Genomic DNA, 55,564 nt, shown 5'->3' on the forward strand with positions numbered 1-55,564 from the left:
TGCGGGTGCTTTGCCGCGCTCGGTGGGCTCCGCTGAGAGCGGGCTCACGGGCGGTGGGGACAGGGTGTCCCCTAACTTTGAGGGGAAGGGCGAGCCTGGCCGCTCGGGTTGCAGCCGGTGCTGATGCCTGTTTCCTTGCCTGCAGCGGAGGTGCTGGGACGGGACGTAGCTAGACTTTCTAATAAAACGAACAAAACCCAAGCAACGTGGATGAAACTACTTTTTTTTTTTTCCCCACAAGCATAACTAATGCGTCATGAGCAAAGCACTAAGGCACGTGCGAGAATATTCCCTGCGATTCCTTTCCCTTGGCATGCATGGGAGCCAGCAGTCCCGATGTTGTGTTGGCTGGCAACCGTGGGTATCTCTTTTTTTGACATCCGCGTTCAGCTGCCGTATGTCTGCCTTTGCAGACGTGCCAAGGGCCTGCAGCTCTGGCTGATGGTGAAGCATGTTGATGCGTGATGATGGGGGTTGGAACTAGATGATCTTTAAGGCCCTTGCCAACCTAAACCATTCTGTGTTAAAGTGCAGGTCTTGAGGAGTCACCAAAACCATTGGGACAGGCAAAAACTTAAGCTAGAAACTTGTTTCTCTTCTTGCGTATCTTCAAGTAAATTATAATTAAAACATTTAACTAGTAATCAGGTTCATTACTTAAATAGCTTCTTCAAATAATGGAACAGGTGTGCTTTTTTTGTACTCTGCAATCTCACGTGACACAAACCAATTGCCATAATTGCCTGTCTTTAGAAATGTTGAGTTACTTGTTGGTTTCTGTGATTGAATGGTGTCTGTTTTCACTACATGAGAAGACTAGCTGGAAATGAACTCGTGATACTTAACTGTAACTTTAAGAAATAGCTTTTAGTTCTTCAGAGATTAATGAAGGCTGAAATAGTAGTTTTTCTTACAGGATTAATTTCTGATATTACCAATTAAATAAATCTCTCTTGTCTTTCCATGAGAGACTTTCAATGCATGGAGGTCTTAATAGTGTTTTCACTGGTTTTGTGAACAAAAATGCGAGCAGGGTGGGGGGAGGTTTTTTTATTGTTCATAGAGATGTCTCAGAGCTGTCAAGGATGTCAGGGAGATCTGACTGCCACTAAAATTCTCCTAGTAATAGTAGCATTGTGTTAAATGTCATGACAAAGGATTTTGTCATTGATTTTCCTGGCAGTAATGTTAGGCCAACCAGTACTGCTTTGAAAGTGTGAAGCTGACAAACCACTCTATGCCTCACTGTCGCCATAGTGTCCTCCATGCCCAGCGTTGCAGCCAGTGCAAGGCAAAACCAGAGCCAGAGGCTACATTTCCAAACTGCAAGGAATGCAGCCTGCTTCTTGTGCTAACCTGGGCGCAGCAGTGTGGAATGCTACAGCTGAGCTGCCTTCAAGCTGAAGTCTGCTGGGCCTTGCGCACTGGCATTGCTGCCAGGTGAGCTTGTTAAGTTCCACTGCTCCTCTTACCTCACCTGCTACCCAGAGATAGAGAGTTCCAGCTCCCGAAAATCTTGGAATGAAATGGAAATCCGGTCGAAGGCTGGAAGGAAAAAAAGCACTAACAGCTTCTTAGAGGCAGTGAACTGAAATTAGGTGTTAAGTGTTTTTTCCCAACTTTCAGTGTTTCTGTGAGAGAATCAGAAAATAATGTCAGCGCTGTTCATTTGATGTTCAGCGCTTTAACTACAGGACTATCTTTTATCTCATAATCGTAGAATCATAGGATGTTTTGAGTTGGAAGGGGCCTTTAAACATCCTGTGGTCTTGTGTGTAAAGCGTTTGTAGACACAACACAAGGATGTTCCCCACTCTAGGTTTTAGGTGAGTGTAAGAGGCTTACAGACTCTGCTAGTATTTGATTTACCCACAAAACCTCACTGTCCGTACTATACCGAGAAAGCGTGAATCAACCCTGAGAGTTCACTTTTGAATAATGGTTACATTAGTCTCAAAGGGTGTTCCCAGTGTTCCCGGCAGCTCCCTTTTCCACTTCCGTTTTTCCCGTGCCCCTTAGGTGCTGTTGAAGTCATCTGGTACCAGCTTAGGTAAGAGGACAAAAATGGAGGTAGTATTTTTTCATTATGAAGTGTCCTATTTTGGTTCTTAGTTTTCTTTCAGTCATTCTACCGTATTATTTCTGCTCTTTGTCCTTGTAGGAAAGCTTCGTTAACCAAACTCCTGTTTTGTGAAGCATCAGCACTGTGTTTTGGAGGGTGTGAGACATGTAAGCAAACTATACTACCTAAGGTATTCCTGTACTTGTAGTGCTTTTCAGTCTCGCCAGCTGAACTTGATTACATCTGTGGTGCAGCAAGTACTGAGTTAAAGAAGAAACATTTAAAATACGGTTCCATCTGGCTATAAGAGAAAATGAAGAAGCTGTAAGTGCTTTTTAATTTTTGAGGGTATTTTTTCTGAAGTTTTTTTCCCCCAGGTGATTCTTAGTAATTGCTGCTGAGGAGACTGAAAGGAGGTTCACTTTTTCCTCTTCCTGCAGAAGTGAGAGGCATTGAGATTCATTGCAAAAGTCAGAACTGTCATCAGCATTGGATTACACCTCTGTAAAAACTGTCATCATTTCGTCATGCTTATGAAGTTCTAGTTAGTACTTTAAAGCTGATTAAATCTAGTTTTAATGGGCAGTTGCCCAAACACTAAGGTTTTCTGACATCAGGTCAGATTTCAGTCAGAAACTTGAGAAGAATCTGTTACCAATCTGATTGTTCACTGCTATTCAGAAACAAAAAAGCAAGTATTAATTTACCTTATGAAAGTAAGTGCTATCAAATTTTATTCTTCTAACTTCTAGTGTACTTGAGCTTTGAATCATCAGAACTGATCATCTTTATTTCCAGAATATGCAGCTCCTAACATCTTGAAACCTGTGGAAATTTCTTTTACTATTTGCATTATATTTTAATAACTAGTGATTCTTGTCACTGATGTGCTATAAAGTCTGTGCAGACCTTTCCAAAGTTCCAACAAAATGTTAGCTATGTAAAGTATTTTGCCTGAAAGAATAATGTTTCAGTTAGGACAGCTTCATCTAACGATTTCTTCTTTTTAACCTGTCTTCATAGCATCTTTTTCTTACCACGTGGAGACATTTATTTTGGAAACTTTAGTATAAATTAATCACTTTGAAAGTAATTCTGTGCAAGTGCTAGAACCCAATATCTATTTCTCCAAAATATTCTTGTATATTCTGGAATTAGGATTCTCCTATAATCATAATGGTTTTAAATATATTATTGGCAGATTCCGGGTGAAAGAATGAAATACAGCTAGATAGGGAAATGAACGCACAAATCACAAAATTTCAGAACATATACTTTCAGCATGTGAAAGAATCACTTCGGCTCAGTTGCTCTGATAAATGGTTTCAGCTAAGTTCCTCAGCACAAAGCTAAAACATTCTAAAGGATGTATTAAAGCATACTAACTTTTGTAGGACTGGAGTCAGTATCTTTGGAGTGCACTAGGGAATTCGCTTTGGAGAGGACTGACAGGGCTTCTGGTGGTGCAGTAGCTGAAGCCTTGGTCCTGGGTGCAAAGTTCTGTTACCTGTAAGGAGCTAGAGAAATGGTTTGGTTCTGTGGGCCAACTGTGAGCGTGCTTATAGTGCAGAATGTGAGCCCATGCAATAATTGCAAGTTTATTCTTTAATCCCTCATTCTTTTTTTTTTTTTTTTCCTGGCAGAGGGTTGTTAAAAGCCTGTTACACTGGGTACCTGGAATTCGGTACTGTCTCACTAATGTTCTCTCCCTCTTTAATCTGTTTCCTCTTGTGTTGTACAGAGTAAACAAGGCTGTTAGAAGTTATTAATATCACAACAACTTATTTATACTTTGTATTAATATGGTCTGAACACTTGTTTCCATCACTCAGATCCTATCCCAAGGGTAAGTCTTCCTATTATATTTACATTGGCAGTTGCATGCTGTTTTTCCTGTGGTTTAGGTAAAAAAAATTGGGACCTGCATATTTTATCTTGGTTACATCAGAAGCTATTTGGGACTCAGGGCATCTCTCATTGTTTGCCTAAGCATTTAGTGCACCAGGACCCTTCATGGGGGCTTCAAGCAGTACTTGAAAGCCTGAAAGTATTTTTACCCTGTGGAAACTTGTCTTCATCTCTAGATTACACAACCCTCCAGCTTTCACTGTCACGCCCTAAAAGACTTGGTAGTACAAAAGAAATGTCGGTATGAAAAACAGCTGCTGTGTGTGGAGAATGGAAGGACAAAGGCAGAGAGAAGGGATGAAGTTATACCACGTTGTTTTCTTTGCAGCCCTGCAGGGAGCTCTCGCAGTATGTGCTTAGTAGGCTAACGTTAGCGTGAAACGGTCTCCTCTCCAAAACCAGAGATCACACCTTTTTTACCAGCCAGAGAGAGAAACAGCAGCAGTCTTATCCAGAGCTTTTTCTTTAATATCCAAAATAGTAGAGAGTCAGAAACATACCAGAGTTTGTCAACAGACAGGTAGAAAACCACTGTCATCTGGAAGATTGATATTAATCTGAGCTACCTGTGCCAGTTGACATCTGTTCCTGTTAACACTTCGGTGAATGAGCTGCAGGTGACAAATTTTCCAGGTGTGATCTCAGCTGGACAGTGGGAACCTTGTTCATTCAAGTAACTAAAATGTGTTGTCTCTAGATGTACTGGAGGTGATGAGGCCAGTACTTCAACAGCCACAACTGATGTTGTATGCACTCGTTGCACTTTGTCCAAATGTGCTGTTAGGATGGATGATTTAACCTTTATTTTGACTTCACATTTTTCACATATGAAGAGAAGTACCTTTATTTTCTTGAAGGGATACTGCACAGTTGGAGTATCTTGGGAGGGATGTGCATCAAGCATCTACCAGATGAGGATCTTCCCTCTGTCTGGGGCTCCTAGATAGCAGTGCACCACAGCACAACTGTAGATGGTGAGATAGCAGGTTCAAAACCAGTGAATGTGATTTTCCCCTCCCCCCTCCTCCCTGCCTCTTTCTTTTTAAATAATTTTTATCCAGCCAGCCTGTAGAGCTCACTGATAGAGATTATTAGTGAGGCCACTGTAGGGACCATGGTCTCAGCTGAGGAGCTATTCTGGCACAGAAGTGACTCTTTGCAGTGGACAACAAACAAGCCAACAAAACCTCCTGGTATGGCAGTACTGGAGTTTTGAGAGGATCCAGTCTGAAAATACATAACTATGTTAGAGTTAATCCTTTACTTTTATGATTTTATGTTTAATGACTAAATACTGTAATAGCTCGCATGCCTCCTTCTACAGCCCACCCCCCTCCAGTAAAATGAGTCATACATAGTTGTTTTCACAACAAATTGTCAGGCTACATGGGAGCACTTTGTCTGAGCTGCAGTAATTCTGTGGCCTAATTATTATGTTTATTGTAGCATGGAAAACAGAAGATCAATATATTGGGTATTAAAAGTAAACATGTTTTTATCAGTGTCAGAAGGAATCAAGATGTCTGGATACATTCTTCGTTATCCAAATACTAGCTCACATGGGAATTATGTCATTTGTCTTTTCTCCTTGGAGATCAAATTATGTATTCATTTTTTTTCACACAATAGGTTGGATATTAGGGACAGGAAGGGAATCTGGTAGAATGCCCTGCTTTTTTTCATCTGTCATGAATGTAAAAACCTTTATGGATCACATGACTATAAAAGTCTCTCTGGATTACAAGTTCAGGCACAGTAAGGAAAGTCTTTCCATATGATTTCCTTTGAGAAGAAGATGTAAAAGGGATCCAAAGAAGGAAAGGATTGAGATACGTGAGCTTTGGCTGTTTCCTGTCCACAGTGCAGACCTTTTGAGCTGAGCAGACGTGAAGTCTGCATTAAATTCCTTCAATGAAGACGTGAGGGTGGAATTGTGATTCCAGTATCACTGTTCTTCCTTATGATCGCTATGAGAAGGGATATGTGATCGAGTCTGAAATGAAGCGATACTGACAGTATGGGAGGAAAAGAAAAAAAATATGTTCTTTCAGTTAGCTCTTTAGTCTTGATTCTGTTGTTGGATGGATGTGCATAGCTTGTGATAACTGTGTAGTGAGTTGGAGTTTGGTTGCTTGTAGGTTGATTGTTCCGCTGGTTCGTTCTAGCAATGGAGAAGAAAGAAGGCACTTATTGCTTTGTGCTTTGAGCACAGAAACCAAGAGAACAATTACTCAAGGTGTAGCTGTTTGTTGAATTCAATCATGTTCTTAATACTAGAGAACAAAAGCTGAACAATATGCTGATAGGCTGAATTCACCTGTTCTGGTAGCAAAGGAGCTTCGAGGCTGGTGTTGTTGGCTGAACTCCACTTACTTTCTGTAATGGTACGATTAACATCAGATGGTCCACGACAGAATGTTCCCTTCTCAAAAGCTGTGGCACCAGATTAATTTTGAGGTTGCTCATAGCAGGGTTTCAGACAGAAATAATTTATAAAGTCTCTGCTATAGGGGAACTTGATTCCTATACTGTAATAACACGCTTCTTAGTTTGGTGGGTACTGAAGCAGAAATCATGCCAAAGCAGTGTAGGTGGTCTTGGCCCAAGATCTCACCACTGGATCAGTGCCTAGGCTGATGTTGAGTTTCTTTCCCCACCTTCAGCAATGGATTCTGACTCTGGAGTGTTTTATGGAAGACAAAAGCTTTAACTTATATTTCTTTTTTTCTTTTCCAGGAAATTTATATAGTATAAACACCAGACTGTTTCCCAGTGGCACACTGCAAAATACTGACTCTGCAACTTCATTTCTAGTTATTCTGAATTGCGCTTAATAACCCATGCATAAGTTTATCTTTTTGCTCAGTTGCTTCCACCAAAATCCAATGTTTTTGTCCCCAAATACTTGAGTCTAATGAAGATTTGATGACCTTAAGGGTTAGTTTCAAGTTCTATCAGCAGTCATGAGTTTTGATTCAGAAGTTCATCAACAAAATTTAGGAGCTGTGTTACAGTGATTATAATGAAACTTTCAGGACATTAACATCTGTGAAATCTTTGGATTTCATTTTTTAATTTCTGAGGACCTTCACTGATACAGTTATAAGGAAATCTCTTACTTGCCAGTTCTGTGTGGGTGCTAGGATGTAATGTAGGAAAATGGACATAACTGCTTCTCAGGAGTCTCAGCAGGGTGAGGAGAAGTGTCTGTCTTCTGGAGGTGGAACCTTATTACACCCATAACATTATATTGATGTTCTGATGTTACTGCAGTGGCTGAGAGAAATGGAGTAATATTTTAAATAAGACAGGTTATTTCAGACAGCTAGGTTATGCTTCCTATGATCTTCAGGAAGACAGTATCTCAGTGTCTCCTTGGCTGAGGTGGAGGTCGGGGAACTCCTCTCCCTTACCTGTGTTATTGGGGCCAAAGCACTACAGGGTAGGGACAATCTCCTATAGTCCATCTATATGGTAGATAGAACAGTGACAGTCCTAGCCACTGCCATAATATGAATTTGCCATAATATAAAGATTATAAACATTTAACATGTTTCCTGGCTTATTAGTAAAATTTAGTCCTCGCTTGTGTTGGATGTTAGTTTCTAGTTCTGTTATTTCGATACTTGCTTCAAAAGGGAGGTCTTTATTAACCTCACATAACATTTGTAACAACATTTCTCTATACCACAAATTGCATTTGTTCTTCTAAGGTATAGATTTTATAGAAGATCTGTAAGGTATATTAGAGCTGTTTGATGAATGCTGCTTATATTGTAGAAATAAACCAGTGGGAAAGAATTCCCTTTTGTTCAGTTTAGAACCAATTATTCTATGCACAGGGGTGGCTCTTCCCTTGCAAGAAATAGGGGTACTTTGGTAATCTAAAAATCTGTCCTGTTTCTCTAGGTACTTAATATGACATGGCTTTTGGCTGTGGGGTTGCTGAAATCATCTTGGCAAAGCCATCTAGTATTTTTATGTGTACTACACCAGATTTTTAGATACTGTTAATGATTGTTCATGGTAAATGAGACCTTTGATTTGATACTCTGTAATGTGCAGAAACCAGTTCGTAGTCTTGAGTTAAAGATACACTTTGTAAGAGTCATCAGAGTGTGTTAGATTCAGCAGAGGGACAGCTAATGTAGAGACAGGAACAGTTAAAACTCAAAAGTGCTCTGCAGTTATGCTTAAATAAATTTAAAAAAAAGGTGTTAAAATGAGAAAGTTGTCTCAGAATGAAGCTAAAAGCTACAAAATAAATATTTAACTGGTGGCATCCTTAAAGAATTGTGTCCAACAGCTGAAAGCATCATAAACCCTGGCAGATGTAACGTGAAAATAGACAGGCCTGGGAAAATTAAAAAAAAAAAGTTCAAGGATCAGCTAGCTGAAGGAATCAAAGCTTTTACTGAATCCTCCTAAATATAACAAGAACAAAAACCCTGCAGAGGGACTGTGCAGCCAGTTGATTAAGGTATCATTAGAAAAGAAGCACTCAGGAAGGGCATGGCTGCTGCAGAGAAGCTAAATGAGACGGTGTTTGCTGCTAGTTAGGATGATTCCCAATCTGAAATACCCTTTTTATTCTTTTGGGGGTGAGGGGTGTGTTGAGTGAGAGGCATTGACCTAAAAAACCTCAGGGATGAAACTACTTACTTGTTACAGGTAAGATCTGATCTCATGTTTTAAACTTCCCGGGTTCCTGAAGGCTGAAGGGTGGCTGGTTTTATGGCAGTGTTTAAAACCAGGATGACCAGAGGACTGTAAGCCTGGCATCTGTACCATTCAAACTTACAGACGCTGTAACAAAGGACAGAAGACGTAGAAGTAAGTAGGATCAACTTTGGTAGAGTCAGTAGGATTTCTTTAAAGATAAATTCCGCTTTACAAACCTCTTGAGGTTTCCTTGATGGGAGCGGGAAAGGTGGCTAAGATTTAGATTCTCGAAAGGGTTTGGGTGAAGTTTGACATCAAAGGCTTTTGAGCAGCCTTTGGATAGGAATGCAGTGCTTTGTATGAAGTAATGGATTAAAAGGCAGGAGGAAAAGTAAATGATTGTTTTGGTGGTTTTTTTTTTTTTGGCGTATTAGGAAAATTGCCAGCAGAGTTTTTGAGGTTTCAGTCTTCGGATCTGTGCTGTAGTAATAACAGGGATGGCAAAGGCACTGAGGAAGCGAACGGGAGTTTGCCAGTCTTACTGCACAAGGCAGTAAAGAGGCAAGAAGGAGTGATTGCAGGAGGCTTGTACAGAACGGAGTGATCGATCAACAGGGTAGCAGGGTTGGTTGGAGGCTGCATGCATGAGACAAGAGGACACTTCAGCCTGGAAAAGAGATGGATGAGAAGATACGAAAGAATGATGTGGATGGCAGGAGACCTGTAGGTCTTCTCATTGGAGATGTCAGAGGATGTCTCTGGTGGAGATCTAAGAGCATGATTAGATGAAGATTCTGAAGAGAAACTAGAAGAGTACATCAGAGGGAAATCCTTTGGCATTTACAAAATGGTCAGACTGTGACAAGCTCAGGAAAAAACCTGAAACAAAAAATATTAGAAGAGTATTTGAAGGAAAATATTAAATATTATTGCATCATTCTTATGATTCTTTATCATCACTCTTGGAGGTAGAATACTGGAGTATATGGCCATTTGGCTCTTACTTAGTTGCTTGGGCTGGTGAATTTGATATCTGAGATCTATTTTCATTCACACAGAAATAAGAATATAGAGCAGTAATATAAATTTTCAATATATATTTAGCTGTAGGTAAGAAAAAAGAGACTTTTTTTGTTTGACTAAATCTCTTGTTTGTTTTCTTTCTTTCAGTATCATTTTATGGCAATAGCTTTGTGGAGCTGAACATGGCAGAAGCATCCTCCCAGACATCCTTTCAGTTGCGTTTTCGAACGAGCCAGCCTCATGGACTGATTTTTCTTGCAGCTGGGAAGAACGATTATTGTTTAATAGAGCTACGCTCAGGACATTTACAAGTATGGTTTATAACTATAGCTGAAAATATATGTCTGACCTGCATTGTTTAATGTTTTTCATTAATCTGTTGCCTATAACAAATCCCAAAGTTTATGTATAAAAAATGGAAAAATTAATTACAGTGATAATTGTTAAAATTTGCCTCTAAAAACCTTTGAGATCTCTAGGTCTTAAAATCAATCATTAAATCATTGCATTCAAAGCATAAGGATCCGTAAAGGCAAAATTTCAGATTTGATGATGTTAGCATCATAGAAAATGTTTGGATCCAAATAATAGTTTTTCTGCAAAATATATTCTTGGAAGAGCATTGTCACATGGGTTCTCAGGAGTTGTTGGTCCTAGCAGATCTGCAGAGGAGTCCATTCTGTCTTTTGAAACTATACACATCATACTAGTGATGACAAGTAAACCTACATAAAATCTTAGTGGGATTATATTCTGTGAATTATGTGCTTAATATGAAGATTTATGAAAATTAATCTATTAATTATATATTAATATATGACTGTGAAAAATACCAGTTTGGATTTTGATAGTTAAAATTTTGTCTCTTGCAGCTGAGAATTAACTTTGGCGTGGGGGAACGAGTACTGCGTTCTCAGCAAAGATCTCCGCTGAATGATTTAGCTTGGCACCTGGTTGAACTACATCATGAACATGATAATGTCACATTGGTAATTGATAAACATGATAGAACTAGTGCTAAAATGCCTGGAATTCTCTATGAATTAAATATTGATTATGGATTCTATGTAGGTGGTATTAGTAAACGTGATATTCCATACCTTGTTGGAGCACTGCCCAATTTCCGAGGATGTCTTGATGATGTATCGTTCAATCAGCTAGACATTCTTATGCCTCTGAGACCTTCTCCTGGCTTTAAAAATGTCCATGAAGTTTCAGTGGGATGCAGTGATCAATTCTTTGCAGGTGAAGATGAACCCATTAGTTTCTTCAGTTCCAGTGCCTATGTTTCTTTCCCATCATGGAATGTTGATGATGAGGGCATCTTGGAGTATACACTGCAAACCTCATCTGCACGTGGCTTGTTGCTTTACCACCCGGGACAGTCAGGAGATTTCATTGCAATGGAAATGGAAGATGGATTAATTAAAGCCTATGTTGGAAAACATAAAAGTAGAACCCAGCTTTCCTCTCTCAGGTCTGTCAATGATAGTCATTGGCACTACATTGAACTGAAATTTACTGCGGAATATTTGCAGCTGACACTGGATGAAGAAACTGTAAAAAAATCATTGCCTCCCCACAGCAAGCTGCCGCTTCTGAAGGGGTCTCTCTTTGTAGGTGGTGTAGATGACAACACACGATCAGAACTGATTAAGTTGAAGCTAACTTCAGTGTCTGGGAAGTATGCCAGAGGAGGGTCCTTCAGAGGTTGCTTAAGAGACCTGAAAGCCAATTCAGAAAAGAAATCATTGAAGAATGTTCTGGTAACAAAGGACATTTCAGCTGGATGTGAAATGGACGGTGATTTTAATACAAATTTTGCTTTAGAGATGGCTGTAAAGAACCCTGCTGTGAAAGCAGACCCAACATTTGCCATTTCCCCCGAAAGCTCTGTCTCCCTGGGCAAGGAAGGCAAAAGCCATCTTTTAGTTCCAAGTAACGTAATTGTCCTAGAGGGCGGACAAGCTTCTCTCAATTCTAAACATATTAAAGTCAACTCAGACTTTCAGGAATTAGGGATTCTCCAATCACAGATTCTTTTTGAAGTAAAGGAACCACCCTCTCATGGAAACTTGAAACTAGATGGTGAACCAGCACAGGAGGTAAATACATTTACTATGCAGGACCTGTCGCAAGGGAAGATTCTTTATGTCCATGATGGCTCTGAGGACACTTACGATCATTTTAATTTCTCTGTTTCTACCAGCTGTGATAAGATTGTGCCTCTGTATTTGCAAGGAAATGAGCAGCATGTGTTCAGCATTACTGTCACTCCAGTAAATGATGCACCTGAGATCATACTCCCCCAGGGAAACTTGCTTCTTCTCTTAGAGAACTCCAAGAAACGTTTGACTAGTGATCTGATAAAAGTTCTAGATAACGATACTGATCCTGTGGGTCTCAGCCTTTCAATGCTTGGAAATCTGAATGCAGATGCAGGATTTTTAGAAAACTCAAAGCATCCTGGAAAAGCTATTACTACCTTTTCTAACAAGGACTTAAGAGAAGGCACCGTTTTTTTTGTCCACACAGGTGTCAAGAACTCAAGGATTGTTCTGAGGGCGAGTGATGGTGAGAAAACGAGCAACACGGTTGTGCTACGTGTCATGGCAGTTCCTTTGGATTACAGAATTGTCAACAACTCGGGAATAAAACTACTCCAAGGTGTTACAGCTCTGATCACACGTAGGCAACTGGCGGTTGAAACAAATGCCAGCCTCCAGGAGCTGAAGGTACGGTACGAGATCACAGAGCCACCCCATTTTGGGGAAGTCCAAAGGCAGCATTCAAGGGGGGAATGGAAGCGAGTCAGCTCTTTTACTCAACGCTCTGTTCAGCACAGCCGTGTGAGATACTGCAACACTTTTAAAGAAATTCAGCTGGAAAATGTTACTGACCAGTTTAAATTCAAAGTCAGTATAGGGAACAGAATCAGTGAAGAGCATGTGTTTCCAATCAAAGTGAAGTGGTTAAGGTACAGTTTATTGAAACATGCTCCTCTGGAAATTGAGAAATCAAAGAAGAAGTACTTGAATTCAGATAATCTTTTTGCTGTGATTGTGGATCTAGAAATACCTCAAGATGAGCTTCATTTTAAATTGCTGTCCCTACCAAAGAATGGACAACTGCTGCTTAATGACCAGTCTTTGAAAAAAGATTCCGTTTTTAGCCAGAAAGATATTACTGATCAGAAAGTGGCATATGAATTAATCAGCAGAAACCAAGAAGACAACTGTGATTCATTTGGATTCCTCATTTCTACAAGGTATCTGGAATCAAATTCATATGACTTTGAAGTCTACATCAAATCAGAACTGAGAAACATTACTTTGACTAACAATGGCCTTACTGTTACTGAAGGTGAAGGAGAGTTAATAACAAGCACGGAATTGTTCGTGCAAACATTGGATAATAAAACTGTCGAATATAAAGTTACACAGTTTCCTAAGCACGGGAAATTAAAACTCATTATTTTTTCAGGCTCATTTGAGAGTAATGACAATCTCACCACTTTCACTAGCAAGGATATAATAGATAAGCGCCTTATGTATGTGCATGACGACTCTGAGACAGTGTTTGATGAATTTCTTGTCAGAGCTTCCAGTGGAGAGTCAGGAAAGTGGGAAAAGTTTGATCCAGAAGTAGAACCTTTGTCAGTAGAGATTAGATTCAACATTTCTGTCAAGCTGAAGAATGATGAGAAACCAGTACGTGTAATTGATAAGATATTTAATGTAGTGAGAAATGAACAACGATTATTAACTTTGACAGATCTTTGCTATCATGACCCTGATTCTGATTTTGATGATGGAGAGCTGCTATATACTAGGCGTGGCATTTCCAATGGGGACTTGGTGCTAACAAATGACACTTTGCACAGACTCTACCAATTCAAACAAGTGGACTTGGAGCAAAAGCAAGTCCTGTTTATACACCATGGTGCAGACTTTGGGCGTTTTGTGCTCTTTGTGACAGATGGCAAGCACTATACCTCTTTGCTTCTAGAAGTTAGTGCCACTGATCCTTATGTTAGGCTGGAAAATAATACAGGCTTGTTGGTTCAAAAAGGAAAAGAGGAAGCTGTTACAACAGCTAACCTAAGTGCTGTTACAAACCAAGACATCAGAAATGATCATGAGATTACATATGAACTACTCTCTTTCCCAAAATATGGAAGGATATACGTAAACAATCTACTGATGGATTCCTTTACTCAGCTTGATCTGATAAAGGGGTATGTGACCTACAGGCATGATGACAGCAACAACCTTATTGACACATTTAACTTTACAGTCCATGCTAGAGATGTCCGTGTGGATGCTGGAGTGTATGTTCGCATGTATTTGGAAAGTCATCAGTGGCCACCAAGGATTGTGAACAAAAATAATCTCTTAGTTGAAGAAGGAAAACCAGTTAAAATCAGTAAAGGAAAACTGCAAGTAAGTTAATTGAGTTGTTGATTTCTCCAGTCATGTAGCAAGTTTTCTTCATTGCAATGTCTTTAGTCTCTCTGTCTTCTTTAACTCCTGGTTTTCATGAACATGTCTGATTCTGGGTGCTTAATTCTGGAGTGACTGGCACAAGCAAGCTTTCATTTCTAGAAGGGAAAATGGTTTATGTTAGAGAAAGACTGCCCATAGTCTTTTACTCCATTACATATTGGTACTTGAGAAAGTTAAGATTTGGAGATGCTGCCCTTGTGTATTTGTTTTAGTTGTGACAATTTTTTTTACTTAATATTCATGTACCATTTTTAGTGGAGATGGTGGGAAGTGCCAAGGAAGAAAGGGGTTTTCTTCATCCAGTGTGGAGCTAGCCTAGTTAAAACTGTCTGAGGGTTGCATCCAAAATTTTAAAATCACCGAGTCACAAACATGAGGTGCTTGCTCTCTGGTGAGTATTTTCCTCCTGGTTGTGAGGAGCTTTACAGTCTCTGCTGCGAAGGCACTCTGGCAGCATGTGGCTGTGCTGCTGAAATCCCTGTTTCAGGCAGGGGTCTGCCATGCTGAGGCTGTTGGTGAATTCTGCAGTGTGTTCCTTTTCAAAATTTACAAAATGTATTTGGGGTTACGCAACACTGCTGTGCCACATTAACACCTGGCTGCTTAAACCATTGTATTGTATTAGGAATTTTCAGGTAAACTGTGTGACTCAAAGCATGCCAGTTAATTAGGTAGACAGTCCCAGGGCTAATGGTGAAAAATTCAGACGAGAATGGAAGGATATCTCCCATTTCTGTTTAAATAATTTTCGGGTATGTTTTTAAATTTAAGGTTGTTCATGAAAACAGTTCTCCATCTGAGATTGTATTCACACTAAGACAGCTGCCAGTACATGGATACATTCGGAAGTTTTCCTCAGAAGATTATTATCTTGGTGCTGACCAAAGGCCAGTTTTGAGCTTCACACAGCAAGATGTTGACGAGGGCAAGGTTCAGTACGTGCAGACAGTTTCAGACCAACTAGATGACTGTTTTTCTCTGGATGTGACCAACGGTGTCCGAACAGTGAGTGGAATAGAGATCTCTGTAGACATCATCCCCAGAATGATTCCCCTGGAAGTACAGAACTTCACAGTAATTGAAGGGGGCTCAAAAGCCCTGGTGGAAGACTATCTAAAAATTTCTAGTAGGCACTTTTCAGGACTCAGCTGTGAATTTATTTTAATTGAACAGCCAAAACATGGGTATGTTGAAAACTCCCGTGTTCCTGGAATAAAGTTAACCACATTCACCAGAAAACAGGTAATGCATTTAGATCTGCTTTGGTGCAGTCACGTTTAATTCTTTGTATTGCTAAAAGCTAATTTTTGCCTGCAGTGGGATGATTTGGTGGGAGGTGGTGAGATACATGAGCCTGAGCTTTATGCTGGCCTTGTTCCAAAGATCTTTCTGCAGTTGCTAGCTGGTCATTTGGGGTGGGGAGGGAGGGCACCTTGTTGTGGTGAATCACATTACTTCTTATGTGCCACTAGCCACATACACTAGTGTACTGTAAGCAGACAGGCTTTGGGTACATTTTGAAAAGACCAGAGGGAATAATGTGTAGATCGAACAAGGAGGAAAGTGGAAAAAAAAGTATTTTTTTAGGACTTGTCTTCCTTACAGAGAGCCAGTATATGCATAATAAGCTAATTTTCAGTCTTTCAACTCTAAGAAGCAAAACTCTACTATAAGTCACCATCTACTAATACTGTATTCAGTATATAGATTCCAGGAACACTGTGGTAAATACGGTGGGATTGGATTTTCCATTTTCCCTTCATGGGGAAGGGCAAATGGCAAGTTAAGATATTCTGGCTGGAGGAATGGATAGATGAACTGTAAAATTTGCTGTTGTGGACAGAACAAAAATAGAGGTACAGATCAGATATAAGCATAAATAAGATCTTAGAAGTCATGAAAAGTTGAGGCAATAAATACAGAGGGGCATGACTAGACCTGAATATATATTTATTTATTTATCTATCTATCTATTTATTTATTTATTTAGCTATTTATTAGCGTGCCATTCACTTTCTTTTAGCCTTCTTAGTTTTTCAGGTTGTTTTGTTTTTCAGGTGGAACAAGAATTAATCTACTATGTTCATGATGACAGTGAGCAACTGATGGACAATTTTACTGTGGTAGTAAATAACACAGAACTGTGGAAACACAGCTTGCCTCAAACTGTATTTGTAACAGTTACTCCAGTAAATGATGAAGTCCCTGTTGTAAAAGTTAACAGAATTCTTCGGGTATGTTTGTCAGCATTTTTAGATGTTAAAATTATTTCTAACCTGATACCATTAAGTGCACATTCATTAACAGGGTATTATGTTTGTATCTGGTGGGGTAGTCAATACAATAAATGGTGGTCCTGAAATTTAAGTAAATTAATGTTATGGGAGGGAGGCAGTACGTGAGTAATGTGTATTTAGGGAGAGTCTGTTCATCATGGAGAACATTTTCTGCTGTTTATCTAGAAGGCTGACTGATCTTTCTTTTAATCACAAACATAGAAGTCTCTTGGACTGACATAAGGCTTGGGGTGGATCATTGTTGTGTTTTAGGGCTATTTCCTAGGGCATCTTGAGGCCTGTTAATGAACAGCATAGCTTAGGAAAATACCAACAGTAGCGATGATGAGGGTGCAAACATCTTAATGTTGTCTTTGCACAGCCATCAGACCCTGTGCCTCTTGCCCATCAAGTGTATCAAAAGGTCAGGCCTGCTGAGGTGCATTCTGCTGCCTGCTCCTCTCTGGATCCCCAGGGGGACAGGACAAGAGAAGAGAGCAGCATTCTCACTGGCCCTGCGTGAGAGGATTGTCTACCAGTTGGGTGTTTCTGATACAAAACAGGAATGTTCCCTTCTTTAAAAGTTCCTGATAAGAATAATATGATACAGTCTGTGAAAATCTAGGCCATTAGAGGTCATTAAAACATTAGTGCAGACACTGGAGCTATTAGGTTGTGATAGCTAAAAAGAGGTTATGCTGACTTGTTTATAACTCCACCTCCCTCAAATTCCTGAAGAGAATTTTGTTTATGTTATGGTAGTGCTCAGTAACTAGAACCAGTTTATTGTGGGCACTCTTCCCATGTAAACCAGAAAAAGCCCCCGTATGTGAAGGCTTCCAATCTGAGATCTGATGAGTAAAAACAGATAAGGTGACTGAAAAGCAGAATGGGTATGAGTCAGCTAATGAACTTGCAGTGACAGTAAAGGCCAAGCTGGTTGAGGCTGGAAGCAACCTGGTCTAGTGGAAGGTGTCCCTGCCCATGGCAGGGCAGCTTACAACTAGATGGTCTTTAAGGTCCCTTCCAACCTAAACCATTCTATGATTCTATGATCCTCTAAACCAGCTGAGAGGCATCAAGACAAAGAAGAGAGTTAGAAATAGATTTGAAAGAAGCTGAGTAGGGTATTTTGGGGCTATATCATCCCCAGTGCTGTATGATGGGGTTTGCAAATTGGTGGCACCTGAAACATGCAATTAATTTAACATATTCAGTTGTGTTTTGCAGGAGACTGGATTACTGGTAAAAGTGATCATAACCTTGTGTTGTTCATTTAGCCTTTTCATGTGAGAAAAGGCATCATTTTAAAGCTGAGAGGGGATCTCATTAATGCTTATAAATATCTGAAGGGAGGGTGCCAAGAGGAGGGGGCCAGACCCTTTTTAGTGGTGCCCTGTGACAGGTCAAGGGGCAGTGGGCACAAACTGAAGCACAGGAAGTTCCCCCTTTACTTGAGGAAAATCTTTACTCTGAGGGTGCCAGAGCATGGGAACAGGCTGCCCACAGAGGTTGTGGAGCCTCCTTCTGTGGACATATTAAAAATCCGCCTGGATGTGTTCCTGTGCAATCTGCTCTAGGTGAACCTGCCTTGTCAGGGGGGTTGGACTAGATGATCTCCAGAGGTCTCTTCCAACCCTGACCATTCTGTGATTCTGTGATTCATGTGGACTAAAACAAAACTGGCAGTCAGGTTGTATGCTGGGACGGGTACACTAGGATGATTATTCTTCAAAGGTAGCTTGCTAATCCCAAGTAGATGAAAGAAAATTGATTTTTCTTAGTCCTTTTAAGTATTGAGATGAGCTGGGCATTTCTGTGTAGGATGATATTTCCTGGCCCCATATTTCAGTCTGTGCTCCAGAAGGGCATTGCTAGTAGTGAATGTTGAGTAGTAAACCATGTGTTGCTTTTCAAAAGGCTGGAAATGTAGAGAATGTACAAAAGTGTAAATTAAGGGACCAGTACTGTGAAAACTGAGGTCCAGTACGATCATTTGAGTTGACTGAAGTTTAGCACCTCAGAAATTTTGCACATCTCAATATAAAGAGTTAGAAAGAACAACTGAAAAATACGCTAGCATATGCTGAGGAATAGCTTCTGTGAAAAGCTGCATTATGTGGCCAGTGATGTTGGTGTGGGTATATGAAAGTTAATTTTGGCCTTTGCCATGGGGTTTCTGGCCAAATGCAAGAAATAGCTGAGCATGTGCACACATGGTTGAATGACTTCTTAAGCTTCCTTGCTTATGAAGCATCTATAACATCCCTTCTTCACACAACCTGGTCTGTTGTTGTCAAGGTTGTGAATATCATCAAAGTTTGGACCCCATGGAGCAGTTTCAGGAGGACAAACAACCAAACATTTTTGGATTTTTTTTCTGATCTTGCTCTAGGAAGTGAAAAGAAGTGAGGTCCTTAGGGGTTTTTTGTTTGATTGGGTTTTTTTTCTTCGGAGAATTTGACGTGCTGAAGTATTTGCATGAACTTAATGTAGGAGATACTGAATGTTCTTACTGTCCTGAGAGCTTCTGTAATGTATGCTAGTAATCCTTGAATTTAATTTAAAGCCTTTCCATTAGACCATGTGCATGAGGGATGTGTTTATTTAGAATCATAGAGTGGTTTGGGTTGGAAGGGACCTTAAAGACCATCTAGTTCCAACCCCCCTGCCATGAGCAGGGACACCTTCCACTAGACCAGGTTGCTCAAAGCCTCATCCAGCCTGGCCTTGAACACTTCCAGGGATGGGGCATCCACAGCTTCTCTGGGCAACCTGTTCCAGTGCCTCACCACCCTCTCCGGGAAGAATTTCTTCCTGGTATCTAATCTAAACCTCCCCACTTTAAATTTAACCCCATTACCCCTTGTCCTGTCACTACAGGCCCTTGTATAAATATAAAGCCCCCCCCACCAGCTTCCTTGTAGGCCCCCTCTGGTGCTGGAAGGTGCTATAATGTCTACCTGGAGCCTTCTCTTCTCCAGGCTGAACAAGCCCATCTCTCTCAGCCTTTCTTCGTAGGAGAGGTGCTCCAGCCGCCTGACTATTTTTGTGGCCTCCCTCTGGACCTGCACCAACATATGGTTTAGAAACTGTACAGTATTTTAGTTATAATTTCCTAAAATTTCCATATGTTCTGTGTGGGTTTGGTTGTTCTTTTTTTTAATACCCCTGGTGTGGGAATGGGGAAGGGAAATAGGATATTTTTAAAAAAATCACTATCCTGGCATTATTTACTGCATTTATGTATGTGTTTAAATATATTTTGGGGTAGTGCTGCTGTGAAATGACTATATTCTTCTATTGCCACAAGAGGGCCATATTTTCCTAGGATTAGATTTTTTTTTAAAAAACAAATTCAAACACACTCCCCAACTCCCCTTTCCCCTCCCCTGCCCTTTAAATCAATCACTCACCAGAGTATTGTAATGGCCATGAGTATAGAGTGTCTGGCAGGATATGTAGCATGCAAGGAGATACTGATAAGCTGAATGCTGTAAGTAGAACAGTATGGATTATTTCCCAGTGGGCAGGGTCATGAACTCATTTTTGGACCATGTCTGTGGAATGTGTTAAGCACATGCAAAATTAGTGTAAAACTACATCCTGGAAGTTCAGATACAGTTTTCATGGTGCTTTTCAAGGAGGACTTGATCCCAGATGTGGAAAATCAGGTACTTGTGCAGTATTTGCAGTATTCTGAGTGTCCACTTCCCTACAGACCTTTTCAGCTATTGGATCTCCTTTCATTCCTCAAGGATCGTGTTGCAGGTCATGGAGCACCTCAGCTTGTAGAGTACATTGTGCGTTAGTGTGCTGGAACAATAGAAATAAACACTGGCTTTCTAGAAATAAAAGCTCATTTTTTCCTTTAGTAAGAGAAAAAAATTTTGAAACTTTCAGATGTCTAACGAGTCATATGTAACAATGTGTTTGCATAGTCCTTTCTTGCGTTTTTGCGCGTTCTGCTTGTGACCTTTTATTTTCTGTATGGAATAATCTGAGTCAAGTGCTACTGAGATGAGTTGAAGGGTCTCAGTACAGAACAGGTGACGTGCTTATTTGATACTGCTAATGATGATATTTGCTGTCATTTTATATCAGCTTAGTTATCATCCTGCATTTTCATACATGGCATCGTTTATCGAACTTTGATAGTAATTACATTACAGAGAAATACATATTTCAAAAGAGAAAATAATTATTTCCTGCTTGCAAGGTATTTTCTATTATAAAATGCAATACAGCTTCTTTTTCAAATTTTTTTTTCTAATTAGAAAACACATAATGTCATTTTACTGTCACTTTTTCTGTGGCATATACTTTGTGACAGTGTAGTCTGAAATCTTCACTGAAGTGTGGTGGCAAAAATCACAGTGGCTGTAAAAGGGTTTTTTCATGTTTTTTATTAAAAAGTAAAATTAATACTTAAGGAAAAATCTGTGATCACTGATTTTTGGTTTTCATAGGGGTAAAATGCCACTTGTCAAGGATCACATTTTCTCTTCAACCATTTGGTGTGACGTTCTTACCAGACACTTGTTAAGTGTAATAAGAGCCTAGGAATACAGGAAGGGACAATGCAGAATCTGTGTTGAAGCTCAAGGTGAAGTTTTGAAAGGCTAGGCTCTTAAAATTGTATGCTATATAAAGTGTGCCTGGAAAAATTGGTATTGATGTATTGAATATTTAGGAATTTATTTTCATGTTGTTCTTTGTTAGTACATTTGTCTGTAATTCCAAAGAAATACAGCAAAGGTGAAGAGTAAAATGTTGTGTTGCTTATTGTTTCCAAACAAGAAATTATCCAGTGAGGTATGAATGAAGCTCAGATAGCACTGCTTGAAAAGAAGAATCTTGCAGGTTGTGCTATCTTAATCATTAAAAAAAAAAAAGGTCAGTCTGATATACTAGAATCAAATAATGGGTCTTCTGTCATCTTCCCAAATACTAGTTAGCTATTTTGTCTGGAAGTGTGACCTTGCAACGTGCTAAGCAGCTGCTGGAGGTGTTGATTCCTTCATCTCCCACTGGAGTGAGCACCTCTGTGTGTTGTTTGATGCATTAAAAAAGGGCTTTTCGTGTGTGTTGTTAGAAGGTAATAATGCAGCTACAACAAATGTTCCATTTGTATTAGAGATTATACTGTCCCCAGGCTGTTTTTAACTTTTTGCTGGTAAAAGTAGAGCATTTTGAATGCCTTGCCTGCTGTGAAGTACATGACACTAATATTCATGTGTGTGTGTTGGAAAGGAGCTCTTTGACTCGGTTATCAAAATACAGTTTTGTTGTGTTTGCAAGAACTTGGATAGTGCCTGACAAATAGACCACTTGTGCTGCAGCTACCTAAAACTCAAACTGGTGTAGGGTGTGTTTGCTTGTATTATCTCATGGTCTTGTTTTTTGAAAACCATTTGCCAACATTAACTATTCCAGTCCATGATCAGAGATTTGGCTGGACAGTAAGGAAACCTGCCATAGCTGGTGGTGTTGCACAGCACAAATCTTTATTCTTTCTTCTTCTCTGAAGGCTTTTCCTGCCCCGATTTTCTTTTGTATGCATTTTCATTATTATTACAATTTTTTAATTTTTGCTTTACTAGGTCTGGGTGGATTCGGTCACAGAAATAACTACTGATGACCTCTGTGCAGAAGACAAGGACTCCTCCCCATCAGAACTGATGTATTCGATTACTCCACCTAGCAATGGGCACTTGGCTCTGAAGTCTTCTCCAAACAAGAGCATCCTTAGCTTTACCCAGGCTCATATAATAGAAGAGCAACTGATATTTGTACACGATGGTATGTGGTTTCAAAAATACCACCTCTGTTACCAAAATACTGCTCCTAGTCATCATATTTGTGTTTCTAATCCTTCAAAGTTCTTGTAATGTCACAAAAGTTTTAGAGCACTGGTTATGTGATACATGATCTCACAAACTAAACAGGGAAGGTTCTAATGTCAATTTAAACGTGTGTTCACCAAGAAACCTTGGTGTATTAGTGGTTCAGTTGGTAGCAGCCTTCTTTCTGAATGCAGGTTTGCAGTAGGGGAATGTTGCCATACAGCTTGGAGAGATATGAAATCGATTATCTTGACCATGGTCGTTGAGAATCTCCTGTAGACTTCCTGTCTTGCTACAGTGGAGAGCTGCTTGTGGACCAACAGTCTGTTTGGATACCTGCCACAGCGTAGTTGTGTTCCTGAGCAGTTGTGGGCAATGAAGTTATGGTTCATCTAGGTAATGTCAACAGTCTTTCACACTGTGATAGAGTTCAGCTTTAACCATGGACCCTTTTCTGTCCATGGCCAGAGCTAGAGATTGGGTTATTTGTGCTGCTGCTACAGAGAGAATGTGTGGGCAATAAAAAAAAGAAGTCAGGGGAGATTCATGCATCCTTGAGTGGCAGTGCTGAGAAGCCGCAGGAATGAAGATCCCAGCAGGGTACCAGCCAGTGGAAGAGGTGGGGGCTTTACAGGGTAATAGCTGCTTTTCTCCTGACCAGATCCACTATCGTGTTACCTCAGCTGCAAGAAGAAAGGAGATGCCGAGGAAGGAATAAGACAGTTTTGCATAAGGAGGTGGAAGAGGTACAGAAGGAGATGGAAGAGGAGGTACAGAACTGTCTTGCTGGCCTTGAGGCAAGGCTGGAATTATTTCCAGTGGTCTTTTGGGTGTAACAGTCACTCCAGATCAGTGCTGTGACTTCATGAAGCTTGGTGCAGGTTAAAGTGCTCTGACTTCCAGTGCACTGTCTTGCAGAGTGCTTATGTGCTACTGAAATTGCTTCACAAGCAGCTGCTGGTGAGCTGTAAGTATCCTGCTCAAATAATTAGGTCAGGAGCTGAAAGGTCAGGAGCATGGCAAAAGAGAGCCGAGCCGTTCAGATGGTTCCAAGGGAGACTGACACATAAAAACCCCTGTCGTGGTAGGAAAATGGTAGTCTCACTGTGGGGAAGTGAATCCACTCTGTGTTCCAGAAAGGCCGAATGCACCTCTGTAGCCTTAGGAAGTGAATCTTGATTAGTAAGAGTAAAAAGAACAGCAAATTTTGTTTTCCAGTCCGTGCGAGTGTGGGCTGTACAGTAAATTGGAAATGTAAAATTGCTCAGGTCACATGTCAGCTCTTGCGGCTGCTCTAGCTCTGCCACCCACTTAGGCCCATGGCCTCCAGTGTTTCAGAAGGTACTTGGGACATACTGATTCTTTTCCTTTCTCAGTCTGTTGTTTTCTTTCTTCCTCCCTCTTGAACTGTTGCTAGACATGTACTTGTTACTCTTTTATTCTCAATCCCAGCCTTGTCCTGGGGTCTTTCGTTACGTCATTGCTGTCACTCGGCTTTTTAACCCTTTCCTCTTGAGATGCTTTGTCCCTTCAGTCTTCTGGTGTCTGCTAGATGCTTTGGCTCCTCCTGGGAAGTAGGAGTTTTGTGTTTGTTTCCTCTGTACACAAAAATTTTGTGTTTGTTTCCTCTGTAATCCCCAGTTGTTCTGTCCATAAAAACAGAACCAGAACATGACTTTCTTTTTCAGTGTGAGAATTCCTTCCCTTTTCCACCCTTGCTTCACTCCAGGGTGCTCCCATCCCGCTTTCACAGTATGGTGTCTGCCCTTAAACCCTGATGGTGTTGTCCTTGAGTCAGCACTGAACTGAACTCTTGTTGGTTCTGAAGTCTCAGTGTCCTCTCAGTGCAGATTTTACAGTCCTCTTTCTGGTGTCCTTTTTATCACCTCTGATCAGATATGCCCTTAAAAATTAATTGCAATAAAGTAATACATGGTCCACCTGAGCAGCACTTCAGGATTTAGTTCAGAAGGTACAGCCTGAACACGAGGAAACCCTTCTTCCCTGTGAGGGTGACAGAGCACTGGAACAGGCTGCCCAGGGAGGTGGTGGAGTCTCCTTCCCTGGAGACTTTCAAAATCCGCCTGGACTTGTTCCTGTGGGATCTACTCCAGGTGATCCTGCTCTGGCAGGGGGGGTGTGCTGGGTAATCTCTAGAGGTCCCTTCCAACCCCTTCCACTCTCTGAATCTGTGAAATATATATTCATGTAGCAATGTGTTATGGCTAAATTGAACAAAACAAGTAGAAGAGCAGTGGTATCTGTTTGCAACAGTTAATGTTTCAATTTTTCATTCGCTTGTTCTACCTAATTGAACAATCTGGTGACGCTCTACTTAAAAGAGTAAGCCACTTCTAAGAGATGTATTTTTACAGGAATCCACTCAGACTCCTGGAGGTATTTTGCTATCACTTGTGCCAAAGTACATACAGGTCCTAAGATTAAAGAAAAAAATGTGCATTTATTATGAGTACACATAACCTCTGAAGTAGTTTAAGCTGTGATAACATACGCTCTTCAGCAAAGCTGAAGCAGAGCAGAGCATCAAGGGAAACAACCCGAGAGTTGATTCAGTCCTTCAAATGTAAATCAAAATGAAAGAATATCCTAGTTGTTTTTCTCCCCAAATTCCTTCTTTGCCAAAATGTGACTCCCAAGTGCTTTGGTCCTTCCTAGCAGGAGTAAGAAATCTGGGAGCCATTGTCTCCCCAAGTTTAACTTGGTTTCAGCTCCACTGGAGTCAGTGAAGAAAGAAAGGAAGGGGCAGTCTGTGATTTTCCTCTAAGGGGTGCTTGGCCTTCAGTGTAAGCAACAGCCAGTAGTTATTCCTTAGGAAGGGGTTCCCTGCATTATTGATTTCTCTAATTCTAACTAAGATAGGTACCGATTAAAAAATGCTTCAGGATGACTGTGGGTATATTTCACTGTAGCCGAGAGCAAAAGGCGTCCGGTGTATGTTTGTATGTTTTGGCTGACAAACAGAATAATACAAGAATAAATTTACGGTTTTGTTTTCTACAGGAGCAATGTCTGGAGGTTTCAGCTTTCAGGTAACAGATGGTTTGAACTTTGCGCCTCGACAGATTTTTAGCATCACAGCTCAGACGCTAGTCGTTAGCCTTGAAGTGAACAAAGGACTCGGAGTCTTTCCAGGTCTGTTTTTAAAGATTACCGTGATTTTGTCCTCTTGAAAAATAGTATACAGCGATTTGTCAGATAGCTGGCTGGCTAAACTGGAGAAAACTGTACCTGAGAACATCTATTTGATTTTTAAAAGCACATTTATGTTTTCTCAAACAATATTTTGCTTGTTTTATAGTTTTTAACTTTTTGATATGTGCATGTGCTTGGCGTCATGGAAATTGGCAGTGACAGTAACAGTGTCTGCCTAAGGTCCGAACATTCCCTATGCAGATTGGTTTAAAAGCTCTGTATTATATTGATATGTTTAGAGGTGTCTAAGCTGGTTATGATTTTGTCTGGTAAAAGCAGAGTGAAGCTTGTACCTGTGGGATTCTGAACAGCACACCTAAGCTTGCTAGATTGCTGATTCTTGTTGTTTGAGCTGAATCATGGACAGCAGCACAGGCTCACTGATGAATCAGAAGGACTGAAAACGTTGATTCATATTTGTGTATTTGGAACTCCTTGGATCAGCAGCTGAATATTTTTTTAATGAAATCCTACTCCTGCAGGAGTTAACGTGTTAAGAGAGTCTCACCAGAGCCGTTTACTGCTCTGCATTGGCAAGGGTAATCCCTCATTGATTTAGTAATCTAACATTAATTGCAGGATTAGAGGAGAAATGAAGATTAGTCTTCTCTCAGCAATGTCTTGCATCACACTTCTGTTTGTGCTACCTTCTCTGAACACAAACTGTACAGCCAGAGAGAGATTAAGAATTAGTGAAGCTCTGTACATGTTAATCTGTACCTTGATTTATTAATTTGATACAGAAGAGGAGCACTTTAGTTTCTTAAACTTCCTGAATATAAGCTGCATAAGCAAAGGCTTGCAACAAAAGCCACTTAAACACAGGCAACAAAAAATTAGATTGTAGCTGCATGATCTTCTAAGTCAGTCAATATAAATGGGATTCACATAAATCCACTTACAAGTCTTATTAATCTGCGATTTTAGTGTGTAAGGTTGCCTTCGGCACAGGGATTTACAGGAATTCTGTCTTAAGCCAAAGATAATTATGAGAACAGTATGCCTGATACTTCCATAGAAGGCAAAGTCTCTAGACTGTCAACCCATTCTCCAGTTTGCAAAATACAGTATTTCTTTCAGCACTACAAGCTGCATTCATCTAAGCCTGCAGTTTTGAATCCTTGCTTTGGGTTAGCAAAGTTCCATGTTGGTGTTAAAAAGTATCACTAGCTTTTTCACATGTTCTCTTTATGATGCTTTTAAAAGGCATTCTGAAGCTGTATGGGTATCAGATGTACTTGCTCATCATGAAATGACTATTACAAGAATGATGGTGCCAAGTGGTTAATACACATAAAAACAATAGCCAGTGTCCTGTTACATTTTATAGCACTGCAGGAAAAGTTAATTTTGAGACAACTTGAAGAATTTTCTCTCTAGGGAAGTAAAAATTGAATATATTGTGAAGAATTTGCCATGTCTTCTTGACTGGGTGTAAACTATTCTCTCAAGCATATTGTTCTTCAATTTTATAAGAGCATGTACCGCTGTCTTCTTTTGTGTTGGATATACCAGATTTGTTTATACAGTTCATGTTTGTTTTCTGTTTAACAGAAGGTTCTTTTATTCAGTGTGCTCAGTAGATTGAATACTAGATACATGAGTTTTTTCTTACATATACCGGATATCTACAATGTGAGGATGTGCCCTCTTCAGGGAAGCAATTGCGCAAAGAAGGAATGAGCTGAGTTGCTCTTTGCGAAGGAGAGGCAGCCTGGCTTGTAGGTACTCAGAAGCTGAGCTGTCTTAACAGTCCATAGATGAGATGATTCATAACTGTTTGGCAGTGATGAGCAGAATGCTCATGCCAAAGCGCTTTCCAAATCTTAAGGACAGGCAGTAAAAATGGATACCAAATGTTAAGTACTGATTATGGCCTTACGCTGTTGCAATCCACTTGTATGGATTAGCTTGGCCCTACTCTGCATCACGCATCTTTGCTGTGTGTCCTCCCCCCTCTCTGTTCCTTTCCTTTGTGTTTGGGTGGGGCTGGTTTTGTGACCCCCCTGCTCCCATGTTTGGGAACAAGCACTTTCATTACTTCCCTTTCCTGCATCCAGTCTGTTGGCTGTCAGATAACCTTTCTCTCCCTGTTGAGGTGTCGGATCAGAGCAAACTACTGTGGGTGCTGGAAAAGGTTCTCAAGTACCAGGACAGAAGCAGGGGAAGGTTATGTCTGGGGCAAGATCCCATTTTACTGAAAAGTGCAAGAGACTTCATTGTCTGTGGCCCTACACTGTATTTCATCCTGTGCTGTGCAGCGGGTGAGATCAGGTCTGTTAGGAACAAACAGGGCTTTGTGGCACATATCCTCTGTCCCCGTGTCCCTGCACTCTGATGGCAGTGGTGTGGTAACCTGGTACAGTTGGAGCACTAACTTCCATTTCTACGGTGTGACCGTGTTTGAGAGTTACTCTATCTTAACGCTGTTAAGGCAATGAGACCTGATTTGCATAAGTAGGAGTTTGTTGAGAAATAACTGTGTTTGCAGATACATGTGGTCTGATTAACTGTTGCTCTCAGTTGTACATTCCTGACTGCATCTGCTGTACACAAGGTCTTGATTCTCTCTCTGCCTTTCACGCAAAAAGGGGAAAAGAAGAGAGAGGAAGAGAAGGGAGACTTGTTGAATTAGGTATAGTGTGGGAGAATTTCTCTAGACCTGAGGGACTGCTTTGCTTTTCAAAGCAGTATGGACACAGAGAGGCATGGGAAGGTCAAAAGGTGGAAACAGGCAGAGACAGAATTTCGTGATAACAAGTCTTATTTCAAAATAGATGTGGTTTGAACCAGGGCATAACTACATGTAAACAGGCAGAGTCCTGGTGCTACTAATGGTTTGCAAAATATCCCCATTCTTCAGTTTGCTTCCCATGCTTTTTATTCCGAATATAGCAGGAACACGTTACTTTGTGTTACTCCTGAGTAAACATTATGCTTCATTAAAGATGCATACAGACTGAAAAGGATATATATGCCTAGTATCTGAAGTTATGTATTGATACCTGTAAATACTTCTTGATCAAGAAAAAAAGAAAATGGAAAAATAGAGGAAGAAGTAGGGGCAGGGGGAGTAGGATTCTGGGAATCTATTGTCCCTCCAAAAGTATCATTAAACATGAGATTTAGTTTGCTGTCTGTCTGCCATGAAACAAAACATCAAAAAGAAGGCAAATAAAACCACTTTTTTCTTTTGGGAAATTACTAGGTTGGGTTTTGTCACAGCTGTGTCAAAAATTGTCTTGGTTTGACTAAATGCCAGAAAGTTCTATATAATCTTTATAGTATTTAAGCCAGAAGGTACTGGTTAGTGTGGTGCTATGTATTAAAAGGATTTTGTTACCCCTCACCCATCTTAATAATACACTTTCAGTTCAGGCTGTTATTTCTGTTGTGTGGTGTTCTTCCTAGTTTGTTTAATTCAGTATTTATTTTTTAATTTCATTTAATGAAAATCATCTTTCATGAAGATGAAGTGTTGCTCAAGTTTCTGGTAATAATTGATTTTGGTTTGTGTGTTCACTAGAGACTTTGCTGTTAAGCTTCTCCCTGCTAAATCACCCTGCCTTCTGTGGGCAACTGGGATTTCCAAACCCATTAACAATAGTGACTTCAACTGGAGTTTGGATTCAGTTCTAGGCATGTAATATAGGAACAGGGCTTCCTACACGTGCTCTGTTCCTTACTTTGGATTGTTTTTGCAGAAGCTAATATTTAACGGTTGCATGTGCTGAAGAGAACTTCAGTTTTTTCATTTGTAAAAAACAAAGGTACATCCTGCTGATGGGCTTTTTGATTGAAAAAGCTGTGGAAGGGTTGTAGCTGGAAGGTAGCTAGAAAAAGGATAAACCTGCTGATCTTGCAAAACGTTATTAGAAGACTAAGTAGAGTACCTAGAGGAGAGGGTGAGTTGTGTATCCAAAACTTACACTTTGCAAAAATGGCTGTTGCAAATCCATGTTACTTATAATTGACTTTTTTTTAGGTTCCAGGAAGCCTATTTCACGACATGATCTGAAAGCTGTAACCAATGACGTGACCAGTGCAGGAAACAGAACTGTAACTTTTGTGATTGTAACTTCCCCAAAACTTGGAAGGCTGATCAGAGTAAATTCTGATAATACGACTCAGGAAATCCTCAATTTTACACAGTCTATGGTAAGCATTTGCTTTATAACAACTGGTTCAGGGGTAGATTGTTACTTCAAAGGGCATCTCAGTTGTTTGTTCTTTGTCTGATCCATTTATATCTGTTAAGTAACAGGGCATATGTGACCCATCAGTGCAATCACACAGATTTGCGATGTCATTAAGTAACTGGCATCTAGTAATGAACGCAAGCAGAGCCTTTGTTCCCCTCTGCTTGCATACTAGCAGGGTCTTGGCAATTTCCACTGTTTTGCTTGTAGCTGTATTTTTCAAGAAGAGCTGTTCTGGTGCCATTAACCAGCAGTCCGAGGTTGGAAGCCTTTAGATTTTGGCAGGAGGAGTAGCCTTTCGCTCTATGAGAAGTCCAAGTATCAGATTTGTTTCAGCTGTACGCAGTGCTCATGGGTGTTCCCAAGGGGACTTTTATTGACTTGATTGGCTGTGATACTAAGTGTTTAAAGAATCTTAACTGTGGTACAGGATCTCATACTCGAATGACTAAAACGTGGCAGCTCGTTTAACTTGATGGAAAGCATTCTTTTGCAACTGAAAGTAAATTATTTGTATCTGTGTGCAGAATCTGAATATAATGGTGTGTTCTGTGCACAGTGGGTTATTCTCAGAAAAATCTAAGTGAGTATGATAAAATGGAGCGTAATCTTCGGAATTTGCTGGAGGAAAAATTAGGAGATAATTTGGTCTTAATCTATGTTTACGGATTTTAAAAGTGGCTGTTTGGTTTAGTAGGTGAAGGAATAAGAAAATCTGTTGGGCAGAAATTGAAACTCGACCAATAAAACTTGGAAAAAAGGTTGCCATTTTTATTAGTTATGGGACTTTGAAACAACCTGACCAAGGAATGTGGTGGAGTGAATAACTACTTGAGCGTTATATATTATTGCTCTTGTTGCAGTAGTTGCTGAGATTTTTCCTGCATTGTGAGGGAGATGAACTGTATAATTACACTGTTCCCTTCTGTTCCTAAAATGTGTGATTTTTATGAGCATTAGATGAAGCAGTTAAGCATGTCAGACAGAAAATCTTTCAGCTAAGGTATTGAAGTTTTACTTTTTTTGCCTATGGGTATGACTTTTACATATGTTTATTAGACAATGCCATATCAGAACTCACCACTTACTCTCTATTGCTTTAGTTCTTACTAATGTATAGCTAACTTCTCTTTGAGCTTTGTAAATTGTGTAAGGATTTGAGTTGTAATAATGTGTATGGTTTTTGTCTCTGTTGGAGGTATTTGTATTGGCTGCTTTCACTTCAAACCAGTGACTTATTGCAAGTAGAATTAAGGTATACTAACCAGCTTGCTATTTATTCTGGTAGAGAATGAGGTGTAAGGCAGAGAGAAGAGATCCTAAATAAAATTTCACTAGTTTGTGGTAGCTACATGAAGTTAAATATCAGTGGGAAAATGACGTTGATATTACAAACATTGTATATTCTCCATGTAAAGGAGAATAAGACATTCAATTTCTGTTGAGTAATAGGAATTTCTAACTCTGATTTGAATTGAAAATATCTTGCATTAGTTTGGTTCTTTGGGTTTTCATTGACTTCATTATATACTGTGGAACTTGAAATTTCGCTTCTGAAAAGTACTATGCAGCTAGCTTTTAAAAGTATTTAACACTTTTGCTGTGGTGCAGAACACTTCCCTGTGCCCGTGCTTTATTGCTTTGTTGACAAAGAAAAGAAGAAAAAAAAGAATGGAAATCACTGTTGCATTCCAAGATTTTTTGTTCACAGACAGTTGTTTTTCAGCTAATATAAGAAACTTAATTGTTCATTAAACACACTTGAACAATGCAGTAATTTTTGACACGATGTTTGGGTTTCTTCTCTGCCAGTACTTTTATGTTATCGTAGAAGTATTTTCATCTTGCAGGAAGGCACAGTTTCTTCATTATACTTAAGGTCATTACAGAGGTAAACACAGAAGTCCTCACCAATTCATTCTCTTCTGAGCACAGATATTAGCATGCACTTGCAATTGAAAAAAACCCCAACCCTATTAACATTGATACTAAACACTGCTACAATTTAAATGGTGCATATTGTGCCTATTCTTGTTACAAAAAATTGTTTTCTCCAACTTGAAGTCCTAGGGGCATGCTTTGGTTATCCTGAACCAACATATCCTTTTTAATGTAATTTTTGTTCGTTTTGACCTGTAATAGCTCTTAAGAAATCAGTATAGGGAAAGCATAAACATGCAGATGTGCATTTAGGATTTTATCACATCAATCTGAATTTTTTTAGACAGTAAGATGGGATGGTTTGAGGGTACTGAGAAAGCCAACCCTTAAAACCCTGTTTTTCTAGTGATGTCAGTGGGGGCTGTTGCAGTAATTTCAGAATGAGCTCTCTGTAGTCACAATTTAGATTCTGTAATGCTGAAGTGCTTCATCTGTAACAGCAGCAGGGTTTTTTTCTGTTTTCTTTTTTCATACCTTTCAAGCATATGGGATAGTGAGAATACGTGCTAATGAGTTCCTTCAGGGTGTTTGCAAGCTGTGTAGTGTATGTTACAAACACTAAACTTAGAACCAGTACCATCTCAGACAGGGATCTCTGTGGCAATTATAAACTAACATGTGCAAGTCAGGTCAGTAGTTGCCTGGGAAGTTGCCAAGGATTTAATAGGTGTAGCTGTCTTCAGTTCAGGTCAGGGAATGAATTATCAGATGCTGAATCTATCTGGTGAGATTTAGTGCTTTAGTCTTGCGGTTATTAGGAGTCCTATAGCAGTTTCAATGTATTTTGATATTGATCTTAAAGTTTGGGTGTAGTTCCAACTGATGAGAATCCTAGACGGAAAATAACTGCATTTTGCTGTGGGGCCTAAAGAGATAAGTGGTTGTATCTTGTATAAATACGTGCTTCTCTGAAGATTTACTCCAATATTTTGCAATACTTTGCAGCTTAAATGATCACAGTGGGACTGTTAGGATTCTTTTGAGTATGAAGATCGTGAAGGTCAGTGAAGGCAGGTACAAGACAAGACAGGTTCCTTCCTGTCTCTTAGGAATCTCCTTCTTGCTGTGATGTAGAAATTTTCCAGTAAGTAATCCCGTCAGCTCTTTGGTTATAAATGAGAGTGTATGTCAGTGGTCACTGCACCTCATTATGGTTTCCATAGCCTCTTACCAAGTACCTTTTGTTATTCACCATGTAATACCTTCATCAAAGTCCTTTTCAAGCATTCAATTTTCATACGCTTTTTCAGGACAATGAGTGTGGTCCCACTGGTATCCTTATAAAGAAAAAACCCTAGACGTACAGTATTCCAATTCACTAAAGATACAGTCCAGCTGAGCTGATGTTCACCATTTACATTGCTAGTTTGAGATGTTTCTCACGTTTTAGATCTTTGTTCTTCACATAAGGCCTTTACTAAGCATTCATGCCTAGTAACATTTCAGCTACCTTCAACTATGCTTGTCTGGCAACCCAGAGTCCGTCTTAAGAGAAGGAGGAATGCAAGATAATTTCAGTATAAGTTACATACAGGCTGGATCAATGGGCTGAGGCCTGGGGCTAGCCCCAGCCAACGTGGTATTGTATGAGGTTCAACAAGGCCAAGTGCCGGGTCCTGTATTGTGCTACAACAACTCTCTGCAGTAATACAGGCCTGGGGACAAGTGGCTGGAAAGCTGTCCAGCAGAAAAGGACCTGAGGGTGTTGGTCAACAGTCGGCTGAATATGAGCCAGCAGTGTGCCCAGGTGGCCAAGAAGGCCAACGGCATCCTGGCCTGCATCAGAAACAGTGTGGCCACCAGGACCAGGGCAGGGATTGTCCCCCCTGTACTGGGAACAGGTGAGGCTGTACCTCAAATCCTGTGTTCAGTTTTGGGCCCCTCACTACAAGAAAGACACTGAGGTGCTGGAGCGTGTCCAGAGAAGGGCAGTGGAGCTGGGGAAGGGTCAGGAACACAAGTCCTGTGAGGAGCGGCTGAGGGAGCTGGGGTTGGTTAGTCTGGAGGAGAGGAGGCCCAGGGGAGACCGTATTGCTGTCTACAGGTTGTAGCGAGGTGGTTCTTGGTCTCTATTTTTCAAATAACAAATGATAGGAGAAGAGGAAATGGCCTCAGGTTGCACCATGGGAGGCTTAGATTGGATAAAATTTCTTTACTATTTCTTCACTGGTTGTCAAGCATTGCAGTGGGCTGCCCAGGGAAATCGTTGAGTCACCATCCCTGGGGGTATTGGAAAGACGTGTAGATGTGGCACTTGGGGATGTGGTTTCATGGTGGACTTGGCAATGTTAGGTTAATGGTGGGACTCAATGACCTTAAAGGTCTTTTCTAACTTAAATGCTTCTATCATTCTATGATTTTACACTGTGGATGGGCTAATGTACAAAGGCCTCTCTTGAACAATGTTATTAAGATTTTTTTTCTGTCCTTACACTCTGTGTTTAAAATTACTCTCCTCTTATACCTATGGCTTTTCTTTACCCGAAACAGGTGGATGAAGGTGTGATCATGTATGAGCACTTACATGCTGAGTCAGCTGGCTGGAGCACAGAAGACTTCTTTACGTTTACTGTCTCCTCTCCCCCATCAGCTCTGGACCTCCAGGTGTTCCATATTGTCATTTCATATGAAATTACCAGGCATGATAGGAACAGTCGTATTCTGGCAAATACAGGTAAGGATGCTGTACTCTTTGGGCTCCAGATTGTTTTGGATCTCTCAGGGTTTCAGTGAACAAATGTGGAAGAACAAAGGCTACTTTCTCTTCAGTAAGAAAATACCAGAATACTTTTGTCAGAGAGTGTAGTGTAGGTAGTAGCTTAGAAAACTGTATCACTGCATCTTTAAAAGTGGGCTTAACTACCTATGTTTGACCCTTCCTATTGCTGTAGTGTGTATTCTCCATTTTGCTATAACGATAGGTGAAAACACTTGTCAGAAGCTTTGAGATATTATTATTTCTTTAATTTTAATGAATGCATCAATAGAAAATCTTGTCTCTTATATATGACTGCATTTTAAAATTGTAGTACATTTTTAGCCCTGAGATACGGAAATCAAAGATACCATGAAGTTTGTGAGCATCATCGGTGTTTGATATCTAATTTCTGAAGCATTGCATATGTATAATAGTCAATTCCTAAGATTTGCTTTTCGTTTCTGATAGGTGCCATAGTCCAGGAAGGAGGTAGAGTATTAATCAACAAAACAAATTTAGATGCTTCAAATCTATTGATTAAGCTACCTGAGGTACAGCGCTCCATGTATGAAGTCTGGTATCAAGTTGTATCATTACCCCAACATGGGATGATTGTTGTTGGAGAAAGAAACCTTACCAAAGAAAAACCTAACTTTTCCCAATACATACTGAACAAATTTGGAATTGTATATGTGCACGATAATTCTGAATCGCTTCACGACAATTTCACTTTTGCTGTTTGGTTAAACCTAAAGAACAAGTCTGCAGCAAAGCCCCGTAGCGAAGTTAGAGAGGAGATGTTTAATATCACTGTTGTTCCAGTGAATGACCAAGCTCCAGAACTGAAGACTAAAAGGCTGCACTTGAAAGTCCTGCAGGGAGATTTGTCAGTGCTGGGGTCAGAGAATCTGAAAGTTGAAGACTTAGATAACACGCCAGCTGAGCTCAAATACACCATTGTTAGTAACCCCAATAATGGTTATTTAGCGATGAAAAGCAATCTAAGTGTCTCTATAAAGGATTTCACACAAGCTGATGTTGACAGTGGTGAAGTTTGGTTTGTACAGGATGGAAGTTCATCTTCTGGAGTGTTTTATTTCAGTGTGACTGATGGTAAACATCGCCCTTTGTACAAACTGTTCAGTCTGGAAGTTATACCAATTGCTCTTGCCCTGGTCAACCTTACCGATGTTGCACTTCCGCAGGGCCAGACGTCCGTCACTATTACAAATGTGCAGCTTTCAGCTGTCACGAACGGTAAAAGCACTAATATCATGTATGAAATAACTCAGCCGCTCAAATATGGGCACCTGATGATTGGAAATGAGCAGGTTACTAAATTTGAGCAGGCAGATCTGTACTCTGGAAGGCTGTCTTACCACTTGACAAATCTCACAGCATCCAAAGAAGTGCTGGAGTTTATGCTCTTCACGGTGGAAAGCAATCTAACAGGCCAAGCGCTGAACATCACAGTGAAGCCATTAGTACAAGTTGTACCTGACAAGCAGGTTTCAAATCAAGCAGTTTATAAATTCAGAAGCAGTGACCTGAATGCTTCTGAGCTAGCTGCGTTGACAAATAGCAATCCTAGATTTGAAGTGATAGTGCCCCCGTCTCATGGAAGGATTGTAAAGAAAAGGTTCGTGAATGATGCGGCATTCGAAGAAACTCGGACATTCACCCAGGCTGACATTGATAGTGGCATTGTGCTTCTAGACGTTGATACAAATATGACAGGCATTGATCTGTTAAATGACTCATTCACGTTTATACTCAGGGCAGATGCTGTGCAGCCTGCTGTCGCCTATTTTCAGTATTCCATCGTGCCATACAGTCCTCCACTTGTTCAGGGTTTTACCACCAAAGTGCCTGCCATAACCAGCACGACCACGTTAAAGATTCACACTACCTCAGAGGACGAGGCACCAGCCTCCTCTCAGAATGAAGAGCCTGACGTAGCACCACGTAAGACTGAAGCAGCCGTGCGGCCAGGGCAGAATCGCTGGGGAAATCTACATGAGGACAGCCCATTGCTAAATCTGGCAGTGGGAACAAGTGTATCTTTGGGGACTGAGACCACAACCCAGGTTAATGCCAGGAGTCCCAGACAGCAGGCAGATGAAAGCAGCAACCCCTGGTACATCATTATCCCCCTGGTCCTGGTGTCTGTGCTACTCATTGTTGCTGTCATTTCTGTGTGCATTTTGCTAATGTGTCAGAGGAAAGAGAAGGCAAAGCCGCCCGTCAAAAGTCAAACGGATACCGTCCTCAGTAGTCCAGGTGGATGTCTGGAACGGAGCGTGGCTGTACCCAGTGTTACGGTGACTCCTCTCCTGAAGGGGGGTGAGGGGAGTACAGCCTCAACATTCATGGCAATAAGACATGAACAGCTGCCTGCTGCAGTGGCTTCTGCAACTGCAGAACGGTTTCTGCAAAACAGCTGGTTAAACCTTGATCCTGAAATGATCCAATATTGTCGAAAAACAAACCCCACTTTGAAGCGCAATCAGTACTGGGTGTAGTTATGGCCAGTGTTGGTCATGCTGATTGGTGTACTGTGTAAAAGAGCATATACATTGTTGACATATCATTTGTTCTTTATTACACTTATTTATTATAGGGCAAATGATGCACTGTTTGTTAGATGAAATCCAAACACCTGTGGAATAAAAATAAAAATGCTTACTGATTACAGTGGCCATAAAATAAGATTTCCAGTTGGTACCTCATCAAAATGAACACTAAATTCAGTGCAGAATTTGGCTCCATAGATTTTGAGTGCACCCTGTGTATGCAGTATTTTTAATTTCCCATGACAGGGGTAAAATAGAATGTTCTGCCATGGATTATATATTTTTAATATAGTCACTTTTTTTGAAGAACCAAGTTTGCTGTAAAGGTCTTGTATTCTTTCCTGAACCACCACTTCTATTTGAAGAACTTTGAACTGTTTCTACAAGTAGTTGCCAAGGTGCTAATCTCAATAATGTCATTTAGACCCGAAGGCTGTTCAGTGGCCAGTACTAAAGAAACAAAGCTGTGATTATTTTGACAGGTGTTCATCTGGGTTGGTGAACTGGAAATCTAGAATTTAACTCTGCAACAACAGTACAGGAGCCACAGAATATAAGGATACTAGTGAAATACTCTTACTGTGAGATGTTGTTTGTTCTGTTGATTCTTTTTCCTCATTTAATTCTCAACTCTAGCCTTTGATGTCTGCAGACTGGTAAAATGCATCCATGACCTCTAATCCACATGTCAGAAACTCTGTATCTGCCAGTCAGCCTGTCTGCTGAATTATCTTCAGGCTTAGGTTATGTCTGCAAGTGGCATATCAAAATTTCTGGCTCCCGACAAAGGGCTGAAGTCTGCCTTCAGTGAAGCACACACGACTGTCTCTGGAGTCTGGGCGTTCAAGCAAATGACACTAGAATCAAGTCCTCTGCTGCACAGTGTTGTGTGGTATGCAGCTAGTGACAGAAACAATCCTGTGAAGAAGTACATACCCTCTTCTGAAGTTTCACCATTTACCCTTCATCCACCAGAGCACTGAATACGTGCCTTACACACTATGACAAGTACTACCAAGCCTGACTTTGCTCTGGTGGTAAAATGTGCAATAATTTCCATGCAAAGGGTATATTTGTGTATTTTTGGAAATCCAAGCTCAGTAGAGATGTGCTCTTTCTGGTTAAGGTCCACCCTTTCTTCTACTGAGGCCAGCAGCAAAGTTCTTGACGGCTTCAGAGAATGAACTGGCTTCAAGGGACTGATGCTGTAGTCATAACCAGTCTCTTACTAACCCCTTAACTTTTTGTACTTCTCTATTGTTACAGCTTCCAGTTAACTTCTCTGTAACAACACTGTGGTGAGTGCAGGATGCCATCTCAGCGCTGCACTTATTTAACACTGGAATACCATTTTTGTTTGAGCCTAGGTACTGCAATCTTGGTTTTTATCGCTCGGGTGTATGCGCCTCAACGTTCTTGGTGCTATTCATTTCACTACGTTGTTTTGGATGATTTGTTGTTGTTGTGGCTGATTAGCTGTGTTTCTGTCATTTTCAATTATGGGAATTGTCACCTGTGAGGAGGGCCAGACGAAGTCTCTGCTTACTGCTGTGTCCTGGGAAATGAACACAGGAGCAGTGGGGGCAGTCTTTCTCATCATTACCGGCTCTGCCATGGTCAGCTGTGATTGTGGTGCATTTTGAAGCAATGTATTTTTCAGAGCCCACTTCAGGGAGGGTAGTGCATGTCAGGGGAAAATACACAAGCCACATCTTCAGATTGTCTGGTTAGTGGAGCACTAGCGGCTAAAGATATGAATCCTGTATGCTCAGACTAAAATGTGTCTGCCCTGGTAGGCAGCTTTCATTTCTCTGCCCCTGCTGTTTTTCCGTGATGCCAGCCTGAGCAGGGCTGAATTCGAGCAGTGGGGTCCATGTGAAATGCTGGGGTGTTCGGGTGTCCAGATAGACTGCTGCAGCCTGCATTGTAGACCTTTTCAGCTTTTCCAAAGAAAATCTTTGGGACCATTTCTAGAAAGTCGCAGAGGTGGTGCTGCCAGCCATTGCAGGGACACCCCAGCATCCTTTGTGGAGGTACAGCTGCCTTCTAGCCAGTAGCAGGAACCAAATCCCGTTATGACTCCTCCAAGGAGTAATAAAGAATTATAATTCAACACTTCCCTGATGCTTGAAGAAACCCGTCTCACATTTCCCTACCGCTGAGACCTTCCTGTCAACGGCAAAGGAGATGCCCATACTCCAGTACCTACTGGGAGGCCAAGCAATATGCCTCCAGTTCGGTACCCAAATAGTGCCGTGCTGAAAGCTGCTGGGGTCTGGTGACAAAACCCACGGGGTAGACCTGTGACAGGCTGAACAGAAATACAGAAGTGAAGTGTCCGCTAAATGTGGTTCTGCTAAACGTGCTGTTGTAACGACAGGTGTGCTCAGAGCCGCAGTGCTCAGTGTGCAGTGGAGATGGAACGCAGGGCTGCTGTAGCGCTGGCAAGGGTAAAAAATGAGACCGCAGCACAGCAGCAGCTCAGTCAAAAGAATAGCAGTGCCATTAGAACTCCACAATTGGACGGCTGTTCTTGGGTTTCAGCATGTGCATGCTCTGAGCAAAAAATTGTACATTAAAAATACAGGAAAGGTGTGGTAGAACTTGTGCTTGCCTTTTTGTCTTCAGCATACTAGGCTGAACTCTTGTTCTCTGTTTCCAAAATGCTTTTAGCTGACAATGGATACTCGTTTCTAGTAGGTCAGGGATTATGGAATTGTATTCTCAGCATTGGGCTCAAATTTAAAAAGCATTAGATTTGGATTGTGTATTTGTTTGGTTTTGTTTTTTCTTCACTAAGCAGCAGCCTAAATGCCGAATTCATCAGTGAAGTGTGCCAGCCTTCCATTTTCTCCCTTGGTGCTACTGTGAGGCAGCTGTGCCAAAATGCCTGCCATATTGTGGAATGTTTTGGCAAGAACTTTATATGGATATAAGTATATTGTATAAGTGGTTACTGGGTTTCATACCAAATGCAGAGGTAATATCATAATTTATAACTACAAATGGATTTTGCCTTTAAAATTGTTTTTTTTTCTTATCCTACACTGAATTCCCAGTTAAAAACCAAAAAAATAAACCCCCAAAAATGCCAACAAAACCTGATTGCATTAATGTACGCTTTCTGTGTGAGCAATACAGGATAATCCCTGGCAGAGGACAGTTCATCTTGTTCTTGCAGAGGTATCTAATGTAAGTGAGAGGAGCTGACTGGGAAGGAGCTGAGGTCACTGGCTTTCCTTTGAGATGGTAACATTTTGTACTTAGGAATTTTTTGTGCTTCCAGGAAGGTACATTGTTTATGGTCAGGATCTGTTTGGAATTTTTTGGTTGTTTCATTTAAGCTTGAAGTTTTGTTTTTTCTTTAGTGAAGATAAAGTTTATGAAGGATTCCCTTTCTTATCAAATGGAGTTCTAAACTCCAGCATGGAAGTGCCTTGAAAATATATATAAAATCAATAAACTGTGTTGTTTATAATCCACACACTTATGTTTTTGTGCTTTCTTTAAAGACCTGCAAAGAACTGTGGTTGGTGCAGAAACACAACAGGTTCCCATTGCCAGTAACAGCGCTTTTCCAAGGTTTCTGATTTTTTTTTTTTTAAATTGCACATGTGCTGAGGTCGCTGTTGTGCCTCTAACCCTGTGCATATGGCTGGAAAAGGAGTGACGACTCATTGTGCATCTACCTGTCCCTGTTCAGCACTGGCATGAGTTTAGCATCAAAATAAATGCACTGATTTGAACCTGCTCCAACAGGACTGCACTGGGTTCAGTAAGTTTTTCTGTTATTTGATTGCACATACTTAGGTTTAAAACATCAGATTCTTAAATGTTAATGCATTGCTGCTGTTTTGTCATAAAAATATCTTTGATATTTTTCATCTCTGAAGTTGATAAGATTATTTTTTATTCTCGATCAGAAATACCTGCTCGCTCCAGCCTTACACCAAGTGCATTGTTCGACCTGATTCTGATTTTTGTGTTAAGCGGCACTTAGCTGTGTTGTTACTTTGCTGTAACTGGAGATAAGGAACGGTTTTCTTGAGATGCCAGAAATGCTGGTGGCCCAGGGGAGCAGCATCCCTGTCACTGTGACTCGGGTCCTGAGCGCGGGGATCTGCGTCAGCAGTAGCGGTGTTTGGTCTTGGGGTCATGTCCCCCTTCCCCAGCCCTCCTACAGCTCACTAGGGGTTTGTCTGGGAAGAAAATACGACAGAAGTGGTGATAAACTTGTTATGATTTTCCTTTTATTAAAATATTAGTAAGGGCCAGCTACAGCTTCTGCTGCAGAAGCCTGTTGCTACCTGCAAGGCCGGATTCAGCGGTGCATCTGCTTCGTGTCCTGAGATACAGGCTTCCTCCTGCTTTCACCGTTTTTTTAAAGTCGGTCCTTGCGATGTTATGTTGAAGTACATTCTGTGAATATTTTAAAATGGGCTGAAAATAATTGTCCTGGCATCTTCAATGGAAACTCTATTAATCTTCACTCATTTCAAGCTAAATAATTCCTGCCAGGGGTTGCATATCCCAAACGCAGTCCCAGAACAAAATGTTCCTTCATTGCAACTGGTGGAATCCATAGTTTCACATCTGGTTTTACGGAGACTGTATGGCGAAATGCTTGCTATATGTGATCGTTTCCTCATTTCCAGCCTTGCTGCTTGGTTATTTTGTGGTAATGATTTATACGTGCTGGTAACCGCCACTTAGACAGGAAGCGGTTTGCAGGCTGGGGTTTTAGCTGCAAAACCCTTACTTGTCGTCACAGCTAGAGGGGCATCAGGTCTCACAAATTTGTTGGGGAAAAATGAAGACTGAGCAGACTGAGCATCGTTACGGGATGGTGCCAAGTGTCAGAGCTTCCTGCAGGAACACGGGCAATAATAGCTCAGAGTAAATAGGTGCAATTTATAGTGTGGCTGATGACAGTGATTTGCTCCAGCTCGTACCCCGTACCACTTTGTCTGCATAGCAGCTTCTGTGTGCAGCGCACGAAAGCACGTGGATGAGGAAATTCCTGAGAGAAGAAAAAATAATTGGAGGAACCAAAAGTTCGTATTTCGTATACAAGTACATATTCAAGTACACTGACATGGAATCCGTAAGGGAGAGGCACGTGGGAAGTTGGTTTGAGATGTGCAGTTAGGAGGGAAGCTGCTTTGCTAGCAGGGGTGCTGAGGAAGAGGGTGTTTAGAGAGGCAGGGGAAGGTAGGAGGACGGGACAGAGACAAGTTCTCTGGGAAGGAAGATGGAGTTCCTAAAGGGAAGGCCACTTGGAAGCAGGCCCATGGGCTTGTTTGAAAGGCAGAGGTGATACGCTGGGATGTGCCTCTGGGAAGTGGGCTATGATCCTCCACACCGCTTGGAGAGCTCATCTCTGGCAGAGAAAGGGAAGCGCAAGAATCAAGATGATGAGTTTGGTTTGCAGTAGCGGGGGGAGTAGTGCTTGGGGCGGGGTGGCAGGACTCAGCAGCTCAGTTTGCTTTTCTTCTGCTCCCTTTGCAGCTGGCAGGAGGTGTAGTAGAAGTAAACCTGCTACGCGTGGACATTTGAATGCCGACGTCCAAAGGTGGCTGCCTGTCCAGAAGCCCGGTTGCTGGGATTCATCAGATCAGTCAAACCTTTCCTCACACAACCATCACACAGTCCGGCTGAGCTGCAGTGCCTGGGGTGTAACTCGGGTGTTAAAGCCTGTTGGCATGAATATTGCCTTAAAAATAGGGCTGCAATGTTCCTGGTGTCCTGCTCAAAGTGCAGAAAGGAACGGGGTGAACTTGCCCGAGGTTTTGACTGACTGTAATTGCCATTAATGGTAAATCTAGTTATCTGCAGACACTGAAATGTGTTTGTAAGGTGGGCAACAGAGGCCCTTTGAGCACTGAGTTAACTAATGCGGAAAAGATGGACCTGAGCTTAGCCCTTTAAAGAAATGGAAGTAGCTTGGGGTTTGATCTCATTTACACATGGCTGACAAAATACTGTTGAAGACCAGCTCTAGGACTGAGATCAGGCCAGGTGTAGAAGTAAGCAGAAGTGTGACGAATCGTCTAGAAGAACAAACAGCTACCTACTTCTTAGCGTCTCAAACCATACTGTCCACCCTGGGTCCTGCACACTTCTAGGGATGCCGCTGTGTAACCATCAGGGAGACAAGTTGCCCAGTTTCCTTCCCTAAATCACCCTGCTCCTGGTTGTAGAGCTGTTTTGTGTCATACCAGGCTGTTTCACAAACAGAGGGTGAGAACCTTTGCTCTGCCCGGCCGCTCTGCACTGCTGCAGCTGTCAGGCAGAGGTCCTCTCTTGCATCTCGATGAGCACAGCTGCAGGAGAAGGAGTTGTTCTCAGGGGCTGTCCGGTAGCGGAGCTCCGTTCTGGTTTCACTGATTCCCCACTTCCACCCTGCTGGGAAATTCTTAGGCTGGCAGCTGTGAGCAGAGGGCAGTACTTTGCTGAGAAACCTAGATGTACCCACATTCTGCTTTAGAGTTTTAACTTCCTTTAAAAAAAAAAAAAAAAAAGATACATCTTTTTTGAGAAGCACAAGTCCAGAACAAGGATATGTAAGCACATACATAAATTAGAGTCTCTGCCGGGAGCAACTGTAGTACTCTAGCTGTAAAGAGAGCATCACCTCCCCAGCTTACAGCTGCACTCTGTACGGGATGGATGGGCATACCTGAACCCAGTTTTGCTCGGTACCTCAGTGACAGTTTGTGGTGTTGTCAGCTGTGGACGTTGTCATGTTCTTCAAACAAGTCTGACCGATTTACTTCTCCCTGTTACAGAACTGGTACATGGTTTATCGCTCACTGGTCACAAGTCACCAATTCTTTAGTGTTTCTTTAGTTTATTCGATGAGAAACTGTTCCTGTATATAGATTTTGGAACAGCAAGTTTCTGGTACTTCAAATGATTGAAAGTCTTTGTGACTCCAGATCTCTTGGAGCTGATAAGTGTATTTCAAGGAATAGCATGGCTGCTGTTGGTAACTTCTCCAACTTTTATTGCTTTGGGAAAAAGCAAACCAACCCTGCTACTGATAGGTAGAACAGTAAAAGAAATAGCAAAATATATTTTGCCCTGTTTCTTTCTTAGCTATTGATATCATAAATGAAAGACAGCAAAAAATGATGAGGCTGGTTGTTTGTGCAGCCAGTGCAGAATCCACTGAGACTAAGACTGCCTTTCTCTAGCAAGTCAAGAGCAGCTGTAGCTGGAAATGTGTTTTGGATGCTATGTGGGGAAATCATCCAACTGATGACACTGACAGCGCGTGCTTAAGAAATACCAAAGGTGGATCTAGCAAGAATCTCAAGAACATATTTTATTTTATTTTCTTGTTTACAGTTTCCATGGAGGAACGGAAGTTATTGTTTTCCTATTAGGAGATATTTATATTTACAAAATGCTCCACTGAACTCAACTTTTTGTCCCATGCTAGAATGGACGGCAGGAGTGACTAATAGCTTCCACACAAGCATGTGATGTGGAGCAAATGAGATGCCTGACTCAAAGCCTCTGCAATCTGTCTTTGAAGATTCTCCAGGCACAGGAAATGGCACGGCCTCTCATGCGTTCGGGGCAGACACACAAGACTCCTACATCCTTTGGAAATAACACAAGTGTTGGAAACGCAGATAGTTACACAGTGGATCTGAAGCCTGGCTGGTTAGAAGTGCCTTCTCTGTGCCAATTCGCTCCTTCAGACCTTACTCAGAGGAACCACTCAGTGGGGGTGTAATGGGAGGGAGCAAACGCTGTTGGCACCAGGATGTTGCTCAGCATGCGAAATCTGGTGCGTTAGCCATAGCCACTGAAAAAAAGGAAGAAAATCTAGTGAGCTCTTTCACTCTCAGGTAAATCACAGCAAACACCTGGATATCGCTGCACCTGCTTAGTTGGTAACGAACATCAGCATTTGCAAAACTTTCAACACTTCCTGTAGCTGGAGTCCTGGCAGTGCCTGTTCTGACAGGGAGATTCTGAAATCAGACTGGCCATTCTTTGGGGTTACCTTGGGTTTACACTCTCCTCAGTGATGGAGTAGGGAACCCAAGGCTGGCAGTTCAGGGTAGCAAATGTTGGCTGTAGCCTACACCATAACTGGGTTAATAAACTACATGTTTCCTTGCCACTGTGCTTTCCAGCCACCACCAGCTCTGACAAAGAGCTGGTCGTGGCAGTTAAGGATGATGATTGGGGAAATCCAGGTTTAAACCTTCTACCTCTCTGACTGAGGAAAGTGTTCAGCTACACTCCCAGGAGGGAGCCCAAAACTGTGAGCCATATGTGCTCTTTGCAAAAATACTGAAGAGACTGAACCATCATTTAGAGAACTCTCCAGAAACTAGGGTCAACAGTACGGTGTCAGGTGAGTGCTCTGCCCTTTCGACTACTGTGGGCAAAGAGCAAGGGGAAAGTATGTTCCCCTGGAGGAACCCTTCTGGGCTTTCTGGGGAAAACCGTTCAGCTGGTTTAGCCCTTAGCTTAGTTGCTGACTGAGGAGGGCTGGGAGACTCTGCTGAGCGGACACTGGCCCTGTCCTGCAGCTGTAAACCAACCACCCTGTCATGATACACACTTTGTTCCTTCCTTCTCGTTGGCTCAGGCAGCTCCAGGCACATTTCACTCACTACTATGACAACCTTTTTCAGATATATAATGCTCCTCTGTACTGTGTGGATGAGTTTGTGTGTCTAGCTTGCAATTTTATATTTTTATATTTTTTAATCTAAAGACACTGACTCCCAGCATGGTGTTGTCTAAGCATTCAAATCCTCTAGGACAAAGGCATTGCATAAATTTTCTTCTCCAGAGAACTGCCCTTAGATGTTAACGACAAGGATTTTTTCCTATTGTTTTACAAACTTTTTTTCCCCCAGTTCTCAGTTAAACACTCCCACAGAAATTCTATCATGTCTTTCTCTTCAGTCTCAGGCAAAGCAAATTTTCTGACACTTCAGTGTCACATAGCAGTTACCCTGTTGTAGACTGTTGTTCAACTCCAGCCAGCAACTCAGCACCATGCAGCTGCCCTCTCACTCCCCGCTACCAGCATGTTGGGGGAGAGAACTGGAAGACAAGAAGTGAGAAAACTCGTGGGTTGAGGTAAAGACCAGCCAATCTCCAGCCTACTCTCTGATGGGGTGGGGTGAGGAGCAGAAAAGGCCTTCACTCTGTGTCAGCGCTGCTCAGCAGTAATGAAAACATCCTTGTGTTACCAACACTGTTCTCAGCACAAATCTAAACACAGCCCCATGCTGGCTACTATGAAGACAATTAACTCTATCCCAGGCAAAAGTAGCACACAGACACATTTTCCAATTGCTTTTGCAACAGTGCTTACTTTGTATTCAAGTTTTGATGAGTTACAGTCATCTATGCCTGTTCTGTCTTGACAAGTTTTTTTCCCTGTTGCTGCTTCATCTTCCACTGTTATTTTAACATCCGATAAAAGAGCCCAGCTGGCAGCAGATGGGAATCTACCACAGCAGACCCTCTTTCTCAGCTGTGTACAACACAAAATCACACTCTTCTTACAACCCCTGCTGTTTTGGAACCACTTTACAAGAAGGTGTCTTGTCTTGTTTTTAAAAATACAGGAGACAGCCTTCACAGAACTCTGCCTGAACTTGCTGCAGAACAAACCTTTATTAAATGCTGCTTTTAAAAGTGTAGGAATAATAATAGAAGGGTGTGGGGTTCAACTTCAAAATCTCTTGTGATTTGCCATCAAGTTTCTCAGGTCAGGGTGCTTCAAAACCTGGTTCTGTATTCATCTGCATGTGATACAAAGAGCTGCACATAGATAAGTTACAAATAGGTTAGGGACAAAGTTGCTAAGCACAAAGAACGGCCCCTCATCAAGTATAAATGCAAACCACATTTAATGGGAAGCTGGTATAAAATTTAATCAGCTGAAATATTTTATGCAGTCTGCACAGTCATCTTTTACAAATTGTAATGGTGGTGTGAGGGGTTGACTATGCATTGGGAGAAGATGGCACAAAAGATGCATTAGTGTAATGCTGTCATCTCTTCAGTGAGTTTTGTGTGATCTCATGGAGTTTACTAGTGTCTTGGCTGATACTCCTTATTGTTGTAAAATACATAACTAAACCCACTGATGATCTGACACTGAGCCCAAAAGTTATCAGTGGTTCTGCTTTCCTTGTCCTCATTAATAGAGCGGTCATTTCTGTAAAACAGATCACTGGGAGATGAGGAGCAGCAAGATGAATGAAGTCTAACTTCCTCTGGATGTGCCAAAGGATAGGCCCTGCTGCTGCCCTTCCTCAGGTTCACCTTCAGCTCCTTCACACATTCCTTAGGCAGAAATCTTCAGAGCGTCCTGTGGCTCATTCAGACTTACACGTGCTCTGACAAACAGCCAAGAGCGTGCCTATGCACTGGCCAGATGGCTGTTGCCTCTTCGAGTAGAGAAGATGCTGAGTTGGGTCTGTCTTTCACTCACCATGGGGTACTTAACTGGGCTTATTTCCTCTTTTTGGCTGCCAATTTTTGATGAACTTGTAAGAATTTAGCATCTTTGAGAATTTCACACCTCTTTCAAAGTTGGCTGAAGCTGTATTGAAATTGGAGTTGGGAGGCAGACAGGCAGATGGCATAGTTGCACAGGGGTTGTTCCCTTAGAAAGCCAGGCTAGAAAAGAAGAAGAAGAATTCAAGAGTTCAAAGATGTTTTCAGTGTTACATACACTGAAAGACTGAAATGTGTAAAACAGCTACACGGAGGCAGTCTGGTAAAATGATGGGTTTTAGATAACTGAAGAATGAGGAATTATGTTTCAAAACATGTTCTGTGATTGTCAAAGATAAATGCTATTACCACACTACTACAGCTTCTCCCCCTTCTCTTCGTTGTGGTACTCGGTTACTGGGATTTCTCGTTTTGAAACTGGGCTCCTGAAAAAGCTACGGCGACGTTCACATGCGACTATACCTGAGGGAAGTCAAAGTGGGGTTTGCATCCTAGAAAACAACGAAACTGAATAGGAACTACAGATGGCTGCAGATGACAGTAGAAAACCAGTTCAGCCTGATCTGCAGTCCAGTGCTTTAGATGAAAGAGGATAATCCTTGGCTGTAGTGGCTTAAGGAAGCAGTATTATCTTGGTACTGCATTGATGGGAGCACAGAGGAGCAGATTTTTCAGTGCTGATGTCTGCATTTGGAAAAGTAGTTGAATTAGGAAAGGAACCTAAACCAGAGTAATTTGCTGAGGAGGAATATTTGAGGAAATCAAACCCCTCCCTCTTATGAGAAGACTAATAAGCCACAATTATTTTGCTTTGCAAAAGAATGGCCGGGTTCTGGCTTGATGATGGCCTATGGAAAGTTAACAGGTAACAGGCAACACAGGTAACAAAAAAGGCAGAGTCAACCTTGATGCTGACTGTAAAGAAATTTAGAAATAACGGGAAACATTTTGAATTGCACAGCTTTACTATTGCAAAAACATACTTTGGAACATCATTGTGTTGTTTTTGGTTTTTTGTTTGTTTGTTTTGTTTTGTTTTATTTGTTTTAATTAATTGGAAGTCTTCAAATTAAGCCAGAAGTCTTTCTGAAATATATATTGTAACCCAAAGACATCAGTAGGCTGAAACTGACATAGTCTCCAAAAATTTATGAACCACAGGTTTCATAGAATCCTTTCCCAGGATAAAAATGTGCAGTATCTTAAATAAGCATGATATGTCAGCAAAATAAATACCATCAGATCTGAGAAAATTCCTTTAACTTTTAAATCACATATTAACAACAAAAAGTTATTTAGATCAAGAACAGATTTGTGGTGGGTTTTCTACCTTTACTTAAATAATATTTATTAATTCAGTAGTTTTGTGCTTTTTAGAGTCATTATATGATAAAACCATCCCAGAATAAACACGTTTGCAGTTCAATTAGAAAGATAAGTGACTCCAAATGGGGTGTTTTTCAGCAGCCTGAAATACTCAGATTACATTGGTAATGGCAAGAACTGTGTATTTTGATGTACATATTCAAAACAGAGTATTTATATATTTGGGGGGGTTATAGCTGATGTAAGAAACTTAATGTTACTAATAACATGAAAATGAATGTGACCTTTAGCTTTTAAATTTGAAAGGCAGAACTAGCTTTCCCCTCTCAGGTTCACAGTGAATAGTGAATGACATATACTTCTGGTTAGTTCCGCCTCAGATCTCTCCCTCATGAAACCTACCCCTCCCATTACCCACAAATTACCCATGGTCACTTGCTTTCACAGGAAAATATGTCTCTGTTTCATGGTTACTTCATCTGAAGTTGATGTACTAATAACCTTTTAAGCAAAAGGGACATTTCATGTTCTAGTATCAATTAAAAGAGCAAAGGATTCAAGGATTCAAGATTAGCAGTATACAGGAAAATTAAGAGAAGCAACTCAAATTTTATCCATGTGCTCCTCACATATCAGTTCAATTTAAATCCAGATATTTTCACAATTTTGACATCATTTGCAAAATGTGTAGATCTATGTTTCCTCTGTGATCACGTGCTCTGAAAAGGAGGAAATGGATAATCTTGGGCAGTTGAATATGGACATCAAGTTTTTTAGAAATTCCAGCTTGTAATCCAACCTGGCACTTATTTACTTATTTACTCAATATCTTTAGGTGAAGTGCTTTGGGGAGGGGGAGGGGGGAGGAAATCTTCAGGGCCTGAAAAACAATGGCTAAATAAATACCTATGCCTTATCTTCTGTTTTCCCCAAATTTCTTGACTCAACAATAATCTTCATCTTCACTGAACTGACACAAAGATTTATATATTCATATTTTTTTTAAAGGATTTTGCAGTTCTTTATTTTGAAAAAAGCAATGGCATTCAGCCATATTCCAGTCCTGAGAAAGTGGGACATCATGGAAAGTGAAGTGCTGCTAACAAGGGAACATAAGGCTGAGAAATAAAACTGGTGTGAACGGAAAGGTCCCAGCAGGGGACTTAGCAGCAGCCTGGGGTGCAAAGGCAGGTGTGCAGGCCCAGCTGTACTTCCTTCACAACTTGCACTCCCACTGCCTCTCATGCAAACCATCCTGGCGTACAGCAGGCAGATGGTCCCATGGCCTGCAGCGGCACCACCCCCTCCTTTCCCACCACAGGGGGAAGAACCCACCGGTACCATCGCAACCGCATGCGGTCCCACACCTGCTCATGCCTTTTTCCCTTCCTCTCCCTGCCTTGTTCATCCTGCTCAAATTATACAGCTAACTGCCTTTCTCCTACTTGGCTCACGCCACAGAGTCCTCACCTACAATAGGAACCCCCTTTAAATTAATTTGTCTCAATCTTCCATATGTCCAACTACTGCTACTTCCAGTAATGACTTCTACAAAGTGTGGTGTAGTCCTGATGTAGTCTCATAGACCGTTCACTGTCCAGATTTTTCTGTGTTAAGACAGTTCTTGAATAAAGAATTAATGTCTCTTTATGGGCATTAGAAGCATAATAATGATAGCAGTTGGTGGAGAAAGATGTGTCTGAATCTGTCCTTCACATGTGTCCTTCAGATGTGTCTGAATCTGTCTTTCTGGCAATTCTGTGCGATGCTCCTTTTCTTGCAATAAACCCTTTCTCTGTTCACAGGGCACAAACGTGCAACAGGCCGAATATGTTTCTTTTCAATGTGTTTGTGGAAATTGCTGTTTCATTTCATGCAAAAGAAGGCATTTTGCCTGATTGTCATAGACCTCGTCAAGACAAAAAAAAACATTGGTGGTGATGTGAACAAAACTTGTGTGACCTTGCCTCCGATGTGTTTAACACAGATAATGATTAACATTCAGGTTTTCTTAATAACTCTGTTAAGTCAACATTTCCTGGTTGCAATAGTCATGGGTTTCTCTTTCACTGAAACATGATGAGTTGGGCAACGTGGCCTCTTGCTGGGCAGTCTGAAAAGATGAGGCTAGAAACTGCACTAAATCACAGCTGAATCCACCGTCACAGACTCCCTTTGTCCTCCACACCCATGATGTTTTGTTTTCCTTTTTTTTTTCCATGGGCACCTCTCCTTTTCAATTTTATTTTTCCATGGTCTGATGTAGGGTTAAAGAATGGAAAGGGAACACAGGGGGAAAAATGAGAGTGGAAAACATCAGGAAAAGATCATTGCCAAAGAGCTTAAATAACAAGCCACTCTCAAAGTGCACAAAAAAATTAAGGTAGTCCTTTTCCATCTTTTTTTTTTTTTAGTTACTTATTTCTATAGGACCCTTGTTGGTTTAGGTGAATGATAGAATTAATAAAGATGACTGCTTACATGCTACTCAATTATTCTGAAGTTTGCACCCCTTTGCTGTATCCTGACATAAGGTAGGTTGTTAAAAGAGTGTTTGCTACAATTGTATCTGAAGAGCAACATTTGAAAAAAAAGCAACCATCCAACCAATTTTTATGTGTGGTTCATTGTACATATGCAGTCTGCTCATAAAAGTATCAACAACAAAACTCCTCTTGGCTTCTTTGGATTGAGCTGCTGTTGACTGCATTTGTTCTCTCTTCCCATCCAGGAAAAATGAGTTTTGAATTTCATTCCAAAAGCACAAGAACTTGTCAGTGCTTCTATTTTTTTCCAAAGGCAAGTTCCATTTTCCTGTGTTAGCTGTCCAGAAAGCCATGTGCTGAGGCTCCCAAGTCCCGCCTGCGCAGTTACCGGTTCTGGTGTTCCACTGGAAGGGGCTGGTGGAGAGAGCAGGTCTCATCATTTGCATCAACCTCAGAGGGAAAGCGGAAAAATTGGATTTAACCCAGTGCTGAGTGAGGAAACGTGCTGACAGCAAGGCATTACAGTGATGGATTCTAACCTGCTGTGCTGTGCATCCCCTGGAGCAGATTTAGGGGACATCGTGTCATTTGTAGATACCAGCTATTGTAATCACAAAATCCAAAGACCACAGTTACAGAAATCATTGAGGTAAGAGCTCAGCTTGGTGATTACACCTATGCTGGTAAATTAAGGATGACAGAGGCCTTTGCCTGGCAGAGAGGCCAATCCTCTTAGGAGAGCCCGCAGCCTATTAACCCCACTTGCTTTCCCAAACATGATGGCCACAACTGGAAATTACCATGTCTAGCAAATTTTGGGAGTCTGTTGTCTTGGACCAAAATCTTGCTGAGGATGATTCTAATGATCCAACAGCATCGAGTGCCACTGCCTCGGCACATCCCGCAGCACTATTTAGTTCATTAGCACTTGTCTACCGGGCATACAGCCTGCATGCTGTATGCTGCACTTGGGCGCAATGCTGACCTTCAGAGCACAGCTGGTACAGCATGTCACATAAATTTGCTGGCAGTGTTTGAGTTCTTGGACCCTATGGGTACGTAAAACATAAGCTCCGAAATATTAAGGCTCTTTGAAAAGAGAGATTTTTTTCCCCTGTGTCCTGGAAGATTCCAGTGGAGGAGATTACAACACAGGAACAGCAGTGCCCTGTGGCTCACAGCTGTCTATTCCACTGGTCTGGTATTGTCATGTCACCACAAACAATAGCCCCCATCTTCTGTGGGTCTGCAAAGTCCCCAGGGAGATTTCCTCATATAAAATCAAGCTGGGATTCTGCTCTTTGTCAGAAAAGAGAGAAGACTGTTCACACCAGCAAAACACAGAGACAAAATGCTTGGACTGGTAGAGGATGATAGGAGAATATGCAATCTCAGTGGCTTCACAGTCATATGGAGCTTGCTTCAATGAGTTGTGCTAGCCAAGCTTTCAAAAATGCAAGTGTTCCGATGTACTGCCTGGCTTCCTGATTTCCTTCACACCAGCTTCTTCTGCAAGACAAGAGGGGAATGGCTTCTGCACTTTTTATATTTGTGAAGTAATCTATTAATATTCAGGTATGCTCTAAAGGACATTCAGTGTGAAGGAAACTGGAGAGAAATGGGTGATCAGAGTGGTTTGCATGACCTCAGCATGGAGGGAGACAAGAAGTGACTTATGCCCTGATACTCATGAGAAGTACGGCGTCTAGAGAAACTGAGTCCTGTGAAACTACATGTTTTTATGGCAAAAAAAGAAAACAGAGCTGACTCACTGAAAATAAACAGGAATTTGGGATTATGACCACAGACATTCAGCATCTGACACAAAATGCTGAGTAAGTGTGAAAAGTCTCCTCTGCCAGCAAACAGGAACTGTTTAGTAATCTAATGGCCTAGCTCTGATATATTTTTAAAGGAAATGTTGTAATTCTTGGGTTAGTTGATCTCCTGACAAAAAGGCCTGATCCTACCAGTTGCCACACGTGACAAGTGCTGCTGAGCCTGGCTACACTAAATCCAGCTTCTCAGCAAGGTGACCCTTAACCTGCCAGACAGAGTATCTAATACTTTTCCTGGGGTAATTTTGCTCGGGTAGAAGAGAACAGGTAGAGTGAACCCCTGAAGAAACAAGGAAAGGTTGATCTTTTAGCTGCACACAATTGAACATGGCAGAGGGGTTGGAACTAGATGATTTTTAAGGTCCCTTCCAACCCAAACCATCTGTGATTCTAACTGAATGACCAAATATGTCCGTACTGTGATCTACCAGTTCTGGTGATATGAATGAGTACCCACATTTAAAAATTAAGAACCTTAGACAGTTCTTCACTTCCTGGGGAATTCAGATTATTTCTCCTCAGTGGAAAGAGCCTGATTTATATACATGCAGTTCCTGATTCCATTCTGGCCTATCCTGTTCTTAAACAGGGGCATAATTTTGAAAGTGTGTTTTAAATATTCAGAACTGCAGATGATCACATCATTTCAGAGTGAACAGAATCTTTGAAGAAACACCTGGGCAGCTCAGCGTAGAGGTTTCAATGATTTAAAATTATTTAATGGACCTGGATTAATTATTCATTATGAGCAATTCATCTGACCAATGTGGAAATTTCTCTGTCTATAAATAATTCATAATTTTTTTAAATTAAAAATATTATTCAACTTGCCTTCACATTGAACTAGGCTTAGAATTTGGCCTTGTATACATTTGGTATGTCAAAAGGTATGAAAAAAAAAGATCTTTTGTATTACATTGGCTACCTAAATTTATTTTCCTTTCTTCATGTCTTTGTTATTATATTTTGAGGTAGTGTGAACAAAAAACCCCCACGAGTTCCAAAATGAAAGGAAGAAGTGAGAGAGCACGGAAGTTCCTCATCCAGACGTTAGGTCATGAACGTTTGTGCTGTTTTATGCGTTAACAGCTAAAACATGGGGAAGGCATCAATTTCCGTTTGCAGTTGCCTATATTGAGCAATGTTTAACAAAAGTACAGTGCACCCTTTCCTGCTTCTCTGCTGTTACAGTAGTATTGAATTAACTGGTAAATCACTTCCTTGGACCCTTTTATAAAACAGGGTCTGCTTTTGGAGAAAATTGAGTCTTTAAAATGTTCTATCTGAGATAGCAAAAATTGATCCTATTTGATTTTTTGGTTTGCAGATCTCCCCAGTCTTTTCCAGTGCAGTTCAGGAACATTTAGTTCATTTAGAGTGAATTTAAGCCTGTTGATAATTGGCTTGCTTCTCTGTTGCTGCTTATGAATCTCATAGAAGTGGTCCACAGATTATAAATTAAAACCAGTAAACGAGGGAACAGCATTGGAAAATGTTTTTAAATTACTCCAGTCATTTCATCTGCAGGATACAGTGTCTGAATTACTTAAAATAAGGAAGAGACCTTACCTCTCACCAGTAAAGCTTAGGTGCTAATCCAGGAAGGCTGAAATATTCATGCACCAAACGCTGCTCGGAAAAGTTTTGTATCTTCTCTGACATTCAAGAAAATAACCAACCAATAGTAAATCTCTCTCCAAAACTCCACTGTAAACCATATGCTGGATCACTGCGTTAAAAAGTCAGATCATGATCTGCATGTCAAATATAAAAGTATTTTCAGTTGTTGCTGGGTAGTCCCAAATCCTGCACGCATCTTTGTGCTTCTGTGTGCTCCTGGCACCATTTTCATTACAGCCCAATAACCCAATTAATCTATTATCTGTACTTAGCCTTTATCAAAGCAAAGTGACATACTGATTTTCAAGCACTACACACATTGACAAAGCAGAGTGTACCATTTCAACTGTAAATATTCCCCTGAAGTCACATTATTTCTAAGATTAACAAGGCCTTTCTTAATCTAGACCTGTTTCCTTCTCAGCAGACAGTCTCATTTACACAAAAACGTGTCACACATGGCAGAGGTATAGCATACTTTAAAAAATTCTCACTTGGGTGTCAGTTTTAAGACATTTGGGGGTGTAGTTCCCACTGATAGCATAAAAAATATAGGCATTTCTTCCATGTTATCACCAATTTATTAAGATGTCTTGCTCCATGCTGGGTGCACATATGACGTATCAGAAAAGGAAACAATCTAATCTCTTTGTGGTAGTAATGAGTTTATCAGTGTCTAGAATATTGCTCCTGATTTGCCTCTTTCCAGTCACATTCTATGTAGTTCTTCTGTATTTTCAGTCATCTGAGTTCATTCAGGATCTTATTTATTGGATAGCACTGTATTTGTCTAAATGCATCTTGAATTCTCAAAGCACATGGTCCTGAACCTGGCAAGACAGTGGAAACAGAAATTCACAAACCCCTTGTGCTGGATTCAGCCAG

General features: G+C 41.1%; 1 protein-coding gene across 1 annotated transcript; it reads left to right on the forward strand.

Annotated features, from left to right (window-relative positions):
* Positions 1–9,802: 9,802 nt before the first annotated feature.
* On the forward strand, positions 9,803–36,855 carry LOC104511602 (chondroitin sulfate proteoglycan 4-like; the record flags this gene model as incomplete). Its single annotated transcript, XM_010154292.1, has 9 exons — positions 9,803–9,966; positions 10,528–14,097; positions 14,932–15,402; positions 16,218–16,394; positions 22,040–22,238; positions 25,304–25,435; positions 29,481–29,653; positions 34,126–34,309; positions 34,802–36,855. Coding segments are annotated over 9 exons (7,124 nt in total), but the record flags the coding sequence as incomplete, so codon positions are not given.
* Between the last annotated feature and the right edge of the window lie 18,709 nt (positions 36,856–55,564).

Source organism: Eurypyga helias, unplaced genomic scaffold (genome assembly GCF_000690775.1).
Source record: "Eurypyga helias isolate BGI_N326 unplaced genomic scaffold, ASM69077v1 scaffold24000, whole genome shotgun sequence".
NCBI lineage: Eukaryota > Metazoa > Chordata > Aves > Eurypygiformes > Eurypygidae > Eurypyga > Eurypyga helias.